A 72,089-nucleotide genomic window follows, 5' to 3' on the forward strand; every position below is an offset into this window, starting at 1 on the left:
AGGGCTTCAAACTTGACTTAAATTTTCTGTCAAATTTTTTTGCACTGTTTTGTTTTAAGCTCTCTACCTGGCTTATTTGACTGACAAGGTGTGAAATTTTATATGTCGATGGATAGCCAATGAAATGGGCTTTCCAACGATATGGCAACTTTGGCTGATCGGTTCAGTAGTTTGACCGCTAGAGGGCTTCAAACTTGACTTAAATTTTCTGTCAAATTTTTTTGCACTGTTTTGTTTAAACCTCTCTACCTGCCTTATTTGACTGACAAGGTGTGAACTTTTATATGTCGATGGATAGCCAATGAAATGTGCTTTCCAACGATATGGCAACTTTGGCTGATTAGTTCAGTAGTTTGACCGGTAGAGGGCTTCAAACTTGACTTAAATTTTCTGTCAAAATTATTTTTTGCACTGTTTTGTTTTAAGCTCTCTACCTGGCTTATTTGACTGACAAGGTGTGAAATTTTATATGTCGATGGATAGCCAATGAAATGGGCTTTCCAACGATATGGCAACATTGGCTGATTGGTTCTGTAGTTTGACCACTAGAGGGCTTCAAACTTGACTTAAATTTTCTGTCAAATTTTTTTGCACTGTTTTGTTTAAACCTTTCTACCTGCCTTATTTGACTGACAAGGTGTGAACTTTTATATGTCGATGGATAGCCAATGAAATGGGCTTTCCAACGATATGGCAACATTGGCTGATTGGTTCTGTAGTTTGACCACTAGAGGGCTTCAAACTTGACTTAAATTTTCTGTCAAATTTTTTTGCACTGTTTTGTTTAAATCTCTCTACCTCCCTTATTTGACTGACAAGCTGTGAACTTTTATATGTCGATGGATAGCCAATGAAATGGGCTTTCCAACGATATGTCAACATTGGCTGATTGGCTCAGTAGTTTGACCGGTAGAGAGCTTCAAACTTGACTTAAATTTTCTGTCAAATTTTTTTGCACTGTTTTGTTTAAACCTCTCTACCTGCCTTATTTGACTGACAAGGTGTGAACTTTTATATGTCGATGGATAGCCAATGAAATGGGCTTTCCAACGATATGGCAACTTTGGCTGATTAGTTCAGTAGTTTGACCGGTAGAGGGCTTCAAACTTGACTTAAATTTTCTGTCAAATTTTTTTGCACTGTTTTGTTTTAAGCTCTCTACCTGGCTTATTTGACTGACAAGGTGTGAAATTTTATATGTCGATGGATAGCCAATGAAATGGGCTTTCCAACGATATGGCAACTTTGGCTGATCGGTTCTGTAGTTTGACCGCTAGAGGGCTTCAAACTTGACTTAAATTTTCTGTCAAATTTTTTTTGCACTGTTTTGTTTAAACCTCTCTACCTGCCTTATTTGACTGACAAGGCGTGAACTTTTATATGTCGATGGATAGCCAATGAAATGGGCTTTCCAACGATATGGCAACATTGGCTGATTGGCTCAGTAGTTTGACCGGTAGGGGGCTTCAAACTTGACTTAAATTTTCTGTCAAATTTTTTTGCACTGTTTTGTTTAAACCCTTCTACCTCCCTTATTTGACTGACAAGGTGTGAACTTTTATATGTCGATGGATAGCCAATGAAATGGGCTTTCCAACCATATGGCAACATTGGCTGATTGGCTCAGTAGTTTGACCGGTAGGGGGCTTCAAACTTGACTTAAATTTTCTGTCAAATTTTTTTGCACTGTTTTGTTTTAAGCTCTCTACCTGGCTTATTTGACTGACAAGGTGTGAAATTTTATATGTCGATGGATAGCCAATGAAATGGGCTTTCCAACGATATGGCAACCTTGGCTGATTAGTTTAGTAGTTTGACCGGTAGAGGGCTTCAAACTTGACTTAAATTTTCTGTCAAATTTTTTTGCACTGTTTTGTTTTAAGCTCTCTACCTGGCTTATTTGACTGACAAGGTGTGAAATTTTATATGTCGATGGATAGCCAATGAAATGGGCTTTCCAACGATATGGCAACCTTGGCTGATTAGTTTAGTAGTTTGACCGGTAGAGGGCTTCAAACTTGACTTAAATTTTCTGTCAAATTTTTTTGCACTGTTTTGTTTTAAGCTCTCTACCTGGCTTATTTGACTGACAAGGTGTGAAATTTTATATGTCGATGGATAGCCAATGAAATGGGCTTTCCAACGATATGGCAACTTTGGCTGATCGGTTCAGTAGTTTGACCGCTAGAGGGCTTCAAACTTGACTTAAATTTTCTGTCAAATTTTTTTGCACTGTTTTGTTTAAACCTCTCTACCTCCCTTATTTGACTGACAAGGTGTGAACTTTTATATGTCGATGGATAGCGAATGAAATGGGCTTTCCAACCATATGGCAACATTGGCTGATTGGCTCAGTAGTTTGACCGGTAGGGGGCTTCAAACTTGACTTAAATTTGCTGTCAAATTTTTTTGCACTGTTTTGTTTAAACCTCTCTACCTGCCTTATTTGACTGACAAGGTGTGAACTTTTATATGTCGATGGATAGCCAATGAAATGTGCTTTCCAACGATATGGCAACTTTGGCTGATTAGTTCAGTAGTTTGACCGGTAGAGGGCTTCAAACTTGACTTAAATTTTCTGTCAAAATTATTTTTTGCACTGTTTTGTTTTAAGCTCTCTACCTGGCTTATTTGACTGACAAGGTGTGAAATTTTATATGTCGATGGATAGCCAATGAAATGGGCTTTCCAACGATATGGCAACATTGGCTGATTGGTTCTGTAGTTTGACCACTAGAGGGCTTCAAACTTGACTTAAATTTTCTGTCAAATTTTTTTGCACTGTTTTGTTTAAACCTTTCTACCTGCCTTATTTGACTGACAAGGTGTGAACTTTTATATGTCGATGGATAGCCAATGAAATGGGCTTTCCAACGATATGGCAACATTGGCTGATTGGTTCTGTAGTTTGACCACTAGAGGGCTTCAAACTTGACTTAAATTTTCTGTCAAATTTTTTTGCACTGTTTTGTTTAAATCTCTCTACCTCCCTTATTTGACTGACAAGCTGTGAACTTTTATATGTCGATGGATAGCCAATGAAATGGGCTTTCCAACGATATGTCAACATTGGCTGATTGGCTCAGTAGTTTGACCGGTAGAGGGCTTCAAACTTGACTTAAATTTTCTGTCAAATTTTTTTGCACTGTTTTGTTTAAACCTCTCTACCTGCCTTATTTGACTGACAAGGTGTGAACTTTTATATGTCGATGGATAGCCAATGAAATGGGCTTTCCAACGATATGGCAACTTTGGCTGATTAGTTCAGTAGTTTGACCGGTAGAGGGCTTCAAACTTGACTTAAATTTTCTGTCAAATTTTTTTGCACTGTTTTGTTTTAAGCTCTCTACCTGGCTTATTTGACTGACAAGGTGTGAAATTTTATATGTCGATGGATAGCCAATGAAATGGGCTTTCCAACGATATGGCAACTTTGGCTGATCGGTTCTGTAGTTTGACCGCTAGAGGGCTTCAAACTTGACTTAAATTTTCTGTCAAATTTTTTTTGCACTGTTTTGTTTAAACCTCTCTACCTGCCTTATTTGACTGACAAGGCGTGAACTTTTATATGTCGATGGATAGCCAATGAAATGGGCTTTCCAACGATATGGCAACATTGGCTGATTGGCTCAGTAGTTTGACCGGTAGGGGGCTTCAAACTTGACTTAAATTTTCTGTCAAATTTTTTTGCACTGTTTTGTTTAAACCCTTCTACCTCCCTTATTTGACTGACAAGGTGTGAACTTTTATATGTCGATGGATAGCCAATGAAATGGGCTTTCCAACCATATGGCAACATTGGCTGATTGGCTCAGTAGTTTGACCGGTAGGGGGCTTCAAACTTGACTTAAATTTTCTGTCAAATTTTTTTGCACTGTTTTGTTTAAACCTCTCTACCTCCCTTATTTGACTGACAAGGTGTGAACTTTTATATGTCGATGGATAGCCAATGAAATGGGCTTGCCAACGATATGGCAACTTTGGCTGATTAGTTCAGTAGTTTGACCGGTAGAGGGCTTCAAACTTGACTTAAATTTTCTGTCAAAATTTTTTGCACTGTTTTGTTTTAAGCTCTCTACCTGGCTTATTTGACTGACAAGGTGTGAAATTTTATATGTCGATGGATAGCCAATGAAATGGGCTTTCCAACGATATGGCAACCTTGGCTGATTAGTTTAGTAGTTTGACCGGTAGAGGGCTTCAAACTTGACTTAAATTTTCTGTCAAATTTTTTTGCACTGTTTTGTTTTAAGCTCTCTACCTGGCTTATTTGACTGACAAGGTGTGAAATTTTATATGTCGATGGATAGCCAATGAAATGGGCTTTCCAACGATATGGCAACTTTGGCTGATCGGTTCAGTAGTTTGACCGCTAGAGGGCTTCAAACTTGACTTAAATTTTCTGTCAAATTTTTTTGCACTGTTTTGTTTAAACCTCTCTACCTGCCTTATTTGACTGACAAGGTGTGAACTTTTATATGTCGATGGATAGCCAATGAAATGTGCTTTCCAACGATATGGCAACTTTGGCTGATTAGTTCAGTAGTTTGACCGGTAGAGGGCTTCAAACTTGACTTAAATTTTCTGTCAAAATTATTTTTTGCACTGTTTTGTTTTAAGCTCTCTACCTGGCTTATTTGACTGACAAGGTGTGAAATTTTATATGTCGATGGATAGCCAATGAAATGGGCTTTCCAACGATATGGCAACATTGGCTGATTGGTTCTGTAGTTTGACCACTAGAGGGCTTCAAACTTGACTTAAATTTTCTGTCAAATTTTTTTGCACTGTTTTGTTTAAACCTTTCTACCTGCCTTATTTGACTGACAAGGTGTGAACTTTTATATGTCGATGGATAGCCAATGAAATGGGCTTTCCAACGATATGGCAACATTGGCTGATTGGTTCTGTAGTTTGACCACTAGAGGGCTTCAAACTTGACTTAAATTTTCTGTCAAATTTTTTTGCACTGTTTTGTTTAAATCTCTCTACCTCCCTTATTTGACTGACAAGCAGTGAACTTTTATATGTCGATGGATAGCCAATGAAATGGGCTTTCCAACCATATGGCAACATTGGCTGATTGGTTCTGTAGTTTGACCGCTAGAGGGCTTCAAACTTGACTTAAATTTTTTTTGCACTGTTTTGTTTAAACCTCTCTACCTCCCTTATTTGACTGACAAGGTGTGAACTTTTATATGTCGATGGATAGCCAATGAAATGGGCTTGCCAACGATATGGCAACTTTGGCTGATTAGTTCAGTAGTTTGACCGGTAGAGGGCTTCAAACTTGACTTAAATTTTCTGTCAAAATTTTTTGCACTGTTTTGTTTTAAGCTCTCTACCTGGCTTATTTGACTGACAAGGTGTGAAATTTTATATGTCGATGGATAGCCAATGAAATGGGCTTTCCAACGATATGGCAACCTTGGCTGATTAGTTTAGTAGTTTGACCGGTAGAGGGCTTCAAACTTGACTTAAATTTTCTGTCAAATTTTTTTGCACTGTTTTGTTTTAAGCTCTCTACCTGGCTTATTTGACTGACAAGGTGTGAAATTTTATATGTCGATGGATAGCCAATGAAATGGGCTTTCCAACGATATGGCAACATTGGCTGATTGGCTCAGTAGTTTGACCGGTAGAGGGCTTCAAACTTGACTTAAATTTTCTGTCAAATTTTTTTGCACTGTTTTGTTTAAACCTCTCTGCCTCCCTTATTTGACTGACAAGGTGTGAACTTTTATATGTCGATGGATAGCCAATGAAATGGGCTTTCCAACCATATGGCAACATTGGCTGATTAGTTCAGTACTTTGACCGTTAGAGGGCTTCAAACTTGACTTAAATTTTCTGTCAAATTTTTTTCCACTGTTTTGTTTAAACCTCTCTATCTCCCTTATTTGACTGACAAGGTGTGAACTTTTATATGTCGATGGATAGCCAATGAAATGGGCTTTCCAACCATATGGCAACATTGGCTGATTGGCTCAGTAGTTTGACCGGTAGAGGGCTTCAAACTTGACTTAAATTTTCTGTCAAATTTTTTTTGCACTGTTTTGTTTAAACCTCTCTACCTGCCTTATTTGACTGACAAGGTGGGAACTTTTATATGTCGATGGATAGCCAATGAAATGGGCTTTCCAACGATATGGCAACTTTGGCTGATTAGTTCAGTAGTTTGACCGGTAGAGGGCTTCAAACTTGACTTAAATTTTCTGTCAAAATGTTTTGCACTGTTTTGTTTTAAGCTCTCTACCTGGCTTATTTGACTGACAAGGTGTGAAATTTTATATGTCGATGGATAGCCAATGAAATGGGCTTTCCAACGATATGGCAACTTTGGCTGATTAGTTCAGTAGTTTGACCGGTAGAGGGCTTCAAACTTGACTTAAATTTTCTGTCAAAATGTTTTGCACTGTTTTGTTTTAAGCTCTCTACCTGGCTTATTTGACTGACAAGGTGTGAAATTTTATATGTCGATGGATAGCCAATGAAATGGGCTTTCCAACGATATGGCAACTTTGGCTGATTAGTTCAGTAGTTTGACCGGTAGAGGGCTTCAAACTTGACTTAAATTTGCTGTCAAATTTTTTTGCACTGTTTTGTTTAAACCCTTCTACCTCCCTTATTTGACTGACAAGGTGTGAAATTTTATATGTCGACGGATAGCCAATGAAATGGGCTTTCCAACGATATGACAACATTGGCTGATTGGTTCTGTAGTTTGACCACTAGAGGGCTTCAAACTTGACTTAAATTTTCTGTCAAATTTTTTTGCACTGTTTTGTTTAAACCTCTCTACCTCCCTTATTTGACTGACAAGGTGTGAACTTTTATATGTCGATGGATAGCCAATGAAATGGGCTTGCCAACGATATGGCAACTTTGGCTGATTAGTTCAGTAGTTTGACCGGTAGAGGGCTTCAAACTTGACTTAAATTTTCTGTCAAATTTTTTTGCACTGTTTTGTTTTAAGCTCTCTACCTGGCTTATTTGACTGACAAGGTGTGAAATTTTATATGTCGATGGATAGCCAATGAAATGGGCTTTCCAACGATATGGCAACTTTGGCTGATTAGTTCAGTAGTTTGACCGGTAGAGGGCTTCAAACTTGACTTAAATTTTCTGTCAAAATGTTTTGCACTGTTTTGTTTTAAGCTCTCTACCTGGCTTATTTGACTGACAAGGTGTGAAATTTTATATGTCGACGGATAGCCAATGAAATGGGCTTTCCAACGATATGACAACATTGGCTGATTGGTTCTGTAGTTTGACCACTAGAGGGCTTCAAACTTGACTTAAATTTTCTGTCAAATTTTTTTGCACTGTTTTGTTTAAACCTCTCTACCTCCCTTATTTGACTGACAAGGTGTGAAATTTTATATGTCGATGGATAGCCAATGAAATGGGCTTTCCAACGATATGGCAACATTGGCTGATTGGTTCTGTAGTTTGACCACTAGAGGGCTTCAAACTTGACTTAAATTTTCTGTCAAATTTTTTTGCACTGTTTTGTTTAAACCCTTCTACCTCCCTTATTTGACTGACAAGGTGTGAAATTTTATATGTCGACGGATAGCCAATGAAATGGGCTTTCCAACGATATGACAACATTGGCTGATTGGTTCTGTAGTTTGACCACTAGAGGGCTTCAAACTTGACTTAAATTTTCTGTCAAATTTTTTTGCACTGTTTTGTTTAAACCTCTCTACCTCCCTTATTTGACTGACAAGGTGTGAACTTTTATATGTCGATGGATAGCCAATGAAATGGGCTTGCCAACGATATGGCAACTTTGGCTGATTAGTTCAGTAGTTTGACCGGTAGAGGGCTTCAAACTTGACTTAAATTTTCTGTCAAATTTTTTTGCACTGTTTTGTTTTAAGCTCTCTACCTGGCTTATTTGACTGACAAGGTGTGAAATTTTATATGTCGATGGATAGCCAATGAAATGGGCTTTCCAACGATATGGCAACTTTGGCTGATCGGTTCAGTAGTTTGACCGCTAGAGGGCTTCAAACTTGACTTAAATTTTCTGTCAAATTTTTTTGCACTGTTTTGTTTAAACCTCTCTACCTCCCTTATTTGACTGACAAGGTGTGAACTTTTATATGTCGATGGATAGCGAATGAAATGGGCTTTCCAACGATATGTCAACATTGGCTGATTGGCTCAGTAGTTTGACCGGTAGGGGGCTTCAAACTTGACTTAAATTTGCTGTCAAATTTTTTTGCACTGTTTTGTTTAAACCTCTCTACCTGCCTTATTTGACTGACAAGGTGTGAACTTTTATATGTCGATGGATAGCCAATGAAATGTGCTTTCCAACGATATGGCAACTTTGGCTGATTAGTTCAGTAGTTTGACCGGTAGAGGGCTTCAAACTTGACTTAAATTTTCTGTCAAAATTATTTTTTGCACTGTTTTGTTTTAAGCTCTCTACCTGGCTTATTTGACTGACAAGGTGTGAAATTTTATATGTCGATGGATAGCCAATGAAATGGGCTTTCCAACGATATGGCAACATTGGCTGATTGGTTCTGTAGTTTGACCACTAGAGGGCTTCAAACTTGACTTAAATTTTCTGTCAAATTTTTTTGCACTGTTTTGTTTAAACCTCTCTACCTGCCTTATTTGACTGACAAGGTGTGAACTTTTATATGTCGATGGATAGCCAATGAAATGGGCTTTCCAACGATATGGCAACATTGGCTGATTGGTTCTGTAGTTTGACCACTAGAGGGCTTCAAACTTGACTTAAATTTTCTGTCAAATTTTTTTGCACTGTTTTGTTTAAATCTCTCTACCTCCCTTATTTGACTGACAAGCTGTGAACTTTTATATGTCGATGGATAGCCAATGAAATGGGCTTTCCAACCATATGGCAACATTGGCTGATTGGTTCTGTAGTTTGACCGCTAGAGGGCTTCAAACTTGACTTAAATTTTTTTTGCACTGGTTTGTTTAAACCTCTCTACCTGCCTTATTTGACTGACAAGGCGTGAACTTTTATATGTCGATGGATAGCCAATGAAATGGGCTTTCCAACGATATGTCAACATTGGCTGATTGGCTCAGTAGTTTGACCGGTAGAGGGCTTCAAACTTGACTTAAATTTTCTGTCAAATTTTTTTGCACTGTTTTGTTTAAACCTCTCTACCTCCCTTATTTGACTGACAAGGTGTGAACTTTTATATGTCGATGGATAGCCAATGAAATGGGCTTTCCAACGATATGGCAACTTTGGCTGATTAGTTCAGTAGTTTGACCGGTAGAGGGCTTCAAACTTTGTTACATTTCCCCCTTTCCTTAAACCTTAAACCTACACTACTTATCCTAACACAAACACTAAACTAAGATTTGTCTCTAATATCTTCTTAGTCTGCATATCCTCCATATCCCATTGTCAGGAAACTACATCGGCAGTGGGGTAGTTTTCCCATATCACATTGAACACCACGGGACCTTTTTGCAGACCTTTGAGTATGACTTGCGGAGCGCTTCTTCGGCGGTGATGAAGTTCTTCTATTGTCGGTGCGGTTTCTCGGCGGCGGTAAAGTTTTTGTCTTTAGTTGAGGCTCCTGTTGGTAGCATCTACAGTCCTTGGACAGTTGACCTATGCGTCCACATCTCGAGCAGAACAGAACTGGTGGCTTTGTACAAAAAGCTCGGTGGTGGCCTACTTCTCCACATCTCCAGCATAAACCTTGCTGAACGGACAGAAATCTCGGCTCTTGTATCCTCTTAGTCGTCGGTTGGGTACAAGTGGCGGTTGTGTCCACTTCTTCCATCGCGTCAAACAAACTGGTGGACTCGGTTAACTCCAGAGTGGGTGATTGCGACATTCTTTGCCTTAAGACGGAAATTAAAATGAGAAGTCGGTTGACTTAATGTTTGAACGGAAGCTTAATTCTTATATCTACTGGCTAGGAAACGGTAACACGCAAACACACTACAACAAAAAAAAACATTTTAGGGCACATTAATATACAAGAGTTGCCCCGTTACGGTCACGAGTCTTTTTCGTAGTCTTTTATTTGGGGGGCAACCTTCCGGGCGGAGCTTCGCAAAAGCGGCCTTTAGCCATGGTGGCCAAAGGTTTGGACTAACGCCATACCTCGCCACCTCGTTAGCCAAATCTGTTATGTTAGTAGGCGTGGGCGTAGTCTGTGGTGTAGCCGGCTCCGGTGGTTTTGTGGTTGGCTGTGGCGGTTTTCTCGGCGGCACCACCACAATGTCGGACAGAATTTTTGGCCTTTGCCTAATTTTTGTCAAAATCATATTGCTGAAGGTATATACTCCAACGTGCTAAACGGCCGGCAGGACTTTTAAGAGAGTGGGTCAGTAACAACGGTAAAATGATATCCTTCCAAATAAGGTCTCATTTTCTCAATGCCCCATACAATTGCTAAACACTCTTTTTCGGTAACGGAAAACTTCTTTTCGGTAGCGGTTAAACTTCGGCTTGCATAAGCTATGACGTGGTCACCATCTGAACTATGCTGAATCAAAGCAGCACCTAACCCATTATCTGAGGCATCTGTTTGCAACACAAACGGACGAGAAAAATCTGGACAAGCCAGAACTGGGGCTTCGGTTAGACAAGTCTTCAGCGTATCAAAAGCTTGTTGCTGTTCAACAGTCCATGTCCATTTGACACCTTTCTTTAACAGTCGGTTCAAGGGAGCGGCGATTTTCGAAAAATCCTTGACAAAACGGCGGTACCAGGAAGCTACGCCAAGAAATCGACGTATCCCTTTTACATTGGTCGGGCGGCGGTAGTTTCTGTATTGCGGTTACTTTCTCTGGATCGGTACTTATTCCTTGATCGGTGATCAAATGACCCAAATAACAAAGAGATTTTCTTTTCTTTAATTTATCTGTGAATGGATGAAGGGAGTGGGACAAAAATAAGGAAACACAGGGTTGTCAGCAAAACTAAACAAGTCGTGTTATCCATGAAAAATAACAATCATTCATATCCTAACTTATTTAAAAACTCTATCAGAACCAAACAAACGGAGAACACACAGCCTCGTGTTCAAATCAATAAACGGTACAGTCGGACCTGGAGATCCCAACTAAATTAATACGGTAACTTTGAAACGGAAAACAAGCGGACAACACAACCAAGTGTTCAGAACGGGGAACGGTACGGAGAACTAAGACGGTTTCGAAACGGTAAACAGACGGTTACGGTATGCATGACAGATTCGGACCGTATGAAAACTGTGCTCTGGGGGTCAAAGAATCTGTAGCAGCTTTCAAAAGGTCGGCCCTCGAAGTTAACCAGCAGTGTTGTACATCCTGTACTGGCGGTCCGAAGGAAACGATTCCGAAATACCTACACCTTCAAACTTGCCCCCAGGAACAATAAGATTTACCGTTCAGCTGGCTGAAGCGTCGGTCGGTAGTGGTCCGGGATGAACCGAACTCCGGAAGAACTGACTGCAGCGTCGGTTGGTTCGGCTCGATAAGAACTGACTAACGTAGCGCGCGGCGCATCACCTGTTTACCAGCTCGCGAGTCGCGACGGCGCGATGTTGCTTCGTTTACGCTACCGCGGCTGCGCGCTGAACCTTTACCGATCGCGGCGGTGCGTTCACCATTCTGTCGCGAAGACGCATTGTAACTTAAGCGCATTGTTTTCTTTAATCTAATACTACATATTAACAAAAAAAATTAGTAACTTCGTTACTAATTTAATAATAATTAGTATTTTAATGATTTTATATAACAGACAATATGTAATAAATTTAGCAGGACTTGATAACAATGTGCATATGTTAACACTGTGTAATTATTACACTGTGTAACAAGCCTTTGTCTGTGGTGGCAAACAAAGTTTTGATTATTTTTCAAAAACATAGTGCATGGATATTCTTCAGGTTTTTGCTGGTTGTTATATCCTATAAATGGATAAAACTGGCCAATAAAAACCTTAAAAAAATTCTACATTAATTTGAATTTTTATGTTCAAAACAAAATGATCTATAACTATCTTTGAAAGTATAGGGATATTAAATGGTCTACAACTAGAGGTTTTTGCAAAACTCGCTTTAATTTAATTAATATGGGAAAAAAAAATTTCCATATCACTACTAAATTAAATAAAATTGATGTATTTTACACATTTTCAAGTAAGGAGAAAATAAAGGTAGATTATACAACAAACCCATTATTAGTCCTGTTGTATGGTAATTTATTTACTACCTACATTGCTGTGACAATAACTGTTAAGTTGGGTGTATACTTTTTACCTAAGATAAAAAGAAAGTATTATTTAATAGTTAAAGTAAATCTGTATCTATCTAAGACTATAGGGATTGAATGAAACAAAAGCAGATTTTTCTTTGATTTGATGTATTGCGCAAAATTAATAAGGCATGCATAATCAGAGAGCGCATGAGCGCAATATTATTCATGTATTGTAAGTTCTAAGGTGTGATTTGCTCTTCACCATCATTTTTGCTAAGGCAGAAAAACAAAGAATTAGGTTATGTTGACAAAATAAGATGTTTTAGGTTAGGTTAGTCTTTGTACACATTTATACAACAAAAAACAGATTGTTTTTAAATTGGATGTCCAGCTTTTTGGGCCTAATTATTTTAGACTGAAATATATCAGAAATAATTTAATAGGGAATTGGGGATTTGGAAATATTGGGACAAATTATATCGGAGAAAAATGATGACACTCCTCCAAAAATAATATACAAACACATATTGATTAATGATATTTCTTTCAGTATTTATCTTTTGAGTATAGTACACATATTATTAATATTAAATTAAAATAAGACAGGCATTGGAGATACTTTAATGAAAACTATCACCAAAATGTCTTTTATTCAAGCTGCTTCTACACTTTTAAAGTTTTGTCTAAATGTAATGGTATATGTAAATTACAAATAACATAATAAAACCATAAGGAGTAACAGCTATAGTATAGATACCTAGTTGTATTATTTAAATAATACAGTTCAAACACTGGTTATTACACTAGATTGTTTAAAATGTTGCCTTAAAAATAGGTACCCTGTTCCAAAACATTCCACATTGGATTTCAGTAGTGCCCTGTCAACCTAAACAATACAAAAATAAATAAATATGTAATCACAATAAATTCTAGTAAAACTTACCATCTGTAACATTAATGGTTGCTCTGGTTTATTCTTATTGTTTCAAAAGACCAAATCTTCAGAGCCTTTGGAGTATTCCTTTATCCTGTAAACATAATCAGTTCAATTTAAGGTAATACCTATTTGTTTTCAAATGATTTAATATTATTATTCAACAACAAAATAATACACATCACTACTTGACGGCTTCCTAAATTAAGGAATTTCAAATAGTATCCCTACCTATTTGTAATTGTTGAAGTCATAAACAAGCATCTCCAAAACTTTAAAATAGTCTGCGCTTTTTCCCGTCCACAACCTGAAAAATAATTACACCAACACGTAGACGAACACCACAGATAGTTTGAGTGCAGTATCGGTTATTGCAATATTAAAATAATCAAAGACAAGATATTTCCAACCAAACAAAACAATATTTTAATTAATAATAATGTGAGGTTAGAAGAATAGGAACGAAAACTGATGATCATTTGCCATTTTCCCCTCCACCAGTAAAACCGAAGATTACCGAAGTCGCCCTTACGCTCATCCCGATCTCTCATGTCGCTGTTCTGGCCGGTCGCTGTTTTGAGCGGGACGGCGTCATTGGGCACACTCGTCAGCTGGTATAATCGACATCGGGCACACTCGTCGATGCGCCGGTAGACTAGTTTATGACTGCCCGCACCAAAGTAATTTCATATCGTATTTAAGATAGGTGTTATTTTTTAAATGTAATAACTAAAAAAATGCTCATGTGAACCTATGCTAACCCAGTGGCCGATTACATAAAGTATCAGTAAGGTGGTTACATCGCAATGGTTATTTTTTAACTAAAATTAAAAAAAATGCTAGGTGAACCTATGCTAACCCAGTGACTGATCACATATAGTAATCAAATAAATACTGTCTTGTTCTCAACATCTCAATTTCTAATGTTTTTCTTGCATAATAATGTATTCTATATTATTAGTTTGTTTACTTCCAAATTTTCTAAATTGGTGCAATCCAACCAAAGACGGCATCCGACTACGTTCGGTTGCGTTCGGTTTCGATTATACCTCTTGACGATTAGACCGTTTGCGCGTTTCCCGTTTTGAGCCCATCTCAGTCGCTTCGGGCGAGATCGCGACGTCATCCGAATGGCGTTCGGCACGCCGCGGTTTTGTGGAATGCGGACAGCAAATCATATTTAATAATGGCGGCTTTGTTTACATGTTGATTGGAAATTTACTCAAATTGTGATTGATTTTTATTACTGGACAGTTTTAGACTGGTAAATCAGAGTTAAATCGATTACTTATAGTTGGCCATGGTTATATTTATCATCAGCCGAGTTTTCCTGAGGAAAGTTGCAACAGGTAAGTGGAATGGTATTATGTAGGACTTATAATTTCAACATTTTCGTTTTTGTTTCAGAAAATCTTTGATAATCTGCCCACACAGCTCATATAGCCAATGTGCATGAAGTATACTGGAACTTTTATTAAGTAACACAATTATTATGAAAGACAGTATTTAATAAAAACCAAATGGAAACCGTTTTTGAAATCTACCTAGTTTTAAATCATCAGAGAGGCAAATACATTTGAAAAAACTGCATCCAGCTTCAGCATATACCTGTTGAGGTATAAATCTAGTTGATTTAGTTACACAATGCTTTAATATGGTAAGTATACATATGTTACATAGTTAATACCTACTTCTCATATTCTCTGTGTACATTTAATTATTTTGTTTCTAGATCTAGTTAACTCTTACCCAGAGATTTACCAGTATCTGATATAAAGAATAATACCAAAAATACTACTCTTTAAGTATTTGGTATATAGGGACACCCTTGGGGACACCTTAGGTAGTGGTTCAATATGGTTTTCAAGGTAAAGTTGCTACATTTTATTCTAGTGAATACTTATGATTTGTTTTTATTTGCATACAGGTCATACCAATGTGGAACCAACCAATGTTACCTGCTTTTATGGTATAGTAGGTTTGTATATACGTTCCAATTCTATACATACTTTTCTGTGATAAGGACTTATAATATGTAATATTTTAGTTAACAGTTAAACGAATCTATGAAAATTATAGTCTCTATTACCTACACATTAGAAATAAGTAGGCATGTATCACAGTATTGTAAGTTGGTTTAAATGTAATTTATGTCTGGGGTTGTACAACTTTACATTAGAAATTATACTTGTTTTGTAATTTGAAATGTTATATTGTCTACATAATATTATTGTTGTTAAAAAATTAAGTACAAATACAAATAAATTATTATTTATTAATGGTTGTATTATTTTGCAATACCCAAACAACCGTTTTAAAAAATATGCATATATTTATTATAATGACATACATAATAGGTTCAAAATCAACATCTTATTATTTTTGACAAAATCAAGTTATTGATCATATGTGTATTTAAGGGTGCATGAAAGGTAGGGCTAGGTAATTATTGCTGTGCATATGATAAGCATTCCTGCAAATAAAGACAAATGCTTTTTCAAATATTATCTTGAATGGACCGATTGCAAATATAATCATATATGTACCTACTTTAAAACAGTTATTTTATTTGTTTACATTTTTTGAAATAAAATCTGAAACTATTTTCAACTTTTGAAGAATAAAAGAAAAAATATTTTAATTTTTATCACTATTGTTGTGGACTCGTTTTTAGTGTTTGTTTTTATATTAAAATTTTGCATGTCTGTGAGATTGATATGTAGTGTTTAATGTTTGGTGTGATGGACTAAGTATTACGTATTATAAAAACAATGGTATTATCCTCTGCATTATCTTAATTATGTGAAGTATATGAACGATGTTGAGGTTAGCTATACAGACCACAGACGACAGATTAATTTTATAGGTTATAGGTCACACATTTTTCAGTATGACATGAATGTAAACAAAAACAAATATAATGTTTATAATTTGGATTTTTGCCTATTTTTGATTGTGATATAATTGTTTATTGGGATAATTAATATGTGCGGTTTAACCTCTTATGTCAACCAGTTTAAATGTGTATGAGTGGATTTCGTACTTTTGCTCTTAACAAGTACCTATTCGAATATTGTAGACAGGAAGGTTTACTATGCTACAATTTTGTGTCCTAAATGGGCTAATGCTCATTTTAGTAATTTTTACAAAATAAGTACGGGATACTATGAACATATACCTATAACTAGGAAATTTATGAGAGCAAACCTAGAAAACGATTATTTTGAATATTAGTAGATATATTTTAGGCCAAAAATACATAATTAATATACCTACAAGCTGTACCCAAATAACATAAACATATTTTGGAAGGCGTTAAAGTTATTTTTATAGACATAATTACTGATGCATATCCTGGGGCACACTCATAGGAAAAACTATCTTAAAGGATTTCTTGTTGAAGTGTTCCAAACCTCTCAAAAGGCATTGTTTGAGGTATATTCTTGGTGCTAACTTATTTTTCATGTATATAGATACAATTGAACTATACATTTTCCATTACATGATTGTTAGGTATGTCAGAGGAACCCACTAATTTAGATGAAAAATGCCAGGACTTTGTTTTTTTTTCTAGTATCTAATTTGCTTTTTAATAACAATTTGAAGTAAGCCCTATCACTTTTTTACCTATGCAAATACGTAGATATCAATCTTTCTTTTTCAGTTAACAGTCCAGGTACTTAAGTTGAAGCTTGGGTTATTTTTACTGTGAGTGACTCAACTGATCAAACAAAATTTTTAAATATTACAAGAAGATTCAAACATTATTTAAATATATTATAAAATACTTTATTCATACAAATAAACTATAAAATTAATTAAAATGGATGAGCAAATAAACAAATAAAACATGTATGACATAATATAATGTATTAAATATTTAACAAAAATGAAACAAAAAACAAAGAAAAAAAATATGCCTTACGGCATAATGTCCGAATTTCTCACTATATGATCAAATGATCATATTTATTCACCCAGTAATGTGATACATAATAACAGTTGACTTAAATTTGAAGTTAAAAATTTTGCAAATATAATCTAAATATTTAAATGATATTAATAATTACAGTGCCAAAATAATAAGAAAGCTGACTGATAACTATATGTATTACACTACTTTGGCTCATTCCTATGTACATCAATTTAAAAATCGTTTTACATAGGGGACACATGCAAAGTATTATTTATTGAAACCGCAACCAAACAACAAAAACATATGTACAACTAGAAAGTCAAATAAACCAAGGAATATAATTAGAAACAAAAATAAATATTCTAACCAAAAATCAAAAAACATATTGAAAAAAAATGCCTTACGGCAAAATGTCCGAATTTCTCACTATATGATCATATATTTATTCACCCAGTAATGTGATACATAATAACTGTTGAATATTTGATGTTAAAAATTTTGAAAATATAATCTAAATATTTAAATGATATTAATAATTACAGTGCCAAAATAATAAGAAATAAGCTGCATAATTATATGTATTACACTACTTTGGCTCATTCCTATGTACGTCAATTTAAAAATTGTTGTACATAGGGGACACAAACATTTTTTGAAACCACCCAAACTACAAAAATATATGTACATATCAAATTTACCAGGAATTAATGATAAACATAACATAAATAGTAAAATCCTAACCAAAAATACAAAACTAAAAGGTTTTCTTACTTACAAATACAGTGCAATGGGCTGCCTATCTCTATGCAAATCTCCTCGACACACAGCGCATCGTGGAGATTGTGCATTGAATAAAATCGCAGTACACATTGAGCAAAGTGCATGACCACACTCAATGACATACTGGATTCTATTAGATAGGCATACCTTACACTGTAGTTCCGGAGTCATATCCTCGTCGTCGTAGGGTGTGGCTTCTAAGACTGGAACCCATGGGTCAACACTAGGCAGTTCATCCGGTTCGTCGTCATCTCGTAAGGCGGCGAAAAATCTTTCAATTTGGGCGGGTATTTCTGGAAAATTAAAATTGTGAATCGGACTTGGAGGATTATTCAAGTTGGGGGGAAAAGGCTCGCGACGGGGTGAATCGGGGAGAGAAAAAGGAGATGGGGATCTTAAAGGTTCATCAGGATTTAGGTCGGGATCGGGATTAAGTATTTCAGGAGGAGGACTGGGTGGAGGAATAATTGGGTCGGGAGGAAGAGGCTCGCGACGGGGTGAATCGGGGAGATAAAAAGGAGATGGGGATCTTGAAGGTTCATCAGGATTTAGGTCGGGATTGGGATTAAGTATTATGGGTTCAACTGGAACTGGATTAGGATGAACGACGGGCCGTTGGAAAGGAGCTAGAGGGGGAGGTTCATTTAAAAAGGGGGCAAAGGGAGGGGGATTATTTAGGATTTGAGGGAGATTTGGCCGTAGGAAAGGAGCTAGAGGGGGAGGTTCATTTAAAAAGGGGGCAAGAGGAGGGGGATTATTTAGGATTTGGTAATGGTTTTGAGGGACATTTGGGTGTTGGAAAGGGACAAGAGGCGGAGGATTATCTAGGAGTTGGTAATGGTTTTGAGGGACATTTGGGTGTTGGAAAGGGACAAGAGGCGGAGGATCATATAGGATTTGGTAATGGTTTTGAGGGACATTTGGGCGTTGGAGAGGGACAAGAACCGGAAGTTGATTAGGAATAGGGTTATTAAATAATTGATGATACAAATCCACTAATTGCTGTCCTGCTTCTTCGATGTCAGCGGCTTCATCCACGTTATTCCACATTTGTAGCTGTCCCTCCATGCCTTGTACAAAGTGTACCTAAACAGTGCATTTTTTAATATTTTTATTCCTTTTAAAATATAACTAAAGGTACTAGCCTCAAAAAATCTCCAGTTGTAAAACGTCCATCGGCCAATTTGTCCCATGCCTGCCTTATCCGTGCGTCGAAAAGTACATTCTTCCTGGCAACCCTGAAAACTTGCGGATGTCGCTCCAATTGACCTAGCTCCAAAGTGGCGATATCTTGAATATCGATTAGGACTTCTAAATCACAAAAATATGCTGAATATATACCAGAAATGTGAAAAACATTGTATTCAAAAATACCTATTAAGTCCCAGACACCAGGATGTCTCACCAGCTTACTGTTTAGCCGCCTGTGGTAAGCCTCCATCACGTTGTTCGTCCGATGCCTCTGTCCGTAAACGCTGAAATGTTGGGGGGTGACTCGTCCAATCCACTGTCGTCTAATGTAGTTCCTGAATTCGCCGAAAATTGGTTCCCGTTCCCGATCCTAATAACAGATAAAATTGTAAGTAGCTTAATCGCTCTTTATCAATATCCGTTATATGGACAGAACCTGTAACGAATTAAATGCATCTATAATCCTGTCCGCAGGTAGAAGTGCCAACGCGTAGTGCTTCCTCAGGTAAACTTTATGGGCTGCCTCCTCTTGAATTTGCCGGGTTACACCTAGTTCCTTTGCCTTGCGCATTAAAGCCTTAAAACTAAATTACCAGTGTTTTTAACATAATTTTTCTACAAACAGCAAATAATAACACCATTTATGCATACCTGGCAATAATGAAAAAAACAACCTTGTAGAGTCACATCTGGATATCTTGCCTTCACTGATTCGTATAGTCCCACTTCATAGTCCGTAACGACAGTCCCTCGGATGCAGGTTGGAAAGGTCCTCGCGATGTAGTCAAATACTGCGTCATAGAGTGTCCTGGTCCGGTTAGCCATGAATACATGGACCAAGGGAAATGCCTATTTTAAAAACAGAAAATACTCAATAATAAAAGGTTTATGAAGTAGACACTAGGCCATCAGATAATACAGTATAAATAAATTTTTATCCAGAGCTTGTCAAAAATTCATTTTTGTTAAGCCTGAAGCCTCCAAAACTTTTCATAATTAACTCCTCTGTAGTTGCTGTGTTTCCAAGATCACAATATAGACTATAGAGAATAAAATTTGTTAATATTATAAACCCTGAAACCAACATACTATAAAAATCATATAGTTTAGTTAGATACAAAAACCAAAACCAAACAGCACTAGTAAGTACTGGCCGTCACTGCCGTCAGTACCGTACTGTCATGTGTCCCCTGTCAACAGAGTCAATAAATGGTACTCCCATTATTGTACTCCTAAGGGACAGGTTTTTCAATTTTGGCTTTAAATTTAATTTAATTTATAAACCATACATGCACCAATTTCGATTGACAAATTTACTGTTAAAATAGTGAATTTGTATCCAGCTATAATAATTATACTATAGAATATGGTACTAGTGGCAGTGATGTTGTGATAGGTGAAAGTGCTTTGACCTATATTTTACTTCAGAAATTAAAGGATTTAAAAGTTGCTTTTCTATAATCACAAGATCAAAATTAATTTTATTTTTTTGTTTAAAATCTTTAAATTAGTTTTAAATCTATCAAAGTGATAAAAAAAGTTCAATAAGTTATTAAAGGTTATAATATGGAATAGTCAAAGTGAATCAGTTCAATTCATCAGTTACCTTGCACTGTGTAAAAAAGTGCTAATACATTACATTTACTGTATTGTAAAGGAAAAATATAAGCAATAAAGTAACATATTATATTTACTTGATGTGGTGTGGCAGACAGTTGTTTGACTAAGAATTTGTACCACCACTGGCTTTGTTGCTATTTGATAAAACAATGAACATGGCACAAACAGACGACACAAATCATATTCATGGTAAGTTGTTCATAATCCATAAAATCAATCATAAAAAAATAAAATATTTAACCAAAAATTTTATATCTAGCAAAAATTTTCTGTATGACAATGACAACATAACATGCCAGTGTGCTTATCCACATATCACTTATAATATATGTGAAACTCCTATATACCAAACCTGTTAGTTAGGACCATACCCACTGCAAGGATTTGGCGCTGTATAAAAATCTACGTTTTGCATTCTAATAATAGATGTCACCATCATATCAAAAAATCTAGGAGGAAGGTAAGACAAAATAATTGGTTAATTGGTATTTTGACTAGAGCTGCCATTATTTTGAAAAAGTGTCACGTTTAATTTGCAAACTTATTTGTTCCATACTTGTCATATATATTTATGTTTTTTTATTTTTATTTAAATAGTTTAGTAATTAAATTTTGTTCATTATTTCGTTAATTTCGTTAAGTTCAGAGTTTTAGAAGTAAAATAAATATGGAGTGTTATCGTAAAAGTGCGTCGTTCCGGAATGTTTGGACGTTTTCTCAAAACGTCATACGTTCCCGAAAAAAAATCAAGAACTTTTTAAAAAATGGGTCAATTGCGTCCAAAATCCCATTCTCAAAAACAAAAGCAATGACCAAATTTACAAGTCCTACTGGGTTTGTGATGTTCACTTTAGCGATTTTGACAAAGTTCCTGGTACTCTAAGAGGGCTTCGAACAACGGCCATTCCCACGAAATTTTTGCCCCGATTGAAAGTACCATCCATACTGGGTAAGTAGGTACACAAATATATTTTTTTATCAATATTGGGTTTCATTTGGGACACGTAATAACAATAATGTGCTTACATGTTTTTCTTTATTCTAGGAACAAGTAGTTCATCTCCGACCCTAAAAAATGACGATGAGAATAGATCAAATGAAGAATCTTATAATAACATTCGCATAAATAATGATTCTTCTGAAATCATCAATCCATCCGTCGATTTTAACGGACACAATAATTACAATTCATGTAAGCCATTTTTCGTCTACGGCGAATTTAACTTTCATATCAATAAGATTCAATACCGGATGATTAATTTTCTGTTTCCTTCACAAAAGGTGTAAAAAAATCTTAGTTTACAGATGCATATTAACAAAAATTCAAAAGGTATGTGAAAGAATAGAGGCTTAACAGGCTATATCAGCATAACGTCCCAAATTCGCTGGGGACATTCATTTCCATTTTTTTTGCATTGTATTCTAGTGGTTTGCAAAAGTATCGATCAGGAACATCACTCCATTTGTATTTTTTAAATAAAATAATAGAGAGTTTAGAGAGTTTTACATATGAAACTAATAAGAAATATATTATAGCTGATTACTAATTTTTTAATTAATATTATTAACTGAGTGAAGAGAGAAGTAGCGGGTAAGGGACAAAGGAATTATAAATAACGATTTACCTACTAACTTTTAAGTTATCGTCTAGCTTTCTAAGCAAATATTATTAAAAGTTTGACGTGTTTAATAATTGTATGTTTATAGTGTCTTCTTATTATTGTAAAGTACACAAGCTCACATCATGCAGATAGTTTGCTATTGACAGCACCTCTTCAAAGTTCAAATGTACCTAGTATGTATCCATATTATTTATAAATAGCAAAAATAAAAATTTTATACGACTTTCAGAATGTGAGATATAAATTTCTTGGTGATTTGTATAACTTTACCTACATTATTTTCCAGAATTTGCTGAGTGTGGAGTGTGCACAAGCGTTTTCAATATAGGGGGAGTTTACTTTCATTGGAACGATTAAGAATAATCGACCCATTATAACACATGTGGTTAAATGAGCCGACTTTCTTATGCTTGAAACGCATCTAATAATAAAGGGTGATTCTTTTAACCTATACGCCTAAATTTAGGGAATGATACCTTATGAAAAATAATGATTAATAATGTGAAAAAAGTTTAGTAAAAGTGAAGTTTTTTTATTTACAGAGACAAATTTGAAAAAAAATACATTACCGTGAATTCAAAATTATAATTGAAAGTGCATTATTAACTAATATGATTGATACCAACTATTCGAAGTTATTTCCATCATTTTCTATAAATTGCTGAATCGATGAGACCTACTCGCACGGCCTAAACCGGGCAAAAACATTTTTACGATAACTGTGAATTGCATTGCAAATTCACTGTATTATCGATTATCTTCATAAATAAAATACTTTTACTAAACTTTTTTCCATGATTACTCATTATTTTTTTATAAGGTATCATTCGTTAAGTTTATCCGTATAGATTAAGAATCGCCCTGTATGTACTATTCTAAAAATAACAATACCTTTTTATAACTTCCCCTGTATCGAAATGTATGACAGCCGGTAATATAGAAAACTTTAGTACAAACACTTCAAAAAGTTAGGACCATACCCACTGACAGCGCTGTAGTCAGCAGGTATACCCTGATTTTTCAACAATTGGTTAGCATGGTAGTTGCCCTTATATAGTAAGTGTTATGTGGTGCTTATCTGTGAGTCTTGTAATACAGTGTATATTCCATGAAATTGATATCACAATATTATTCAGTCTTGTTGGGATATTAACATTTAGAATGTGACAAAAAATTGTATTTTATTATTTTTACCAGAACGCTGTTAAGTAATTTTTGATTTCATACAGAAAATTTTGTTTTTTTAAATTTTAAGAGTTATGTCACATTTCAAGCAAGGGTGAGTGATATTTCAGTAATATTATTATTAAACACAATTCAATTTAAAAAACTTAATGAAACTTACATGGTCCATGCATGTTCCAAAAATGGTTAGTATCTGGGAAAATCTTGGTCTTCTCGGTACAGCTTTAAAGGTGCCATCTATAAAGGTGTATTGGGAGTCCACGAAGTTCTGTAGAAAGTCGGGGTTTCCAAATATAATAGCTTCAGCGTCTCCAGCATTCACAGATCCTGAAAAAAACAAACCACTAGCACAGTTGCTGTATCTAGGCCACTCACTTGTATTCAAAATCTGGGACAACTCCGCTAGCGTTTGGGGAATGTGTGGTGTGTTAATCTGCCGCCATCTCCTCATTGAACGTCTGATGGAGTTGAATGTAACCAATTCAGCTCCTTCGACATTGCTGCAAGAAAAATCAGATTATTACTATTTTTTTTTCTTTATTTATAATATAAATAGCTATTTATGTAACCAGTTACGAAAAGATCGATTTTCACACAATAAGATATTTTCGAAACGTGTTACATACATAATTATTTTTAATTTTGACCAAAAAGCGGTAAAAACCATCTTTTACAGTGATTTAACACAAATATTCACTTTCATAGCACCTTGTATAAACAGTGACAACGACATGTTATGATGGATGTCGCCCATATGTTTCTAGGGAAATGCATAAAAACAGGGAGTGATGAAATGAACTTCTCATAACTAGTTACATAAAGTGATACTTTATGTAACTAGTTACATAAAGTAAAACGTTTTGTCACTCTAATCAGTTTTGAAAAGTGTCACTTTATATGCCAAAATTAGAAAAAATATATTTTATGTACACCTACTTTAAGGCAATTCTATCATAAATGTTCTTGAGGTTTCCTCTCTCCACAGTACAGGCATTTCTTAGCTGAGTCCTCAAAAGTTGGGCTGCTGCTGCTCCGTCGACTCTTGGATGGTTGTGGTGGGGATTGATGTCCTGGAATTCTCCTTCGCCTTGTAGTTTTCCTGAAGCTGAGCATCCAGTGTGAGGGTATTGGCTACAGGTGTAGTACCTATACAAAGAAAACAATGGTTAATTTAATAATAGTTTGTGGGGGTTCTATGATTCTGAACCAATATTTGAGTACTCACCGATTACCATTACGATTTGCTCGTAATTTGTAGAAGTAGCCGTTATGGCAAAACCTTGGTCGCTTCCTCCTTGCTGGTTCCATGGCTCTGGGGGATTCCTGAATCTAACTGAAAAAAATCTAGACAACAAATTATTAACAAATAAAAATAGATAGATAGATAGATACACAATCTTTATTTTTTCATACGAAAAAAAGGCTATCGACCACACGTGGTCTTTCTGCCTATGTTTACAGATTTTTAGTTATTTACAATCTTATTTCTAATCAATATTTACAATTATAGATAAAAAAAAAAAAAAATTCTATTGGAAGTGCTCCAACAGGGTGGATGCGGGAAAGAGGTAACGGGATTGTCTAGTTGGTCTTGTTAAGCACAGTGGAGTAATTATAGTCCAGTTGTGTGGGTTGTTTTTCCATTTGTTTTGGAGTTGTACGAGTCTGTCAGTTATTTTGGTCACGTTTGTACGTTCATAGAGAAGTTGGTTGGATGGGTTGTGTAGTGGGTTTTCTGGGTGTCTTATTTTGGTTATTAGTCTTAGAGCAATCTGTTCCGTTGTTTGTATGTGTTGTTTAGTTTTCGGAGTTGAGTTTGCCATTAGCATGTTTCCATAGTCTATAAGTGGTCTACAGATGGATTTGTAAATTTGTGTTGCAGTTTTGGTACTGATACCTTTATTTTTGTAAGTTAGTGATCTAAAATGTTTTGTTCTTTTAATTAGTTCAGTTCTTGTATTTTTTACATGTTTAGTAAATTTCATTTTGTTGTCTATAGTCATTCCTAAATATTTAATGTCATTTTTAGGGGTAGTTCTTTGACCATCTGCTGAAACAGTTGGTGAGTCCGGTGTAATTTTATGGTTGGAAAGTAGGAGTTGATTTTTAGTAGCGTTAGGTGTTAGTCTCCATTTGTAAAACCACGTCATTGTGCGATCCGCAATTGTCTGGAGTCTTTCTACTGCTTTTTTAGTAGTTTTATCATGTGTAACGAGTGCCGTGTCGTCCGCGTACTGTAAGATATAAGCTGTATCGTCTATGTGTTTTTTATTTTGAAATCGGTGGTTGTATATATCATGGCAGTATATATTATATAAGAAAGGCGAAAGTGGTGAACCTTGCGGAAGCCCTTGTTCAGGACAAAATGGGAATGAGAAGGTATTGTCTATGCGTACCTCTAATTGTCTGTTGTTAAGTAGGTTTTTAATAATGTGAAGTAGATATTTTGGTGTCTTAAGCTCATGTAGTTTGTACAATAGTCCTTTATGCCAGACACTGTGAAACGCTTTGTTGATATCCATAAATAAGCATGCTGATTTTTTGTTATCTAAGTGTGTAGTTTGTAAGTTATTTGTTAATATGAAAAGTGGATGTATGGTCGAATGTTTTGGTTTAAAACCAAATTGGTATGATGGTATATGCTCACCGATCAATTGTTGTAGTCTGTTTTTAATAACATGTTCGAAAATTTTGCTTAGTACCGGAAGTAGAGTAATAGGTCTGTAGTTTTGTACTTGTGTGTTGTCTAGTCCATTTTTTGGTATAGGTATTATTAAACCGTTTTTCCACGAGTCGGGTATAGTGTTGTTTATGATGCAGTTGTTCATCTGTGTTAGTATTAGTTGGTGAGTCTCTGGAGATAGGCTTTTTAGAGTCTTGCTTTTGATGTTATCTTTTCCCGGAGCAGTGTTTTTGATGTGAGCAAGTGCTTCATCGTATTCAGAGTCTGTAATTAATTTATATGTGTAGTCAGATGAGTTGTTGAAATAGTCCAAGTACCAGTTGTTTACCAAGTCCCAGTTATCTTCATCAAAGTTAGGGTTTGTTGAAGTTTTAAATGCTTTTTGGAAGTGTTCGGCAAATGCATTTGCTTTATCTTGGTCTGTAAAAAGTTCATCTCCGTCCCTCTCGATTCTACCGACAGTACTTGTTTTTTTGTATTGTGATAGTTTTTTAATTTTTGTCCAGTAGGATTTTCCTTTGTCTTTTTCAATTTCTTGACATGCGTCTAACCATTTGTCCTGTCTGTACTGGTCTATTAGCGTCTTTATGTTCCTGTTAAGACTGTTAAGTGTTCGTTTTAAAGTGTCATCTTTAGTAGAGATGTAAGAACGGTACAGTTCCCTTTTGTGTTTAATGAGCCTTAGAATAAAGTTAGGTAAAGTGTGTCGGTAAAAGTTTTTTTTTTTTTTTCGAGGTGTAAATGATTCTATTGCTGATGACAGTTCTTGTTGTAAACTTTCAATGGATATAGGTTGAGTTTGCGTCTGTATATAGTTGTGAACTTGACGCTTTACTTTGTCAGTGTCTGTTTTGGTTAGGTCTAATTTAGGTGTACCGTGGTTTTTGTTCGGGATAGGTAATGTTTGTTCTAGATCAAGTTGGAAAGTTATAGTTAAATGATCCGATCCCAGTTCGTTAGTGAGGTTTATATTACGTATATTGTTCCTAAGATTTTTGGTATGAATTAAAACGTCAGGTGTTGAGTCTTCATTATCAGGCATCAAGAAAGTTGGTGGTGTGTCTTGTTTCATAAAGTCAGAATTATCCAAAAATTGTTTCAGTTGTATTTTTTTAGTTTTGTTGAGATTTAGGTCTCCAATAATAATTGCGTATTTGTAGAGGCAGGCTTTAGTTAAAATATTTTGTTCAAGGGGTGAATGAGGATGTATGTAGGCTAGGAAAATATGGATTTTATCGTTTAGGTAGGGTACGGTAAAATGAAGACAATCGTTAAGGGGATTGTTAAGGGAAGGAGGATTTGCTTTGCCTAATCGTAATTTTGGTTTAAGAAAAACGGTTGCACCACCTCTGGCATTGTTTATAGTATTGCCATGTTTGCATATATACTGCCAGTCTCGATAAGTTGGTGTCTGTCCCAGTTTTGTCTTAGTTTCTACGAACATACAGCAATCGATGTCGTTGCGCTCTATGTAGTTATAAACTACTTGTTTTTTATTGTTCAGTCCGTTAATGTTGCCGTAAAGTACGTTTATAGTGAATGTTCTATGTTTGTGACGGTTTGTTTAAGTTGGTCATGTGGCTCTGTCGGGGAGTTTCTATTAGGAAGGAGAAGGTCGAACATCAATATGTACATATGACTTCCGAAGAAGACAACCGAGGTGTCAATATCATAGTCTTCAGTAAACCGTTTGCGTAGTTTTTTTAATAGTTCCTCTCTGTTGACGTTAGACGTTTTATTGATTTCGTGTTTGTAAGTGTTGATTATAAAGTCATGTGTTGTAATTGGATTATGAATTCTACTTTGTTTTGCCACATTGTCTGACACCTCGGCCGTCCTCTTATTGAGACACTTAATTTTAACATTTGGTATACCTTCAATTGGGGCCGTAGGTCTTTTTGGACATTTCATACTCCAAGCGGCATGATCATTAGAGTTGCACGTAACACACTTGATGGGAAGTGGCGAGCTACAAGTTGATGTTGTGTGAGGTCCTAAGCATTTGTTGCATTTGGTAGGTGTTTTGCAGTCTTCGGATTTGTGATCAAACGAGTTGCATTTGCTGCAAGGTGCGGGAATAGGTGCTGGCGGTTTGCTCTCCACGATTCTAAACACGCGGCCAAGGAAGTGAACTGTACGATCGTTCATTAGTTTTTCGTAGGTCGTAAGGTCACCGGTTATCAATCGCATCATTAACGTTGGACTGTTCCTTGCTCTGGAGATGATTCTCTTACAGAATCTGACTTGAAGTTCCATTTTTTGCAGATGGTTTAAAAACATCTCGTCGGTTATGTCTAAGTCCACCCCAGTAGCCACTACTGAGTATGTAGGATTGACGTAACGATTGGTATTGGAATGTTGCATTGTAGTTTTGTTGTCTGTTTTTTGCTGAGCGAATGTTGTTATCAAATTTTCATTTTTCAGTTGTTGGAGTGTTTCGATTGCTTTGAGTTCATCATTGGTCTTGATTATGAAATTGCTTTCCTGTCTGATAATAACGTCTCTGCTAGCATTTAGTTGTTCCCATCTGATCGCGAGCTGGACTCTGGTGACTGTAGGCTTTGCGGACACAACAAATACGTGCGAAAACGTTGGGAATCGAGGTGGAAAAGTTTTTGCGTTACTTGTAGGGTTGGTTGTTGGATCACTTGGTGCTTTTCTCTTAGCCTCTGGAGTTACTGGGGTTGTAGGGGTGGAAGACTTTGGTTTTCGACCTCTTTTTTTTGATTGGGGCCTGATGAAGCCGCCATCCTGGGAGGCATAGTCCGATTCGGACTCATGCGAGCTCCCAGGGTGCATCCTTGTTTTGGGAATACCCTGTATTCACCGACAAATGAATGAGCTGTGTTTACCAATTTATCGATATCTTGCACTGTTGTTGTTTACGAGAACGGATAAATGTTTACTTTATCAAGATTACTAGCACGTCTTGACCGTACCAAGGTTCCGACTCGAATCGAATATAAAATCAAATAAATAAAAAATAAAATCAACTAAATAGTAAAAAAATAATAATCGCAAATCGTTTGGAATAGCTTTCAGATCGAAATCGTTGGGCAAAAAATTTCTTTCAACAAAATGTGGCTTGGATGCTAATGGATAAAAAATCTATCACATCTATAAAGCTCGACAATTCGGAAAGAAATGATCTATCCGTTACTTCAAACTGCAGGTGGGTCTTTTTTCTCCTACTCCTGCTGGATGCTTGGCGCGAAAATCCTGAAGTTAGTTATTTCCGGAAATGTTACCTTAAAAGGGAATATGCATTCATAACCAAATCAACTAACAATAGAAAAATAAGATTTCAGGTATCAGGAAAAAAAAGTTTGCTGCCATTAGTGATTTTTGTATTAAAAATTGTCCCATAGTTTTCTAATAATTGATTTAGTGTTATGAATTCAATCATTTTTAAAATTGATGACGTTTTCTATTGATATGTTTATAGCGAAACTCGTATTGTGCTGCATTGTTTTAATGAAATTGTATAGAGCAGGACGGAAATACTCTAAACGATCACCAATAGAAAATGCTATTAGATTCGAGAGAAGAAGAATTAAAAAACAAGGATGCAAGCATGCAAGAAATTAGTACGCTTTCCCTCCGATCATTTTTTAGGTGTTGGAATTGGAGTTTGGAGGCTGCTTTTAGCGATTAGCCGGTTCACATTGTTTTTATTGCCGGTTGCCGGTATAAACCGGAGTATACAACGTATGACGTCAGCAAATACATATATTTTTATTTTTAAGCTTATAACTTTATAGTGGCCGTTTCGTGAACGTAATGTAATTAATAATAGTCACTCTTCTGCCGTCTTATACTTTGGCAAGTAGGGCATAAAAAAAATAGTCGCTACTGTACTATTAACTATTAATTCACAGTTTGGCTACGCTTGGCATTTAAAGTTTCATACTCCGTCACATAAAGCAAAAGATACCATCATTTTTTTTCCTAAAACCGATTCTGCTACTTGGTCTCGATAATTTTTGTTCAAAAAAGTTTATTTGTCGTACATTTTGTCGTTTTTGACATATTTACCATTAAAAATTGAAATTTTTAGTATTTGGAAGGCCGTAGCAGGTAAACGGTTGATATTAGCACAAAACGGCTTGCATATGTTTCTATCTTACTTTTATGAAAATTGACATTTGTCAAATTTTGCAGTATGACCTTCAGTATACACCAGAAATAGTTAAAATAGGAACATGCAAGCCATTTTGTTCTAACTCAGGAGCTCTGCTTAGGAGCTGCGATATTCCAAAATGTAAAAATGTCATTTTTTATACGTCAATATCTCGAAAACCGTTGCAGGTAGATATACATATTATGAATAAAAATAGAATATTATATAGTTATTATTCATGAAACATACTTGAAATTGTTAGCAGAATAAAGTGCCAATATATTATGTCAAATAAAATGTCAAATGGTTTCAAGATAACCCATATATCCATATAGGTTTAAAAAACCATTTTCGTAAATATACACAGTGGTTCAAATTGATTGTAATTCAAGAGTGAAAAGTATATTAAAAATAAACTCCAAAGTGTCATATAAACTGTAGTCAAAAAGTGCCCTCTCGCGGAGTTAGAGCACCTTAAAGGCGAGCCACAAAACGTTTTTTTATTTTTTATTTCTAGACAAAAAGTTTCTTAAGTGACATTTGGCATGCATGTTCACCATTTTGAAGTAGTCATTTTGAATTTTTTTTAGTTTTAAAAATTAAAATTTTTGTTAGTTTTTTAAAATAATGTGGACAAATACGGGTGCTGTTCAAAAAGTTTGACAGCTTTAAATTTCTTTAAGCTGTAATTTTAGATCGTTATGATGAGGCACATCTAGTAGCCCATACTTTTTCCTAATAAAAGTTTGTCTGAACATTTGTTTTCATTTTGCATAGTTTTTCAAATACCGTCATTTTTATACGCTAATCCATAATGAAAAAATTAATACTTGTCCAGATTATTTAAAAAAATTGAAAAAAAAAACGCCAAATGATTACTTCAAATAAATGTTTTTAAACTTAAAATGTTTTGTCCTGTAAACATAATCAGTTCAACACAAGTTAAGGTAATACCTATTTATTTTGAAATGATTTAATATTATTATTCAACAATAACATAACTCACATCACTACTTAACGGCTTCCTAAATTAAGCCATTAAAAGCCAATACCAGCTAAAAGTAATTACAAATAGTATACTTGTAATTAATTGTTGAAGTCATTAATCAAACATTTTCAAAGTTTTAAATTATGTCTGCGTCTTTTTCCCGTCTAGAACCAGAAAGTCACACCAACAGGCCAACACCACAGCTAGTTTGAGACCTGAAAATGTATTTTGCAGAATTTGTTATTACAATATTAAAATAATCAAAGACAAGAAATTTCCAACCAAACAAAACAAACTATATTTTATTAGTTATGTGAGGTTAGAATAGGAACGAAAACCGATGATGATCATTTGCCATTTCCCCCTCCACCAGTAAAACCGAAGATTGCCGAAGTCGCCTTTACGCTCATCCCGATCTCTCATGTCGCTGTTCTGACCGGTCGCTGTGTTGGCCGGTCGCTGTTTTGAGCCCATCTCAAAAAAATAAACCTCCGCCACTGACCAATCGGGCATCTTCGGCTCCGGCTTGCTGCCTTCACACCAGTTTATTGCTAGGTATTGTTCAGGCTCAACGGATAGCATAACCATTGAGTAACCCAAATCGCATTAATGTAATAGTTATTAATGGTCAAAACTAATTATAAAAAAGTTATCCTCATTAAATTGGCTTATTTGATGCATCATTACTCCAAATTTTCCTACTCTGACATTTTTAAGGGTGGTTCAAGTAACAAATTGGGCCTATTTCACAGATCTGTATCCTGTATATGCTGAATACTTCACAACTTTTCCATGTGGATGAAAAAACACAACTTTTATGAAAAAATTTACCTAAGCAAGGAACAATTTACCCACTAAAAAGATTGCAACATAGTTGAAGAGTGAAATTGTGTGCAATGGGTTTAACTACTTACATTAGATTAGAACAGTGGATAAAAAAATAAGTTTTAAGATTAGTATACTGATTTTACTGAAATTAACATTAACACAACGTTATTGTTACGTTTAAGACAATAATTATCATTATAGACTTTAGGAAACTGCTGTGTTTGTTTCTAAGAGAGATTTTGGATTCTACAAACAATTCTTAACATATTTCATGCAACATACTCTATAATGATTTTCAATTCTCTTCAAATAAATGTCAAAAACACCTTTTTTAAAACTATAGGTCTATCGACTGTTTGATAATAACCAAGACTGTTTATTAACTTCTTTTAAATGTTATCAGTAATTTTTGGGGATGTTAATCTGACTTCTTGGAAAATTATTGGTTTCAAAATGTTAATATTTGCAGAACAATTGTGGTACAACTTGCATGGAATGATGTTTAGAATTGTTGCTAGAGTCTAGAAACTTATACAATAATAAACAGGTGTTGCCATTTAAAAGTTCAAAATTATTTTAAATACTTAGTCCAATTGACATAACACAACAGCGGTTAATAAAAATAAAAACATAGGGGTCTGTCGCGATCTCCGTTGCCTCCAGCCCGTTGATCACCCATCGGTGCCGTTTCTAAGGGCACTGGCGTGTCCAGCAGACTCGCGGACACAAACGGGGCTACATCGTCCATGTAGATAGCAGATGGGTTCGTTGCAGCGGTTGGGGAACTGGTGTTAAAAACAGGATGGAAATTGGGAACGTTATAACGTTCCATTGTCAAAAAATTCTAAGTTTACAAACACGAAAACACAAAAAAAAAAAAAAGTAAAAAAGGAAGTATCGAACCCAGTTTAGAGGGTGAACTCAGTCTTTAATCATCATAAAAGTCCCTTTACGGCCTAACTGTATTTATTTTGACTTTAAATTGACTTTAGGACAAAAAATACCAGTTCTTTCAGAAAGTTAGAACCGTCTACCGACTTCCCTGTCTTTATGGCACGATTCTACTTTACTCTTGACTTTTAAAACAGCAAAATCGGATAAATTTTGCTGTTGATTTCATCGTTTCCATGGATTTTTACTACACTTCTATTGTTGCATGTCTCACCTTGAGATTTTTGCTGGCACTGTCAATTTTGATTTTTGTTCGTATTGTTCTGGTTATCGCTCGATTCGGATAGAGTTCTACTGTAGAAAATCAAAAGAACCAGAAAAATGTATTACTGCCAGTGTTTGTTTGTTACCAGTACAGTTTCTGCTGGTAATTGTCTTATCAAATACCATTCGAGCTCAGATTTTGAACAGGATAATTTTTCCGTGTGTCTTCTCATACTTTCATTATGGTACAAAACTCGACCTGTTCGGCAAAATCACTCGAGCTACCCTCTCGTGATTTAGTTACAACAGGTCTCGTGCAGTTACAACACAAAGAAAGTGTTCTAAGACAAGCACCAAAATTCTTGGTACCGCAGCTAGTTCTGCGGGGGTTCAGCAACCTGCCAGGCGCGTCCCCAGGTGGCGGATAGGGGAACGGCCTTGAGGGCCCTTTGGGGAACTCAAGGTTATCTGGATACATAGCCGGGTCCGAAGGGAATAAAAACCCGGATGAGCCCGGTAAAATCCAGACGTGGACCAGCTACATACCGTAACCCCCGGGGCAACCCGGGGAACGGGGACCTTGGCTTTACTGCCTGGGCCGAGTGGATGTTAGGCACCACTATAAAAAAACCTTCTGAATCCCAAGGTATCGTGCGCGCTGACGGGATGGATGGTCAGCCAGGCGGTCTGACATCTAGCGACGAACCTGGGGGCACCTGGCGCACCCCCTTGTATAAATGCCTTAGCGCCGTGTGGGGCTCCACGGCGTCGGACCACATTTCCCCATTACTCGTGGGACCAATATATGGAAACCATAAACGAAATTTCTTCGGAGGACGAGGGGTCTTTGAATTCCTCGGCCTCGACACATTCGGCCGCCTCCAACGTAGGCCCTCTTATTGGGACTACGGGGGGTCCGGCCTGTACAAGTACCTCGATGCCGGAGGAGCCCGTTAAGGGAAACTCGGACATCGAAGGTATATCGAAGGACCTTGGCAAAATCAAGGTCATTGTCAAGCGCGAGAGTGGATCTCAGCGGAAGAAGAGGCGACGCCGACAGGCGGCTGCCGCTTTAACTGCGGGATCCACTGCCGCGATCCCGGGGCCGTCGACGGCGGCTGGGAGCACTGGGGGGCCCCCCGTGGGCGCACCCGTGGCTCACAGCGGTGCTGGAACGAGCCAGGGAGGCAAAGTAGCCCTTCGAAAGAAGAGCAAACAATCTGTCACTGGAGGGACGAGTAGTGCCAGGAACACCGGGGTGGACTCTGAGGGGTCCGGCACGGGTTCCGGGGCCTCACGACCCTCTAGTGGAATTATAAACCCCCCAAAGAGGTCCGGGACAAAACCTGCGAACTCAGAGAGGGGTTCTAAAGGATCCCTCAAGAGGCAAATGCAGCCTGGCATGACGCCTCCTGAGGGGAAATTGGGCAAGCGGCGTCGAGGGGCGGATACGTCCCAAGGCGCCAGCTATTCCCTAATTGTTGCTGAGGACAGGGACCTGCAGGTCGTCGTGACCAGGGAGGTAAATCCAGACTTGGGCTTCAACGGCGACCAACTGGCAGAGTTCCTGGACGCAGCAGGGGAAGCCGTCCCCTCAGAAGGAGGCATGGCTGTCCAGTTCCTCTCCACAAGATTGTGGAGGGGGCAAATTCTGGTGACGGCGGCCAATCAAATATCGAGGAGGTGGCTCCTAGAGACACTTCCTCTCATTAGACCATGGGGACCGGATGTGTCGCTCGTCGCCGCTGATCCCGAAAGGTTTCGGCTGCGGAGGGCCACGCTCTGGATCCCCGGAAAAAAGCACCCGTCGAATGAGATCGCGATGGCTCGGCTGGCTAGCCAGAATCCGAGCCTGGGGTGCTCAGGATGGCGGGTGTGGAGTAGGAAGGAGGAGCCCACAGGCCTCTCGCTGGTAGTGGGGATCGGGGAAAACTCGGTCGCCGCGCTGGCGGGGGTCCGGTACCGTCCTTTCTACGGACTGACGAGGGCGAGGCTGTTAATTCTCTCGCCCTCGAGAAATGAAAACGAGGGTGGTGCCTCGGAGGTAAGTGATCGGCCCCTCGCTCCTGTCGAAGGACAGGGGCAGGTCGCGGCTGTCACCGTCTCGGAGGCTACCTCGGGGACAACCCCGGAGTCGGTGGGAGAGCCCGTGGGAGCGGGATTTCCCCCTGGTTCAGGGGAGGCGGGAGAAACCGAGGCCATGGGCGGGGCGCTGGATAGCGCCCCGATACCGGAAGCCAGGGGACATACCGCCTCGTCGGACGAGGAGTCTTCTGATTCGGAAGACGGCCAGAACAAGACTGTGGTCGAACGAGAGTAGGGCGCGCAGGCGGCCTACTCTCAATGATAAATAATATTTTACTAATGGATAAAACACGCTTTATTCAGATAAACCTTCAGCACGGGAGAGCCTCAACGGCGCTCCTCTGTAGAAGAGTAAAAGAACTGAGCTGTGAGGTGGCACTGATCCAGGAACCTTACCTGTTTCGGGGCCAGATCAGAGGGCTCGGGGCGATGGGGGGGACGGTTCACTACTGTTCCTCATCACCGAATCCTCGTGCCTGCATTGTCACCCGCAGCATACAGGCGCTGCCAATGACTGGTGCTTGCACCAGGGACTTGGTCGCAGTGAGGGTACCATTGTCCATCAATGGCACAATTAGGGACTGTGTCGTCTGTTCGGCATATTTCCCGGGAGACTCGGTGTGTCCACCGGTCGAACTTGAGTCTCTCGTGAGGAGGTGCGCAGAGGAGGACACTCCAGTATTAATTGGATGTGACTCCAATGCTCATCACGAGCTCTGGGGCTCCGCCGGGACCAGCGGGAGAGGGGCGGACTTGCTGGAATTTCTCTGCAGGGAGGGTCTGGGGGTCCTCAATAGAGGTACCGTGCCGACCTTCTTCATGCCGGGGCGGCAGTCTGTCATCGACCTTACGATCTGCGGTGGGCCCTTAAAACAACAAGTAAAGCGATGGTGCGTGTCGGAGGAGGATTCCCTCTCCGATCACCGACACATCCTTTTCGATGTCGAGGGGATAAGCACAATCCCCTCTTCCACTTACAGGAACCCCCGGACTACTGACTGGAGCCTCTACAGCGAGGAGCTGGCCAGTAGGATAAGGGTCATGTATAAAAGGACGCGCACGGCAGAGGACGTTGAGGCCTCGGTCGAGGAACTCAACGCCGCCGTACTAGCGTCATACGAGCACAACTGCCCGGCTAAGGAACGGGTAGTTGGAGGAACGCCATGGTGGAACTCTCTCTTAGAGAGACACCGTAAGAAGGTCCGTAAGCTTTTTAACAAAGCAAAAAGGATCAATACTGTGGAACACTGGGACAACCACAAGTTGGCTCAGAAGCTCTACAAGAAAGCGATACGAGACTCCCGTAGAGATACGTGGAGGAGGTACTGCTCGGACATTGAGGACACCACTGAGGCGTCCAGATTAACGCGGATCCTCAGGAGGGAGTCGTGCTTGCGCCTGGGCTCTGTGGCCCGGCCGGAGGGGGGCTTTACCGAGACACCGGAGGAGACCCTAGGCATCATGCTTGGGACTCACTTCCCGGGGTCGAGTCAGGTGGGGCCAATACTCACGGAAAGCGGAAATTGTGACGTACGGGCAGACCGTGCGTTTGCAGACCGTATCGTTACTTTTGAAAGGGTGAAATGGGCTATATGCTCGTTTGCCCCGTTTAAGTCCCCGGGGACTGACGGTATCTTTCCGGCACTTCTCCAGAGGAGCCCGGAGGAGATGACCCTGGTCCTGCTGGGGATATTTAGGCGATCACTCACTCTGGGGTACATCCCTGAGGCCTGGAGAAGAGTGAGAGTCGTGTTCATTCCTAAGCCGGGAAAGGCGGATTACTCTAATCCGAAATCGTTTCGTCCCATCAGCCTCTCGAGCTTCATGTTGAAGACTCTTGAGCGCATTGTGGACCGTCATATTAAGGAGGAGCTGCTCACTGTGGCCCCTCTACACGAGAACCTACGGAGGCCGCCCTTCACCACCTCGTACAGAGGCTGGAGAAGGGCAGAGCGCCCGGATGCGCCACCCTGGCGGCGTTTGTGGATATAGAGGGGGCGTTTGACAACACCTCCTTTGCATCGATATGCCAAGCCCTTGAGCGGCGTGGGGCCCATCCGGTGGTTGCCGGGTGGGTGAAAACCATGTTGTCCAACCGTTTGGTTTTTGCGGAGCTCAACGCAGTCACGTCGGAGGCGTGGGTCGCCAGGGGATGCCCCCAAGGGGGCGTTCTCTCGCCCACTCTTTGGTGCCTAGTTGTTGATACTCTGCTGTGGAGACTCAACTCCGCAGATGTCTACGCCCAGGCCTACGCGGACGATGTGGCCATTCTTTCGAGTGGTCGTGCCGTCGGGGGCCTGGCGAGGAATATCCAGGCTGCCCTTCAATCAACACAGGTTTGGTGTGAGGGGGAGGGGCTTTCTGTGAACCCGGAAAAAGTGGAAGTCGTCATCTTTACGAGACGACGAAAACTCGGGCCGTTGCCGGACTTAAATCTGTTTGGCCGCATTCTGGGGTACAAATCCCAGGTCAAATACCTAGGGGTCATTCTAGATTCCAGGCTGACCTGGAACGAGCACCTTGCAGTCAAAATCGGGAAGGCCCGCAATGCTCTCTGGGCGTGCAAAAGGGCCTTTGATACCACGTGGGGACTCCAGCCGAGAATCCTTCGATGGATATACTGCGCTGTTGTTCGCCCAATGATAACATACGGAGCGATTGTTTGGTCCGGAGCTATGGATACGGCCAAGTCACGAGCCTTGTTGGACAGGGTTCAAAGACTTGTCTGTGTCTGTATTACAGGTGCAATGAAAACTGCCCCAACAAGGGCACTGGAGCGGCTATGTGGGCTCGAGCCGCTGCACCTGTTTATACAAAAAGAAGCCGCCAGGGCAGCCCACAGACTGGCAGGTCTCAATATGCTGATTACAGACTCAGCTGAACCGTGGGGTCATCTCGGGGGCTGGGGGGAGGCGTTGAGGGAGTGCCCGGAACTGTTGATGAAGCAGGATCGGGTGCCTCCGACGCTTCTGTCAAGCGGACCTCTAAAGTTTTTAGTACCCGAGAGGGAGGACTGGAATTTCTCTCAAAACTCTATCCTCCCGTCGCATGGAGACGTCTGGTTTACAGATGGATCCAAAACCGTGACGGGGGCAGGGGCAGGTGTGTATGGTGCAACTTCGGGGACGAGGCTTAGCTTCCCTCTAGGCTGCCACTGTACCATCTTCCAGGCCGAGATCTTTGCGATCATCCGATGCGGGGAGTTTATTTTAAACTCACCGCTATACCGGAAGGATATATTTATCTGTACGGACAGCAAGGCAGCAATGGCTGCCTTAAAAGCTGATTCAACGACGTCTGCGCTGGTGCTGGATTGTAAGAAAACACTCTTGTCGCTCGCGCGGATGGCCAAGGTACGCCTAACTTGGGTCCCGGGGCACTCCGGTGTTAGGGGAAACGAGGAGGCGGACAGGTTGGCCCTATGTGGCTCCAAAGAGAGCCCCGTAGGGCCCGAACCTATTGTAGGACTTGCCGGTGTGGTCGGATCCGCCATTGTGGACCGTATCTTCTGGCAAAGATCCGATATTGCTTGGGAGGAGGCCGGAGGCATGCGGCAGTCGCGATGTCTCATGGGCTTCTTTTCAAAGAACAAGTCGAAGTCACTGATGGAATTATCCAGAAAGGACCTCAGATGTGTGACAGGACTTCTCACGGGTCACTGTCAGATGAGAAGACACATGCACATTCTGGGTCTGTCACAGGATCCGATATGTCGCTTGTGTCAGGAAGACGAGGAAACTCCGACACATGTTCTCACACAGTGCCCGGCACTTGCGACGATCAGAAAAGAGCTTTGGGGTAAGAGTGTGATCAACCCCTTAGATATTCAAGGTACCCGGCCAAGGAGGCTCTGCAGCTTTGTCAGGGCCACCGAATTGGAGGGGTACTAGCTTGTGATGGGTCACAATGGGCCCGGCTAGCGGCCTAAGTGTCTTCTCCGTAGGGAGCCCATCAAACTACATTCATTCAAGCACCAAAATTATCCGGCTAAATCTGAGCTCTTATGGTATTGCCCCCGGCTCTTATGGTATTACCACCTATCTTTTTCCAATACGTTTTTTCCACTGTATATCCACTGTATATTTATACTTGGATGTCCAATGGACATGGCACTATTACCTGTCCATTGGATATCTGAAAGTGGATATCCAATGGATAACTATCTGAAGAAATGTGAATGGATGCCCATAATCTGTCCATGGACTTGTGGGATACTTAATGGATTTAAAGGGGTCGTCCACTGGATGTATTGTGTTTGTTGGGGATTGGCTGTGAGTTCATTTTACGCCGAAAACGTTCAAGATGACTATCATAATAATAATGAAAATATTAACGCCTTGTGACGTCATTTTAATTTACTTTGATTTTGCTTATATTATGACGATTACTATGCATTTTTGCAGTGTCCATTGAAGAATTTCCCGGAATCGGTCTATTTCACTGCGGTCCGAGTATTCGATTACTCCGTTCTCGGTCTCACTCTAAACACAGAGACGTACCGATTGGCCGCCATTGTTTGTTTATGGTTGGCCGAAAAGTACCACGGTCCGGGGATACTTGTGGTAAGTACATACAGTGCGGTTCACGGTACTTTGCGCGCACGTCATTCACGATTACTACGATTATTCCGTAAACTGTTTTTACCAAAATGTAGCTAAGTTTAGTTTAGTTTAGTTAACGTAACAGTGTTGCGTATAGACGAAGGAGCGACGCTGAGGCAAGTTTCGGGAGTTAAATAACCGGAAGAATCGGCGTTAAATTCGCTGGATGCGGACTGGAAAAGTGATTTTCTGACAGCGTCTAAAACGCTGCGTTTAATCGGAATGTGGGTGCTCGGCTGCAAACAAAATATCGCATTTAAACCAACAAAACGACTGACACCTGTCAAATATCTTAATGTTGCCATGAAAATTGCATTCTTTTTCCAAGAGTCAAACAGACAATTTTCAATAAGAAATTTTCAATAAGAAAATGTTCGAGTTTAAGTCAGAACACTAGAAATTTGATCTGAAAATAGAAAACTTTAAAACTTTGTGTGTTTAGAGTCAAAATTGGCTTAAAAAATTAATTTTAGGGTCATATTTTGATTTTCAAGTCAACTTTCAATAGTAAAATGGTGGCATTTAAGTCAAAACACTTGAAAATTGATCTGAAAGTAGAAAACTTTAAATTTTTAGGTCAATTTTTGGTGTGTTTGGAGTAAAAATTGAAAATCTCCGTTATTTGACAAAATATCAAAAAAGTCTAAAGAGGAGAAATTGTAGGGAATTTCATCTTCTACAGCATTGCTTCTATGCACTTTTTCCCTAGAAGGTCACCCTAACGAGAAAATTAAACTAGATTGTAGTGACGTCACAAATTTTCCAATGCACCGTAAATATTTTTTTTCCAGTATTCTAGCGACTTTCATTTTACGATTTTAGAAATATTTGCGTTAAATATATGTGTTTTTTAAGAAAAAAAAAAGAGTAATTTTCTTAGTAGGATAAGTTTTAATACTTTTTATAATTTTTTGGTCTTTTTTTTCGCGCATCCACCAATTGTCAAGAAACTTTTACATTCTTTTGTATGTACAGGGTGATTGATTGAATTTTGACCACCCCCTTAACTTTCTTAATTTTGCTTTTAGCAAAAAACGTTAAATACAAAACTAGTAGATATTTAGGTCTACTTTATTTTTAGATCAACAGTTATTATACAGGGTGTCCCAAATTTGAGTAACAAACCAAACTTATGTTTTTTTAAATACGATGACCAACTTTTTATCCGATATTTGAATTCTACGTCAAATTCTAGGCCTAATTGTCTGTATCGATATTCAACTGTTTCGGCAGCAGCGTCCTTGATTGGTTGAATTTTTGACCACCCCCTTAACTTTCTTAATTTTGCTTTTAGCAAAAAACAAAGTTAAATACAAAACTAGTTGTTGTAAACAATGAAACCGTTCATCCCTAGTTAGGTTAGGTTAGGTCTTGTCAGTCAGTTGTCACTGTCAGTCAGTAGTCATAGTGAGTCAGTTGTTATAAAAGGCATGTATGAAAACTGTTCTTTACTCTCTGAATTATAATTCTTATTTTTTCTCACATTTATCAGTTAATTAAAGTCTGTTGTAAATTACTCCTGCTTATTTATTTTTGCACAAGCACGACTCGATCCTTCCAACAGGTTATGGGCCCATCCATCGTAAAAAGTCGTTGTGCATGCGAGAAAAGTGTGGTACAGGTGTAGCGTCCTGGAAAAACCCGGTATCTTAAGGGAGAAATACGTAATTCGAAAGATTACTAAAGCAACACACTAATGATGGATCAAGCAGGTGGATTAACTGGTACTATTAAGCTCACAGGATACAGGAGACAACTGGACGACCTGGAAATTTCAAACCCAGATAATTTTGAAATCAAAAGGGCTGTTTGAAATAGTTACAGGGGCAATCCCAAAACCTGAAGAGGGTAGGAGCGAGTGGGAAAAGAGGGACGCTAAAGCCCAAGAAATTATAGTTACCCGTATAGAAGAAAAGCCATTGACACACATATTGGCTTGTGATACCTCAGCACAAATGTGGGATAAGCTCATGTGTATTTATGAGCAGAAATCACAAGTTAGTGTCCATTTGATGCTACAAAAGTTTTTTGGCTTAGATTATGGTCAAGGTGGTATAGCCGAGTATCTCAAAGCTGGAGGAAATCTAAAACAACTTAAAGAAGCTAGGGGAGGAAGTTAATGAGAAAATGTTGATTACCAAGGTTTTAATATCTCTCCCTGAAAGTTTGAGACATTTTATTTCAGCCTGGGAATCTACCTCAAGTGACCAACAAACAATGAAGGAATTAACATCCAGATTGTTGATTGAGGAAGAAAGGATAAAGCAAACTGAAGCCAGTATGGCCTTGGCAGCTCAAAAGACTCCAGCAACTGAGTTTAGAAGGTTTAAGTGTTATCACTGCCATCAAGAAGGCCACACAAAGAAAAATTGTCCAAAATTAGCAAATACTAGAAATAGAAACTCAGGTGAACCAAAGTTTTGTCATCATTGTAAAAAGCTAGGACATGTTATAGAAAATTGCTGGTTTAAGCAAAATAAAAGGCATGACAGGGACCGGAGTTCACAAATGCATAGTGAGTGTGGTTCATCAAATGCTTTTGTTACAATGAGTAATGAATCAAAAAGTGTAGCATTGGCAGGGTTGTCAAGTTTTGGATCTAATGACTGGTGTATGGATAGCCGGGCCAGTGACCACATGTGCTTTGATGCTACACAATTTGTGAATATGAACACAAATGTCAATAAATTGGTTCGGATGGGAGATGGTACTACTGTGAAAGTGTCAGCCATTGGAAACATAAAGCTGAAAGCCTGGAATGGAAACTCTTATGTGGAAACTGAACTACATGATGTTTTGTACATTCCAGAATTTAAAATCAACCTATTTTCAGTGTGTAAAGTATTGGACAAAGGCTACACATTGCGGTCAAATAAGAACAAAAGTGAAATACTGGACAATGCAGGAAAGGTTCGAGCAGTAGCAGAAAGACACTGTAAGTTTTTCAAAATGTTATTTCAACCTATTATTGTTTCTGATGTAAATATTTTGCAATGTAATGTTGTTCAAAGTGTAAGCGACTGGCACTGCAGAATGTCACATTTAAATGTAAATCAAGTTAAAAAGGTTCTCAAAAGGAATAATATTAGTTTTAAGGAGGATGATCAGGTTATGTGTAAGGGATGTATTATGGGCAAACAGCATAGGTTACCATTTCCTGAAAGTAAGTCAGTGGCTACCAAAATTGGTGAGCTAGTACATTCAGACTTATGCGGACCTTTTGAGAAAAATTCTGTAGAGAATGCTAAATATTTCTTGTTGTTTAAAGATGATTTTTCTAATTATAGGGTAGTCTTCTTTCTTAAACAAAAATCAGAGACTAAGGACTGTTTGGTGCGTTTTATCAAGTTACTTGAAACACAAACTGGAAACAAACTCAAGACACTCAGAACAGATAATGGGTTGGAGTATGTTAATAGAGAAGTACAACAGGTTCTTCAGCAAAATGGAATCAAACATGAAAGGTCATGTAGTTACAGCCCACAACAAAATGGTCGCGCCGAACGCGAAAATAGGACACTAGTTGAGGGTGCAAGGTCACTATTACATAATCATAATTTAGATAAGAGTCTCTGGGCAGAGGCTGTTAACACAGTGGCTTTTGTATTTAATCGAGTGGGTAAGAGTAGAGACGTTGAGAAGACGCCTTTTCAAGTGTGGCATAGAAGAAGATTTAATATTTCCGTTTTGAAAGAATTTGGAATACAAGTGGCCTGCCATATTCCAAAGGAAAAACGATTAAAATTGGACCCTAAATGCAAACTGGGAATTCTGGTTGGTTATAGCGATGAAAGCAAAGGGTACAGAGTTTTCTTTCCCAAGTCAAACAAAGTAGAGATTCATAGAGATTTAATATGTCTACCTAATTCAGCAGAGACAGTGGTTCAGTTGGGTGATACCTCTCGGAAAAGGGAAGAGCAGCTGGCTGTTTTGTCAGAAGAAGAGGACTCAAATTCAACTATAAATCAACAAGACCTTACACAAAATGTTACATTGGAGGAAAGTGTAATGTTAGACTCAAGGTCGGATTTGGGATCAGACTATACACCTTCATCACATGAATCTGATGATGTTGATTCCTTGGGTGATGAAATTCCTGAACAGGTCCTGATGAATCGAAGGCAAGATCGAAGGGGACGTTTGCTAAAAAAGCCAAATTGGTTAAGTGACTATTCTACAAGTTTCTTCACAGAAACTGAAGAACCAATAACCTTGGAAGAGGCTGTGTCGGGAAGAGACGCTGATAAATGGACAAGTGCGGTTGACAGAGAGCTAGAAGCTCTTGCAAAAAATGATACTTGGTCGGAAGTGCCGTGGCCGGTTGGAAAACCAGTGATCGAAAGCAAGTGACTCTTTAAGATCAACAGTGACGGACAGTACAAAGCGCGATTAGTAGCTCGTGGTTTTCAACAAGAGTTAAGAGATGAATTATATGACATTTACGCAACTGTGGCTAAGCTTGTAACTTTTCGAATTTTGTTAGTTGTAGCAAATGAATTAGGATTACCTGTATATCAAATGGATGTGCAAAGTGCCTTTTTATATGGTCACATCACTGATGACGTTTACATGTCATTACCTGGTCAGAATGTAAATAACGCTACAACTGTGTGCAAATTGAAGAAGTCAATATATGGGCTCAAAGGTTCACCAAAATGTTGGAATTTCAAATTTAACACTTTAATGGTTGAAACTGGGTTCAGAAGATCTGAAAACGATCCTTGTCTTTATAGTAAAATTACAGACCAGTCAAAGATTTTCGTGCTACTTTATGTTGACGATCTTCTAATTTTGGGCACAGATATTAACGAAGTTAATGATTTAAAATTAGTACTAAATAAGAATTTTTCTATGAAAGACCTCGGAATTATTACTGATTATTTGGGTGTAAATGTTGTTCAAAATTTGGAGTTGGGATGTACTAAACTTTCTCAAGGTGATTATTTAAAACGGGTATTGCAAAGGTTTAAGATGCAAGATTGTAACCCTATTAGTACCCCAATGGATTCAAATTTTGATTCTGATATGTTAAAATGTTCAGACATCGATAAAGACCTAATCAAAAAGTGCAGACAAATAATCGGTAGTCTTTTATATGCTGTATCAGCAACTCGACCAGACTTATGCAATTGTCAGAAAGAAGTAGTAGTCCATATTCTTTCAGTGGAGTCGCAAGAGTACGAAAGGAAGGAAATGACAAACAGTCTTCTCCAGAATACTTTATTATGACCTTAGATGGTAAGGTCTGCTCAACAAGTTTCGGTCACATAAATGACCATCTTCAGGAGCTCAAATCAGTCGATCAATGTGACTACTGTCTTTTTACAAGGGGAGAGACAGAGAGATCCATGTATAACGAGTTAGTGAATTTAACATAGTTAAATAGGTGAACAAAGCTCATTATGGAGAAAAAACTAACTAGCACATTAAATTAAAAATTAAACAAAAAACTCTGAGTAAACCGTAATCCAAAAATGGGACTAATGAAAGTATTTTACTCTTTGAATGCAATGATAAGCCTCTCATTAAACTAGATATTTCCTTTGGAAAATCGATACGCTGAACCAAACGAACAAGAACCGTTTCAGCATTATTAAGTTCTAAAGTAGTTAGCATACCATTAGAACGAGAGTTTATATTTTTACAGTGGTTTAAAAACCTAATGCAATAAGCAGTCACTCTTTTTAGACGAGTTATTTATTAAATCAAATTCGTGTAAATTTTTGAAAAATGACAATGATTTGATTTGTTTTAAATCAGGTATATTTTCGGATGTAATATTTAGTCCTTTAGGCCATTGATTTAGTTCTTTAAGAAGTCAGTCAGGTTCAGATCACCACATTTTATTGTTTTCTAACTCTTTGGGAGATACCCCTCTTGAAATTATATCTGCGGGATTCTCCATAGATCTGACGTGTTTTTAACTAGAGACATCACTTTTATTTTGAAATAAAGATATTCGGTTGGCTACAAATGTGGTTGGCAAAATCACTCGAGCTACCCTCTCGTGATTTAGTTACAACAGGTCTCGTGCAGTTACAACACAAAGAAAGTGTTCTAAGACAAGCACCAAAATTATCCGGCTAAATCTGAGCTCTTATGGTATTGCCCCCGGCTCTTATGGTATTACCACCTACCTTTTTCGAATACGTTTTTTGAAGAACATTTGATATTAAACGAAACGGGATTTAGACACATATAAAATTTAAGCTATTTTCTTCAATATTAACAATTAATAAATCACTATAACGTAGTTTCCATTAAATAATTACCTAAATTAAAATATTTCGACGTATGATTGTCAATCTGAAATGTAAACAAAAATATACTTGGTTGAACGAAAATCTGTCGTCTGCTGGGGTGAGTTCAATATTATCATTAATTTCATCACGTTCAGTTTAGTATTTGTGTTCTAACTAAAGTGTTTTCTGGTCAATAAACTAAAATGTGGGTTTTCGGGAAATAATCTTGACATATACCCCTCGGCGTTCACGTTTTACCAAGTAAAATGTGCATTGGTATTTTTTTGTATTTTAATTTTTCGTTTAGGCAAATGGGTTCGACTAAATAATTCTTTGGAAAAAATTTATCGTCGAATTATTTAGTCTCAATCATTTTCCAAGCAAAATTTTTCAAAAAACCACCTATGCACAGTTTACCCGATAAAATGTGAACGTCTCGGGATATAACCTATGAATATAGAGCACGTCTATTATTGGACAGATTCCTTCATAGTTCTATCTTAGTTGTCTTCTCAACCAGCTAGTTTCAAAACATTTGTAGCCAACCGAATATCTTTATTTCAAAATAAAAGTGATGTCTCTAGTTAAAAACACGTCAGATCTATGGAGAATCCCGCAGATATAATTTCAAGAGGTTTATCTCCCAAAGAGTTAGAAAACAATAAAATGTGGTGGTCTGGACCTGACTGACTTTTTAAAGAACTAAATCAATGGAGTAAAGGACTAAATATTACATCCGAAAATATACCTGATTTAAAACAAATCAAATCATTGTCATTTTTCAAAAATTTACACAAATTTGATTTAACAAATAACTCGTCTAAAAAGAGTGACTGCTTATTGCATTAGGTTTTTAAACAACTGTAAAAATATAAACTCTCGTTCTAATGGTATGCTAACAACTACTTTAGAACTTAATAATGCTGAAACGGTTCTTGTTCGTTTGGTTCAGCGTATCGATTTTCCAAAGGAAATATCTAGTTTAATGAGAGGCTTACCATTGCATTCAAAGAGTAAAATACTTTCATTAGTCCCATTTTTGGATTACGGTTTACTCAGAGTGGGAGGTCGCTTAAGACATTCAAAGTTGGAATATACGGGGGTAATTGCACGAGTGCATAAAAATTACCGATAATTTTGCATGAAAACTTGTTATCTCTTAACTGCACGAGTTTACTTTCATATTTTTTTGGCGAAAGAGCCGGACACCGAAGGTGGGACAGGGGAATATTTCCCGAATAAAGAAAATGTTTTGGTTTTTCTGCAACTATAGATTGCTCAATGGAGCTCAATGAGCAAGTTCCAAACCGTTCATTAATTTTCGTTGACATCGCGTTTGACATTGTGTGGTTATAAAAAGTAAAAAAACTGCGCAAGGACAACAATTAGTGTACTAGCAATAGGCTCCACAACAATGCAGGCGTTATACAGGGTGTACCGCGAGGTAAGGGACAAAATTTCACTACGTGTTCTTTAGGTGAATTTGAGTCAAGAATGTTCTATGAACATGGGTCCGCAAATGCTTCCTTACCAAGATTGTGCCGAAAACTACAATGGCTATCATCCACATCATTAAAGCTAGACTATGCTTACAATGGGAAAATGGACACTTTGAACAATTATTATAAAAAGTTATTTTCCAAGTAGTATTAATTTTTTTTCTAAAAAAATATTTTTGTGAGGTTATTGTAGTTTTCAACACAACACTATTAAACCTAAAAAATCATATCTTGGTAAGGAAGCATTTTGCGGACCCATGTTCATAGAACATTTTCGACTCAAATTTACCCAAAGAACACGTTTTAGAAAAGAAACCGCAATTATCGAAATGCAATTATCACTCAACACATGAGGGAAATATTCACAGAAACATCCTTCATTATTATCAGGTTCTAGTCATTTAACAAAGATATTAATACAATTTGAACACATTCGATTACTTCATGAATCACCTCGAGTAGTACTGAATAGTCTGAGGGATAAATTTTGGATTGTCCGAAGATTTTGTTGGGTAAGAGCAGTTATCTTATAAGAATTCTGCATTTCAGAGAATGTTTAGGAGAGATTAACTTCTTTATTATAGTTGTTTAGTTTAGGCATAGTTTGATTTAAGATGAATGCTTATTTTTGTTATACATTTTGTTCGTTATTGTTACGAGGTTCCATTATGATAGATCGATATTAGATAAGACTGAGTTATAATTAATATAACGTAAATATTAAGGCTAAGTCTCTTTTGAGATGTAATTAATTAAGACTGATTTTCTTTAATACCGTCACGAATGAAATAAATCTAATTTATTTCACTTGAACGGAAACATTAAAAAATGTGGAATTTATATTACTTGAGCGGAAACATTAAAATTGTGGAATGCGGTCAGAGTGCAACTGCACTTATGATGCAATTGCTGAGTTGCGAAATATGTGGAATGTTTCCAAGTACCGAGGGTCGAAAGGTCGTCACGAGTTGTCGGCTAGAGGAGACCAGGTCTGGAAGTTTTTGATTGGTGGAACGCTATAAGAGGTTTGGAATGCTATAAGAAGGAAGTTATACCCTAGAGAGGGGTTCAGTTCATTCCAGTCAGTCCAGTTTTGCTGTGCACCACGTCGGAGAAGGCAGTACCTAGCCAGAAGACCCCGCTCACGCCACAGAATGTAGTCGTCCTAAATTCTGCAACCCGCACCGGGTTTATAAATTAATTAAATAGTAAACCATCTCTTAAATTATAATAAATCGCGTTAGGTTTCCTGTTTGATCGCCTCTTCTGCGGATGGTGTATAAGTTTTAAACTTTTTTCCCCATAGGGTCTCACCCAGCCCTTAAAATGGGTCTAGTTTAAGTTTTTTGTTTTTAATTTAATGAGTTAGTTTTTTCTCCATAATGAGCTTTGTTCGCCTATTGAACTATGTTAAATTCACTAATTCGGTATAACATGGGTCTCTCTGTCTCTCCCCTTGTAAAAAGACAGTAGTCACATTGATCGACTGATTTGAGCTCCTGAAGATGGTCATTTATGTGACCGAAACTTGTTGAGCAGACCTTACCATCTAAGGTCATAATAAAGTATTCTGGAGAAGACTGTTTGTCATTTCCTTCCTTTCGTACTCTTGCGACTCCACTGAAAGAATATGGACTACTACTTCTTTCTGACAATTGCATAAGTCTGGTCGAGTTGCTGATACAGCATATAAAAGACTACCGATTATTTGTCTGCACTTTTTGATTAGGTCTTTATCGATGTCTGAACATTTTAACATATCAGAATCAAAATTTGAATCCATTGGGGTACTAATAGGGTTACAATCTTGCATCTTAAACCTTTGCAATACCCGTTTTAAATAATCACCTTGAGAAAGTTTAGTACATCCCAACTCCAAATTTTGAACAACATTTACACCCAAATAATCAGTAATAATTCCGAGGTCTTTCATAGAAAAATTCTTATTTAGTACTAATTTTAAATCATTAACTTCGTTAATATCTGTGCCCAAAATTAGAAGATCGTCAACATAAAGTAGCACAAAAATCTTTGACTGGTCTGTAATTTTACTATAAAGACAAGGATCGTTTTCAGATCTTCTGAACGCAGTTTCAACCATTAAAGTGTTAAATTTGAAATTCAAACATTTTGGTGAACCTTTGAGCCCATATATTGACTTCTTCAATTTGCACACAGTTGTAGCGTTATTTACATTCTGACCAGGTAATGACATGTAAACGTCATCAGTGATGTGACCATATAAAAATGCACTTTGCACATCCATTTGATATACAGGTAATCCTAATTCATTTGCTACAACTAACAAAATTCGAAAAGTTACAAGCTTAGCCACAGGTGCGTAAATGTCATATAATTCATCGCTTAAGTCTTGTTGAAAACCACGAGCTACTAATCGCGCTTTGTACTGTCCGTCACTGTTGATCTTAAAGAGTCACTTGCTTTCGATCACTGGTTTTCCAACCGGCCACGGCACTTCCGACCAAGTATCATTTTTTGCAAGAGCTTCTAGCTCTCTGTCAACCGCACTTGTCCATTTATCAGCGTCTTATTATTACGTTATTGGTTCTTCAGTTTCTGTGAAGAAACTTGTAGAATAGTCACTTAACCAATTTGGCTTTTTTAGCAAACGTCCCCTTCGATCTTGCCTTCGATTCATCAGGACCTGTTCAGGAATTTCATCACCCAAGGAATCAACATCATCAGATTCATGTGATGAAGGTGTATAGTCGGATCCCAAATCCGACCTTGAGTCTAACATTACACTTTCCTCCAATGTAACATTTTGTGTAAGGTCTTGTTGATTTATAGTTGAATTTGAGTCCTCTTCTTCTGACAAAAAAGCCAGCCAGCTGCTCTTCCCTTTTCCGAGAGGTATCACCCAACTGAACCACTGTCTCTGCTGAATTAGGTAGACATATTAAATCTCTATGAATCTCTACTTTGTTTGACTTGGGAAAGAAAACTCTGTACCCTTTGCTTTCATCGCTATAACCAACCAGAATTCCCAGTTTGCATTTAGGGTCCAATTTTAATCGTTTTTCCTTTGGAATATGGCAGGCCACTTGTATTCCAAATTCTTTCAAAACGGAAATATTAAATCTTCTTCTATGCCACACTTCAAAAGGCGTCTTCTCAACGTCTCTACTCTCACCCACTCGATTCAATACAAAAGCCACTGTGTTAACAGCCTCTGCCCAGAGACTCTTATCTAAATTATGATTATGTAATAGTGACCTTGCACCCTCAACTAGTGTCCTATTTTCGCGTTCAGCGCGACCATTTTGTTGTGGGCTGTAACTACATGACCTTTCATGTTTGATTCCATTTTGCTGAAGAACCTGTTGTACTTCTCTATTAACATACTCCAACCCATTATCTGTTCTGAGTGTCTTGAGTTTGTTTCCAGTTTGTGTTTCAAGTAACTTGATAAAACGCACCAAACAGTCCTTAGTCTCTGATTTTTGTTTAAGAAAGAAGACTACCCTATAATTAGAAAAATCATCTTTAAACAACAAGAAATATTTAGCATTCCCTACAGAATTTTTCTCAAAAGGTCCGCATAAGTCTGAATGTACTAGCTCACCAATTTTGGTAGCCACTGACTTACTTTCAGGAAATGGTAACCTATGCTGTTTGCCCATAATACATCCCTTACACATAACCTGATCATCCTGCTTAAAACTAATATTATTCTTTTTGAGAACCTTTTTAACTTGATTTACATTTAAATGTGACATTCTGCAGTGCCAGTCGCTTACACTTTGAACAACATTACATTGCAAAATATTTACATCAGAAACAATAATAGGTTGAAATAACATTTTGAAAAACTTACAGTGTCTTTCTGCTACTGCTCGAACCTTTCCTGCATTGTCCAGTATTTCACTTTTGTTCTTATTTGACCGCAATGTGTAGCCTTTGTCCAATACTTTACACACTGAAAATAGGTTGATTTTAAATTCTGGAATGTACAAAACATCATGTAGTTCAGTTTCCACATAAGAGTTTCCATTCCAGGCTTTCAGCTTTATGTTTCCAATGGCTGACACTTTCACAGTAGCACCATCTCCCATCTGAACCAATTTATTGACATCTGTGTTCATATTCACAAATTGTGTAGCATCAAAGCACATGTGATCACTGGCCCCGCTATCCATACACCAGTCATTCGATCCAAAACTTGACAACCCTGCCAATGCTACACTCTTTGATTCATTACTCATTGTAACAAAAGCATTTGATGAACCACACTCACTATGCATTTGTGAACACCGGTCCCTGTCATGCCTTTTATTTTGCTTAAACCAGCAATTTTCGATAACATGTCCTAGCTTTTTACAATGATGACAAAACTTTGGTTTACCTGAGTTTCTATTTCTAATATTTGCTAATTTTGGACAATTTTTCTTGGTGTGGCCTTCTTGATGGCAGTGATAACACTTAAACCTTCTAAACTAAGTTGGTGGAGTCTTTTGAGCTGCCAAGGCCATACTGGCTTCAGTTTGCTTTATCCTTTCTTCCTCAATCAACAATCTAGATGTTAATTCCTTCATTGTTTGTTTGTCACTTGAGGTAGATTCCCAGGCTGAAATAAAATGTCTCAAACTTTCAGGGAGAGATATTAAAACCTTGGTAATCAACATTTTCTCATTAACTTCCTCCCCTAGCTTCTTTAAGTTGTTTTGGATTTCCTCCAGCTTTGAGATACTCGGCTATACCACCTTGACCATAATCTAAGCCAAAAAACTTTTGTAGCATCAAATGGACACTAACTTGTGATTTCTGCTCTTAAATACACATGAGCTTATCCCACATTTGTGCTGAGGTATCACAAGCCAATATGTGTGTCAATGGCTTTTCTTCTATACGGGTAAGTATAATTTCTTGGGCTTTAGCGTCCCTCTTTTACCACTCGCTCCTACCCTCTTCAGGTTTTAAGATTGCCCCTGTAACTATTTCAAACAGCCCTTTTGATTTCAAAATTATCTGGGTTTGAAATTTCCAGGTCGTCCAGTTGTCTCCTGTCTCCTGTGAGCTTAATAGTACCAGTTAATCCACCTGCTTGATCCATCATTAGTGTGTTGCTTTAGTAATCTTTCGAATTACGTATTTCTCCCTTAAGATACCGGGTTTTTCCAGGACACTACACCTGTACCACACTTTTCTCGCATGCACAACGACTTTTTACGATGGATGGGCCCATAACCTGTTGGAAGGATCGAGTCGTGCTTGTGCAAAAATAAATAAGCAGGAGTAATTTACAACAGACTTTAATTAACTGATAAATGTGAGAAAAAATAAGAATTATAATTCAGAGAGTAAAGAACAGTTTTCATACATGCCTTTTATAACAACTGACTCACTATGACTACTGACTGACAGTGACAACTGACTGACAAGACCTAACCTAACCTAACTAGGGATGAACGGTTTCATTGTTTACAACAACTAGTTTTGTATTTAACTTTGTTTTTTGCTAAAAGCAAAATTAAGAAAGTTAAGGGGGTGGTCAAAATTCAACCAATCAAGGACGCTGCTGCCGAAACAGTTGAATATCGATACAGACAATTAGGCCTAGAATTTGACGTAGAATTCAAATATCGGATAAAAAGTTGGTCATCGTATTTAAAAAAACATAAGTTTGGTTTGTTACTCAAATTTGGGACACCCTGTATAATAACTGTTGATCTAAAAATAAAGTAGACCTAAATATCTACTAGTTTTGTATTTAACGTTTTTTGCTAAAAGCAAAATTAAGAAAGTTAAGGGGGTGGTCAAAATTCAATCAATCACCCTGTACATACAAAAGAATGTAAAAGTTTCTTGACAATTGGTGGATGCGCGAAAAAAAAGACCAAAAAATTATAAAAAGTATTAAAACTTATCCTACTAAGAAAATTACTCTTTTTTTTTTTCTTAAAAAACACATAAAATTGCAAATATTTCTAAAATCGTAAAATGAAAGTCGCTAGAATACTGGAAAAAAAATATTTACGGTGCATTGGAAAATTTGTGACGTCACTACAATCTAGTTTAATTTTCTCCTTAGGGTGACCTTCTAGGGAAAAAGTGCATAGAAGCAATGCTGTAGAAGATGAAATTCCCTACAATTTCTCCTCTTTAGACTTTTTTGATATTTTGTCAAATAACGGAGATTTTCAATTTTTACTCCAAACACACCAAAAATTGACCTAAAAATTTAAAGTTTTCTACTTTCAGATCAATTTTCAAGTGTTTTGACTTAAATGCCACCATTTTACTATTGAAAGTTGACTTGAAAATCAAAATATGACCCTAAAATTAATTTTTTAAGCCAATTTTGACTCTAAACACACAAAGTTTTAAAGTTTTCTATTTTCAGATCAAATTTCTAGTGTTCTGACTTAAACTCGAACATTTTCTTATTGAAAATTTCTTATTGAAAATTCTCTGTTTGACTCTTGGAAAAAGAATGCAATTTTCATGGCAACATTAAGATATTTGACAGGTGTCAGTCGTTTTGTTGGTTTAAATGCGATATTTTGTTTGCAGCCGAGCACCCACATTCCTATTAAACGGAGCACCCACATTCCGATTAAACGCAGCGTTTTAGACGCTGTCAGAAAATCACTTTTCCAGTCCGCATCCAGCGAATTTAACGCCGATTCTTCCGGTTATTTAACTCCCGAAACTTGCCTCAGCGTCGCTCCTTCGTCTATACGCAACACTGTTACGTTAACTAAACTAAACTAAACTTAGCTACATTTTGGTAAAAACAGTTTACGGAATAATCGTAGTAATCGTGAATGACGTGCGCGCAAAGTACCGTGAACCGCACTGTATGTACTTACCACAAGTATCCCCGGACCGTGGTACTTTTCAACCAACCATAAACAAACAATGGCGGCCAATCGGTACGCGTCTGTGTTTAGAGTGAGACCGAGAACGGAGTAATCGAATACTCGGACCGCAGTGAAATAGACCGATTCCGGGAAATTCTTCAATGGACACTGCAAAAATGCATAGTAATCGTCATAATATAGGCAAAATCAAAGTAAATTAAAATGACGTCACAAGGCGTTAATATTTTCATTATTATTATGATAGTCATCTTGAACGTTTTCGGCGTAAAATGAACTCACAGCCAATCATATCTCCGTTATTTGACAAAATATCAAAAAAGTGTAAAGAGAACAAGTTGTAGGGAATTTCATCGTCTACAACTTTTTCCCTATTGCCAAAAACTGACACACACGACTTGTGACGTGATCTCAATTTAGTTTGATTTTTCCTATACAGGGTAATTCAAATTCGACCCTCACCATTGGGATCTCAGAAACCATAAGAGATACGAGAAAGTTTAAATTGGGGCAAAGTTGCGCAATATAAAGCTCAACCAAATGCTGTTTTAAAAATTTTGATTTTCCGAGTATTTCCGAAGATATCCGAAAAAAACTGAAAATTTGATTTTTTGTTTTTATTTATTTCTAACCTTATTTGAAGAGATATCCCAAAACTAAAAGCATCTTTTCATTGCCACTTTTTCCTAGCTATTCGATGATGGATTCAAATTTGCCACACGACGTTTCGTTTTCTGTCAGTCATCATCAACTTTCTTTTTTCTTATGGGCGCCATATTGGATTTTAAGCCCACCAAATAGTACGTTTTATTCTGATTTTAGTGATGTATAATAACTTATGATTTGCTTCATAAATAACCAAATAATTCAATAAAAACTATTTTTACTTTAGTTATTGGCTTTGAGTTAATGGGCCGTTTTAAAAAATGTCATTGTTTGACAGTACTTGTCAAACACGATAATTCGGACGATCATTAGAGCGTCAATCATAGTTAAAAATGTATCTAGAAAAGAAACCCCCGCAGAAAATGTTATTATTATACAAGCATTGCTGAACTATTTAGGTTAATCAGAAAAAGAGATTTGTTGGCATTATCTCTAACTTAAAAGGCTTATTTATGTTTCCAAGAGAAAGATCATCATTTTAGGAACTTCATTTTTTGCCAAATTTCAATTTTTTTATAATGTTAAGTGCAAGTTTATAGTTATTTATTTTGGAAGTGACAAACCATTTTTTATTCACTCATATTTATTCGAGTGAATAAACCGGTTTAAGTCACGTGTCTTATACAGTATTTTATTAAATTTCGACTTCTTATATTAAAAAAAAAAACTAAAATTACAGTTCTATTAAATTTGCACCGCGCCCCGTAGATGTAACATTGATGTTTGTTTGTTTACATCTGTAAATAGGCGAATGTCATTCAGAGTGATTTAATAGTTACTTTGCAGCAAGTGACTTAAACCATTTTTTATTCACGAAAAGAACAACTAGGTCCACAAGCGTAGCGAGTGGCCTAAGCTCTTCGAGTGAATAAACCGGTTTAAGTCACGTGTACATACACCTTTGTGACTAAGTATGTTCAGGCCAATTGCGTGTGACAAGTACTACCAAGTAATCTTCATAAAACGTCTCATTAACTCAAAGCTAACTAAGGCAAAATCTCTAAAAGCTCTAATAATCGTCCGAATTATCGTGTTTGACAAGTACTGTCAAATAATGACATTTTATGAAACGGCCCATTAACTCAAAGCCAATAACTAAAGTAAAAATAGTTTTTATTGAATTATTTTGTTATTTATGAAGCAAATCATAAGTTATTATACATCACTAAAATCAGAATAAAACGTACTATTTGGTGGGCTAAAAATCCAATATGGCGCCCATAAGAAAAAAGAAAGTTGATGATGGCTGCCAAAAAACGAAACGTCGTGTGGCAAATTTGAATCCATAATCGAATAGCTGAGAAAAAGTGGCAATGAAAAGGTGCTTTTAGTTTTGGAATATCTCTTCAAATAAGATTAGAAATAAATAAAAACAAAAAATCAAATTTTCAGTTTTTTTCGGATATCTTCGGAAGTACTCGGAAAATCGAAATTTTTAAAACTGCATTTGGTTGAGCTTTACATTGCGCAACTTTGCCCCAATTTAAACTTTCTCGTATCTCCTATAGTTTACGAGATCCCAATGGTGAGGGTCGAATTTGAATTACCCTGTATATGTCACCACTTACCGCCGTCATTAGCCAGTTCAAAGTGAGAGCGCGCGCTTCCGTGTCGATTTTCGTTTGAATCCACTCCTTTCTCAGTATTAATTTGTCTTTAATCCCATAACAATAGTCTATTATGTTCTCGATGTAATCAGGAGTGTACAGTAGAGGGAATTTAATTGGTGAATAAATAAGTGTTCCTGCAACAAAAATCAAAACATTTTAAGATTTTTGACAGCTGTCAAAAATATTTTGACAGTTGTCAAGCAATTTTCTGACGTTTGTCATTCTTAAATTGTTGGCAAGTGTAATTTTTTGACAAAACGGCCAATTTTTATTTGTTTTGACGTTTTACATTTTTTTACTCCTGTTGACAATAATTGTTATTTTAAAAATTTTGACAACTGTCATTTTTATTTTTTTGACAACTTTTCGTAACCCAATTAACTCACTCTGACTGTGTGGTGTCCGTAAAGTGCTTTTTACTGCCGGAATCAAACCCCCAAATGCTGTCTTCCTTGTTGCTGCTTCATCTTCAAGTTTTTCTTTATTTAATTCTGCAGAAAAAAACAAAGTTTTACACGTTTAGAGTGGCTAATTGCCCAAATATTTCAAAAGAAGACGAATTGAGAAAAGAAGAACAGAAGAATGAGTTTAAATGATTGAACTGGCTAACTGACAAAGTGCACCAAACTGCTCTAACTCCACTTTGACTGAGGGTAGCTCCGTTATTTGAGGAGCTAGCTACAAAAAAGTCTAAATAACAAGAATTATAGAAAATTTCAACCTCTACAAGATTGTATAAAGCTATTTTTGCTCTCAGAGGCCTCCTTAAGCAATTAACAAGGCAAAAAGAAGACGAACTGAGAAAAGAAGATTAGAAGAATGTAACATACAAAAAATAACTATTTTTCAGTACTTACCCTGAAAATAATCAGCAGCGTTCACAAACTGAGTGTCCTGACCACAATCGAACGGTGGTGACGCTCTTTTTACGTTAATGTTACGTTCGTTCAAATGTTGTTTGTACGTAACAGTGTTGCGTATAGACGAAGGAGCGACGCTGAGGCAAGTTTCGGGAGTTAAATAACCGGAAGAATCGGCGTTAAATTCGCTGGATGCGGACTGGAAAAGTGATTTTCTGACAGCGTCTAAAACGCTGCGTTTAATCGGAATGTGGGTGCTCGGCTGCAAACAAAATATCGCATTTAAACCAACAAAACGACTGACACCTGTCAAACATCTTAATGTTGCCATGATAATTGCATTCTTTTTCCAAGAGTCAAACAGAGAAACATTTTGATTCGTAAGTCACAAACTGTCAAAGTTGTCAAAATTGGTCAAGTTTTGCAAATTACACATTTTCGGTTAAATCCTCAGGTTTTTGAGATATTGACACGAGGCAAATACATTTCGTGTTTTATATACATTTAGTGCTTCGTTACGTCACAGCAATTTAATTTGATTTTTACTGTACGACTTTTTAGGTTAAAAAAAAAGTTAAAAATTACCTTTTTTATGGAACACTCTCTCTCACTCAAAAAAAAGTGAATAAAATAACCCCAAAAATTGTGAATTTTACAAAATTTAATTTTGACAAAGTAATTACGTCACTAAGAAAATGACAGCTGCCAAATTTAGTTGCAACAACGCGTGAGAACGACATAGACACATATTTAGGAAGCGACTGTAAGTACATTTTGAAAACTGCTGGCTGCAGTCAAGTGACAGCTGTCAAAAAAAAGTCAGATTCCTGCGTGTGACAGTTTCTGAGATATCGGTCAGTATCTAGTCTTAGGAGAGCTTGACAGCTGTCAAAAATTTGAGCTTACTGGTCATTTTGACCACCCTGTATAGTGTTTTTTTCTTAAAATGTCAAATAACCAAGTAATTTACTGTTAAATCCCAGTTGTTTGAATTTGACAGTTTTCACTTTGTCAGCGCCCATAACTCTGTTATTTTGACAGTTACAGGGTGGTTCAATATACCAATGTGTAGCTCTTGATATTCTCTTTTGACCACCCTGTATAGTATTTTTTCCTAAAATGTCGAATAACCGAGTCAGTGACTGTTAAAACTGAGTTGTTTGCTGTAAAGTTTCAGTATGATAGTTTTCACTTTGTCAGCGCCCATAACTCTGTTATTTTGACAGTTACAGGGTGGTTCAATATACCAATTTGTAACTCTTGATATTCTCTTTTGACCACCCGGTATAGTGTTTTTTCCTAAAATGTGGAATAAGTGACTGAAAAAGTGGAAAAAACTTTTTCTACCACAATTTTCACTGCGCCAAAAAAGCGAAATTTTCTGGACCTTACCTTAGAATCTTGCTCTGCAGATAACTGATCATTTCTCGTTGAATCACCCTGTATATTAGCCAAAGCGGGTCGATCCGATTTCCTGCTCACCACAATTTTCGTTCCTTGTCGATTTTCGCGATTTTGTGCATGTTTAAACACTAAAAAACACTTAAAAACTAACAAACAAATTAAATTACCGATTATTCTTCCCAAAGACGGTCAAAACGGAAAACTGCTAAAATACACGCTTTAGAACCCGAACTATTTGGACAGGAATGCTTTCGAACCACTTTTTTGCAACCCTTGTTTGTTTACACCGTACAAAATCATTGGCGTAGAATGTGTACAAAATCATGGACGTAGTTTTAAATTAAAGTGTTAAAATAGCAAAAAAAATGTAAAAGTATAAAAAATACGTTTTTGGGACACTCAATTTTCAATAAGAAAATGTTCGAGTTTAAGTCAGAACACTAGAAATTTGATCTGAAAATAGAAAACTTTAAAACTTTGTGTGTTTAGAGTCAAAATTGGCTTAAAAAATTAATTTAAAGTCTTCAAATTAATTTTAGGGTCATATTTTGATTTTCAAGTCAACTTTCAATAGTAAAATGGTGGCATTTAAGTCAAAACACTTGAAAATTGATCTGAAAGTAGAAAACTTTAAATTTTTAGGTCAATTTTTGGTGTGTTTGGAGTAAAAATTGAAAATCTCCGTTATTTGACAAAATATCAAAAAAGTCTAAAGAGGAGAAATTGTAGGGGATTTCATCTTCTACAGCATTGCTTCTATGCACTTTTTCCCTAGAAGGTCACCCTAAGGAGAAAATTAAACTAGATTGTAGTGACGTCACAAATTTTCCAATGCACCGTAAATATTTTTTTTCCAGTATTCTAGCGACTTTCATTTTACGATTTTAGAAACATTTTCAATTTTATGTGTTTTTTAAGAAAAAAAAAGAGTAATTTTCTTAGTAGGATAAGTTTTAATACTTTTTATAATTTGGTCTTTTTTTTCGCGCATCCACCAATTGTCAAGAAACTTTTACATTCTTTTTTCGACGACTTACTTTGAAAGTACCTCATGTACGCTTCCATTTAGAAGCAGAAAGGGGTTATTTGCCGCGCGCGAGCAGAAAGAGAGATTTTCTGCTCTAGAGCGTTTTCGCTTTCTACTAACAATCTACTCACCAACTTTTTTCGGCGTTTCCATAACAACGCTTGACATACCTGTTTGAAATAACCACATTCCGTCAAAGTGATTTATCGGTGACAATGAGTTCGAGCGACGAAAATGATGTGAGTTGTCCTTCTAATCCACCCCACAGCAGTCGTCGAAAAATATCGTCTATATTTCGAGCCAAAAGTACTTTTGCCGCTTTTACATGATTGCAGCGTTCGGCTTCGCCTCAAGCTGCAAATTTCATGTGCAAGCGGCAAATATATACTTTCCGCTCTTAATATAGAATATACTATTGTATGTACAGAGTGCTGCATTTTCGATGGTTTTACGGGGTACAGAGAAAACGGTAATAGATAGAAAAAAAGTAGCATACGTGTTCCGATCTCTTTTTCCGAGCTGAGATGACTGGCGAAAAGTGGGCGACGCAAACTTCTTTTGTTTCAAAGATACGGGGGGTTTTTGAAAAGTGGCCATTTTGGAACCTCCTCTGTATTTCATTTGCTATTAAAGTTATAAAAAAAATAAAAACGGTTTCTGGTACAACTTTTCACGTAGAATCCAATGGCGTAGTCAGTTTTTTTCTATGACGTTTAGTTTCTGACTTATGACAGTAAGTTATATTTTTTTAAATGGAACACCCTATATATTTTTACGTCATTTAATCCTGTTAATTTTTTCCTTTCCAACGATGTATTACAACATATAAATTTGTAAACGTTAAATTTTTAATTAAAGAAAAGGTGTTTCCAAAGGTGTTTCCTATTCAAAAAAGTGCTACTTAATATCTAAAATAAAAATAAAATTTGGCTATGTTTATTTTAACATGGTACATGTGGTTTATGTATGTAAATAGTTTTTAATTTCTACCATAAAGATAGTGTAACCACGTTTCTTATTAAGGCGACAATATTATCGATTCTTCTCGATTTGCTGAATTTTGAGAAGTTGGCCATGGAAGCTTCTCCATGGTTACTTAAATGGCATTTGTTAATCACACATTTTCTGCGTCAGGTGATATTTTCAAAAATTTCTTGGTGTTTTGTTCTTGCAATTTTCTCAAAATGGAAAACACACATAAATGGAACATGATCGAATGTTACATAGAGAGTGGAAAAAATAAAGTCGAGGCTGCGAATTTATATTTTCAACGGTATCCAGAACGTCGGCAACCAGACTGTAGAATTTTTGAACGACTTCAATCAAATCTCTGTGACTTTGGCTCTTTTTGTAAACCCAGATCAAAAACGTATTTTAAAATAACCAGAGAAGTTGAAACAATAAACACAATTGCATATGTCACAGCTGAACCGAAAACATAAACTAGGAAAATAAAAGAAGACTTAGGGATATCTTCAAAAAAGGCTATAAAAATTCTGAAAGAAAATAACTTCCGACCATATGTAATAAGAAAGGTAGGTAAAGAAAATGGAATATTATATAATTTATTTTGCTGATATTCACTTTTTTACGACCATATATAGTAATTAATAAATCCTGCTTGATTTAATAATAACAGAAACGTTGATGATCAGTTAATAATCTTTCGCTCGTAATAATTCAAATATATCAACCTCTTTAGATTTAGCTATATCGATTAATTTTACATATATTATCTGTTATTCTAGGTACAAGATCTGCATCCTGGTGATGATGCTAGAAGGGTGATATTTTGTCAATGGTACTTACATAAATGCAGGGAAAACCCAAATTTTCACCAAAAAATTATTTGGACTGATGAAGCCCATATATCGAGCGACGGAGTTTTTAACAGGCACAATCACCATTACTGGTCTGATATAAATCCCCATCAAACTATTAGGCGCCGTCAGCAAGGAAAATTTGGTTTCAATGTATGGGTAGCGGTTTTTGGAAGTCGAGTTTTAGCATATCAAATTTACAATCAAAATTTAAATTCCGAATTATATTTGTCAGTTTTGGAAGAAAAAATTATTGAAAATTTAGAAAATATGCCACTAAATCAAATTTTGGAGATATACTTCCAGCAAGACGGTGCGCCGCCACATAATGCCAGGAGAGTTTCTGAATTTTTAAATCAAAATTTTAATGCAAAATGGATGGGTACAAATGGGCCAATTAGGTGGCCACCACGGTCACCAGACCTGACACCCCTTGATTTCTTTTTTTGGGGTCACATAAAAGACAAGATATACAAAAATAAATCAAATACTGTTGAAGAACTGCGCGAAAAATTTGAAGAATGCATTTACGCAATTCCAAACCTTTCAATTTTTAATGCTACAAGGGCTGTAGTAAAAAGATGTGAAATGTGTTTAGATAACCATGGACGTCAATTTGAACATCTGCGTTAGTCACTGCTACTTATGGCCAATTACACCAATATATAAGGGCTGCTTAGGGTAAGTTTGGTTTTCACTGCGACATTTGCATCATTATAATGTCATATTGGAATCTCAACGTAGCTATAAGGACTAACATTAATTTAATTTTGTAACCTTAGAATTTTTTAAATTATAATTGTTCTCATATTTTCTTAAATAAATAGTAAGTTATCTGATGTGTTAGTTTATATCTTTTTCCGATTGTTTTTGTATGGTAATTTAGATATTGGCATATTTTTTATTAGCAAACGTCTTTTTGACCTTTTTTTTTAATTAACGTTTACAAACTTATATGTTGTAATACATCATTGAAAAGGTAAAAATTAACAGGATTAAATGACGTAAAAATATATAGGGTGTTCCATTTAAAAAAATATAACTTACTGTCATAAGTCAGAAACTAAACGTCATAGAAAAAAACTGACTACGCCATTGGATTCTACGTGAAAAGTTGTACCGGAAACCGTTTTTATTTTTTTTATAACTTTAATAGCAAATGAAATACAGAGGAGGTTCCAAAATGGTCACTTTTCAAAAACCCCCCGTATCTTTGAAACAAAAGAAGTTTGCGCAGCCCACTCTTCGCCAGTCATCTCAGCTCAGAAAATGAGATCGGAACACGTATGCTACTTTTTTTCTATCTATTACCGTTTTCTCTGTACCCCCTAAAACCATCGAAAATGCAGCACCCTGTACAGGGTGATTGATTGAATTTTGACCACCCCCTTAACTTTCTTAATTTTGCTTTTAGCAAAAAACGTTAAATACAAAACTAGTAGATATTTAGGTCTACTTTATTTTTAGATCAACAGTTATTATACAGGGTGTCCCAAATTTGAGTAACAAACCAAACTTATGTTTTTTTAAATACGATGACCAACTTTTTATCCGATATTTGAATTCTACGTCAATTTCTAGGCCTAATTGATGTAAAATGTCTGTATCGATATTCAACTGTTTCGGCAGCAGCGTCCTTGATTGGTTGAATTTTGACCACCCCCTTAACTTTCTTAATTTTGCTTTTAGCAAAAAACGTTAAATACAAAACTAGTTGTTGTAAACAATGAAATCGTTCATCCCTAGTTAGGTTAGGTTAGGTCTTGTCAGTCAGTTGTCACTGTCAGTCAGTAGTCATAGTGAGTCAGTTGTTATAAAAGGCATGTATGAAAACTGTTCTTTACTCTCTGAATTATAATTCTTATTTTTTCTCACATTTATCAGTTAATTAAAGTCTGTTGTAAATTACTCCTGCTTATTTATTTTTGCACAAGCACGACTCGATCCTTCCAACAGGTTATGGGCCCATCCATCGTAAAAAGTCGTTGTGCATGCGAGAAAAGTGTGGTACAGGTGTAGTGTCCTGGAAAAACCCGGTATCTTAAGGGAGGAATACGTAATTCGAAAGATTACTAAAGCAACACACTAATGATGGATCAAGCAGGTGGATTAACTGGTACTATTAAGCTCACAAGAGACAGGAGACAACTGGACGACCTGGAAATTTCAAACCCAGATAATTTTTTAGTTACAGGGGCAATCCCAAAACCTGAAGAGGGTAGGAGCGAGTGGGAAAAGAGGGACGCTAAAGCCCAAGTAATTATAGTTACCCGTATAGAAGAAAAGCCATTGACACGCATATTGGCTTGTGATACCTCAGCACAAATGTGGGATAAGCTCATGTGTATTTATGAGCAGAAATCACAAGTTAGTGTCCATTTGATGCTACAAAAGTTTTTTGGCTTAGATTATGGTCAAGGTGTGTAACGACCTTTACGTACCGGTCCTGGTACGGTTTTTGCCACACCTAGGGGTAGGTGCTTTGAAACTCGGGCGCCACCTTAGTTTTATTTGAAGAAGCGTAACTAAGGAACTCGCTTCGTATACCTGGGGAGCTTTTACACAGTCGAAGACAGAGTTCACGTTTATCTGTGAGTGGATGAAGGGAGTGGGGCAAAAATAAGGAAACACGGGGTAGTCAGCAAAATTAAACAAGTCGTGTTAACCATGAAAAATAACAAACATTCATATCCTTACTTAAAACTCTAGCACAAATGAACAAACAGAGAACAACACAGCCTCGTGTTCATATTAATAAACGGTACAGTCGGACCTGGAGATCCCAACTAAATTAATACGGTAACTTTGAAACGGAAAACAAGGGGACAACACAACCTAGTGGTCAGAACGGGGAACGGTACGGAGAACTAGGACGGTTTCGAAACGGTAAACAGACGGTTACGGTATGCATGACAGATTCGGACGGTATGAAAACTGTGCTCTGGGGGTACAGACGGGGTCAGAGAATCAGTAACAGCTTTCAAACGGTCAGCCCTCGGAGTTAACCAGTTGGGGGCTAAAAACGGCCGGAGCTGACAGTCCGAAGGAAACGGTTCGGAAATACCTAGGCGTTAGTGAGATTGTAGCCTCCGGAGTTGACCAGCAGTGTTATAACATCCGGTACTGGCAGTCCAGAGGAAACAACTCAAATCGCCGAGAGGTTTTCGGAGTCGTGGCCCTCGAAGTTAACCAGCAGTGTTATAACATCCTGTACTGGCGGTCCGAAGGAAACGATTCGGAAATACCTAGGCGATAGTGAGATTGTAGCCTCCGGAGTTGACCAGCAGTGTTATAACATCCGGTACTGGCAGTCCAGAGGAAACAACTCAAATCGCCGAGTGGTTTTCGGAGTCGTGGCCCTCGAAGTTAACCAGCAGTGTTATAACATCCTGTACTGGCGGTCCGAAGGAAACGATTCCGAAATCGAAATACCTACACCTTCAAAGCTTGCCCCCAGGAACAATAAAATTTACCGTTCAACTGGCTGAAGCGTCGGTCGGTAGTCACTAGTCGATGGTCCGGGATGAACTGACTGCAGCGTCGGTTGGTTCGGTTCGATAAGAACTCCGGGATCAACTGATTAATGTAGCGCGCGGCGCATCACCTGTTTACCAGCTCGCGAGTCGCGACGGCGCGATGTTGCTTCGTTTACGCTACCGCGGCTGCGCGCTGAACCTTTATCGATCGCGGCGGTGCGTTCACCATTCTGTCGCGAAGACGCAATGTACCTTAAGCGTGTGAGGCTGCGCATTGTTTTCTTTAATCTAATTCTACATATTAACAAAAAATTAGTAACTTCGTTACAGGTGGTATAGCCGAGTTTATCTCAAAGCTGGAGGAAATCCAAAACAACTTAAAGAAGCTAGGGGAGGAAGTTAATGAGACAATGTTGATTACCAAGGTTTTAATGTCTTTCCCTGAAAGTTTGGGACATTTTATTTCAGCCTGGGAATCTACCTCAAGTGACAAACAAACAATGAAGGAATTAACATCCAGATTGTTGATTGAGGAAGAAAGGATAAAGCAAACTGAAGCCAGTATGGCCTTGGCAGCTCAAAAGACTCCACCAACTGAGTTTAGAAGGTTTAAGTGTTATCACTGCCATCAAGAAGGCCACACCAAGAAAAATTGTCCAAAATTAGCAAATACGAGAAATAGAAACTCAGGTAAACCAAAGTTTTGTCATCATTGTAAAAAGCCAGGACATGTTATAGAAAATTGCTGGTTTAAGCAAGATAAAAGGCATGACAGGGACCGGAGTTCACAAATGCATAGTGAGTGTGGTTCATCAAATGCTTTTGTTACAATGAGTAATGAATCAAAGAGTGTAGCATTGGCAGGGTTGTCAAGTTTTGGATCTAATGACTGGTGTATGGATAGCGGGGCCAGTGATCACATATGTGCTTTGATGCTACACAATTTGTGAATATGAACACAAATGTCAATAAATTGGTTCAGATGGGAGATGGTGCTACTGTGAAAGTGTCAGCCATTGGAAACATAAAGCTGAAAGCCTGGAATGGAAACTCTTATGTGGAAACTGAACTACATGATGTTTTGTACATTCCAGAATTTAAAATCAACCTATTTTCAGTGTGTAAAGTATTGGACAAAGGCTACACATTGCGGTCAAATAAGAACAAAAGTGAAATACTGGATGGACAATGCAGGAAAGGTTCGAGCAGTAGCAGAAAGACACTGTAAGTTTTTCAAAATGTTATTTCAACCTATTATTGTTTCTGATGTAAATATTTTGCAATGTAATGTTGTTCAAAGTGTAAGCGACTGGCACTGCAGAATGTCACATTTAAATGTAAATCAAGTTAAAAAGGTTTGAGGATTGGAGGACATTTAAAAAGGAATAATATTAGTTTTAAGGAGGATGATCAGGTTATGTGTAAGGGATGTATTATGGGCAAACAGCGTAGGTTACCATTTCCTGAAAGTAAGTCAGTGGCTACCAAAATTGGTGAGCTATAGTCGATTCACAACCCCAATAGACCAAAACAAAACAAAGCCTGGAACGTGATCAGCTCGTGATAACCGATTTGCAGGTGGCTGGCGCGATTCTTATTGGTCAACTCGGAGAAGGCGGCTTGAGCTTTGGGGTTTGCAAGTGCAAGTTTCCAGGGACGCACTCATTCGTTTATGTGCCTTTTGTTTGCCGTTAAGCTTTTCTGATTGTTGTTTAGAGTAATTTTTTATTTTTTGTTTAGCAAAAATGTCTAGTACAGACACTGCAAGTGAAGTTGACACTTTTTTAACTCCCCTAAGAGAAGGTCTAAAAAACATTTGAATGTGGAGATGAAACAGGTGATTTTAAATGTATATAAACACGAGATAGTGGAAAACCAAACATCGACTATAGACGAAGTTGTTTTAAAGGTCTCACGCAAAGTGTGTCGTGCTTCAGTTTTTAATGTAATAAGAGAGTACAAACGAAATCACACTTTCTCTGAACCAAACACAAATAAAAATAAGAAGACCATTGTGAAATCATTGGACGAGGCTGATAAACATGCGATCAGAAAAAAAGTGCACGATTTTTTTTTTTAAAATGAAATACCCACAATCGACGTGGTATTGAAAGAGGTTAATGAAGATGCCGTTTTGCCAAGTTTCAAACGATCGACTTTTTATAAGCTTGTAAAGCACTTGAATTTTAAATGGAAAAAGCGTGGACGAAATAGTTTGTTAATGGATAGAGAAGAAATTGTGTTGTGGAGAAAAGATTATCTGATTAAAATAAAGTCATTTAGAGAACAAAACAGGAAAATTTACTATCTGGACGAAACGTAGGTTAACGCAGGCCACACTACCTCTAACGTATGGGTCGATGAAACTATCACAACATCGAGAAAAGCTTTTTTAGAAGGACTCTCTACCGGATTAAAAAATCCCACAGGTATGTTCCAAGCTTTTTCATCTCCTTAAGTTGTTCTTGTTTTCCATTTTAGAAGAAACATGCGTATAAGCTAAATGATTTTAATTCATTCTTCTGTTAAAAAATATTTCCATTTAAATTGTACAGCGAATACATATTAATTTTAATTCTATATTTTTAGGTAAAGGAAAACGACTAATCGTCTGCCATATTGGCAATGAAAATGGATTCGTTGATGACGGCCTGTGGTGTTTTGAATCCAAAAAAACAGGAGACTACCATGAAGAAATGAATGGAGAATCGTTTGAAAACTGGTTTTCCAACATTTTACCCCGTATAGAAGAGAATGCAGTGATTGTCCTTGACAATGCTCCTTATCATTCGCGAAGACTGGAGAAGATTCCAACCACTTCTTCAAATAAATTAGACATTCAAAACTGGTTGCAGTCAGTCAAAAATATCCATTTTGAAGACTCAATGCTCAAAGTCCAACTTTTGGCATTAGTCAAGCAACAAAAGGTTAAATACGAAAAGTACATTATTGATGAACTGGCCGCCAGTCAAAATAAAACTGTACTTCGTTTACCGCCGTACCATTGTGAACTTAATCCAATTGAGCTAATATGGGTTGAAGTCAAAAATTTTGTAGCCCAGCGGAACACTACTTTTAAATTTGGAGACCTCAAGTTCGTAAACACTTTTTTTCATGTTTCGCATAACCCGAATCAGGGATAATATGAAACACCGATAAAAAAAAGTTTATCACAAAAAAAAAAAAAAAATACAGTGTTATCATCAAAATTTGATTACTCTCCTAAACCATGTATAATTTTGGAAAAATCTAGTAGCAATTTGAAACAAATTATATGCGTTTATGTAAAAGAAACGTTTCATATTACCCCGTTCTACGGCACCTACATTTACATTTCAATATTTGTAAACCATTTTTATGTTGTCAAATAAATACCCCTTAAAATATATTGTAATGTACGTTAATATTCCGCCACTAAAATTAATGTTTCTATAATAGGAAAAGCCCTCTAAAGCAAAGTATAATTATTGACGTTACCGTTATTGCCTCTATCTGGTCAACATATAGAAAAACATTCTCTTGTAGTTTTTCCAGACTTTTCAAAATTTCTAGCGTTAACAGTGCACATAACTAATGAAATTTTAAAAAAACCATTACAATAGCAAGTATACAATATTTATTACTTCATCGTGGTTCCAAATACGGCCCTGTTTTATAGTACACTTTCCAACAATCACCTGCATAGGGCATGCATTTGTTTACGTTCAGTCTATCCAAAAAATGAATATACTATAGTACATTCAGACTTATGCGGACCTTTTGAGAAAAATTCTGTAGGGAATGCTAAATATTTCTTGTTGTTTAAAGATGACTTTTCTAATTATAGGGTAGTCTTCTTTCTTAAACAAAAATCAGAGACTAAGGACTGTTTGGTGCGTTTTATCAAGTTACTTGAAACACAAACTGGAAACAAACTCAAGACACTCAGAACAGATAATGGGTTGGAGTATGTTAATAGAGAAGTACAACAGGTTCTTCAGCAAAATGGAATCAAACATGAAAGGTCATGTAGTTACAGCCCACAACAAAATGGTCGCGCCGAACGCGAAAATAGGACACTAGTTGAGGGTGCAAGGTCACTATTACATAATCATAATTTAGATAAGAATCTCTGGGCAGAGGCTGTTAACACAGTGGCTTTTGTATTGAATCGAGTGGGTGAGAGTAGAGACGTTGAGAAGACGCCTTTTGAAGTGTGGCATAGAAGAAGATTTAATATTTCTGTTTAAAAGAATTTGGAATACAAATGGCCTGCCATATTCCAAAGGAAAAACGATTAAAATTGGACCCTAAATGCAAACTGGGAATTCTGGTTGGTTATAGCGATGAAAGCAAAGCGTACAGAGTTTTCTTTCCCAAGTCAAACAAAGTAGAGATTCATAGAGATTTAATATGTCTACCTAATTCAGCAGAGACAGTGGTTCAGTTGTGTGATACCTCTCGGAAAAGAGAAGAGCAGCTGGCTGTTTTGTCAGAAGAAGAGGACTCAAATTCAACTATAAATCAACAAGACCTTACACAAAATGTTACATTGGAGGAAAGTGTAATGTTAGACTCAAGGTTGGATTTGGGATCAGACTATACACCTTCATCACATGAATCTGATATTAATTCCTTCATTGTTTGTTTGTCACTTGAGGTAGATTCCCCCAGGCTGAAATAAAATGTCTCAAACTTTCAGGGAGAGACATTAAAACCTTGGTAATCAACATTTTCTCATTAACTTCCTCCCCTAGCTTCTTACGTAGTTTTGGATTTCCTCCAGCTTTGAGATAAACTCGGTTATACCACCTTGACCAAAATCTAAGCCAAAAAACTTTTGTAGCATGAAATGGACACTAACTTGTGATTTCTGCTCATAAATAGACATGAGCTTATCCCACATTTGTGCTGAGGTATCACAAGCCAATATGTGTGTCAAAGGCTTTTCGTCTATACGGGTAACTATAATTTCTTGGGCTTTAGCGTCCCTCTTTTCCCACTCGCTCCTACCCTCTTCAGGTTTTGGGATTGCCCCTGTAACTATTTCAAACAGCCCTTTTAATTTCAAAATTATCTGGGTTTGAAATTTCCAGGTCGTCCAGTTGTCTCCTGTAAGCTTAATAGTACCAGTTAATCCACCTGCTTGATCCATCATTAGTGTGTTGCTTTAGTAATCTTTCGAATTACGTATTTCTCCCTTAAGATACCGGGTTTTTCCAGGACACTACACCTGTACCACACTTTACTCGCATGCACAACGACTTTTTACGATGTCTGGGCCCATAAAGGCTCGCGCGCACTAGACCGGCCCGGCCCGCTACAGCCCGCACCGCTACGGAACGCGAATGTATTTTTACTTGGAACGTATATCGAGCAGCGCGCACTTATCGGCAACGGACGACAACGTCGCGGCCGGTCGTCGACGGAAATCTCGGGTGAGAATTCCAGGGTTGCCAACCTAGGGTTTTAGACCCTAGATTTAGGGATGAATTTGGAGTCTAGGGGCAAATCTAGGGTTCATCATGTTTTAGGGTCTTTTATTTTTGCTTTGGTCTAAAATATACCATGGCATAAACATAAACCTTCTTAAAACGATTATAATCTGTGGACACTAATCATTCACCTCCGAAACCACATCAAAGTAATGCTACAAAACGATAGACAACGTGACTACATCCTCCGCCCGGCGACACATCAATCACTGTCAATGACAATGACATTTCTCATTGCTAACCAATATCAATTTAACTGAGAGTACTCAATTACCAGCTATAATATTAAAATGCCTAAAAAGTAAAACAAAAACAATACCAACAAAAATACACAAAACAATGGGAATCGCAGCCTGAGCTAAAAGGTTTGTATTTTCCATATATTTTTTGTATATTGTCACAAGTAGATTTTCGTTAATTAATTTAATACTAACTACTACTAATACGTTAATTACTTAGTCAGCAAATAATCGGCCACTGACCGAAACAAGTCGTCGACCACTTGAATTGCAAAATAAGCAATCAAACCTTTTAGAACGGAAGCTAGCTAAGGTGTTGCAATCGCCAGTCAGCAATAAGTCATCAATTGTTCGGACAATGATCCAAGTGCTTAGACAAGCAATTAAGAAATTGAACTGACTAAGGGATCGCAATACCTTACAATAAATAGCCGAGAAATTTGGAAAGAAGGGTAGTTAGAAATTATCCGCGAAACTAAACGGTTCGGTCGCGAAAGTGAAGGGAACTCTACCCTGACACTTACCCTCGGTCCAGAATGGTTTGTGCATTTATTATCATGTAAGTACGAACTTGTAACTTATAAATAAGCCAACTTGTGTCTGACAATATGTATAAAATCAGTCTTCAACTTCACTAGTTTCTCTCTATGAATAAACGTTGTTGTTTTTGTTATCCAATCTTTGAGTTTAACTTTACTACGACCCCAGCCTACACGTCCCCGCGTTACGACCAAAAATTATATCGTGACAACTTGGTGGAGGTGCCGGGTATTTTTAAATGTAGGTCTTCATTACCTACATGCCGGGTATATCATTAATTAGTATGTACAACTTTAAAGAAGAAAGTTTGAACTATGAAAGAATATACAGAGTTAGTAAATTGCATCAAACAAGCTAAGACAGGTTAGACGACTATAATAACAACGTTTGTCAAAAAAAAAAAAAGTTTTTTTTTGTTAAAAGGGATAGTGACTCAAATAAGATCTTTGAAATAAGAAGAATCGAACTTTAAAAGTTCTAGTTT

The 72,089-nt window shown here is 37.4% G+C and overlaps 3 protein-coding genes and 2 long non-coding RNA genes across 5 annotated transcripts; 4 read left to right on the forward strand and 1 right to left on the reverse strand.

Moving 5' to 3' along the window:
• Positions 1-12,723: 12,723 nt before the first annotated feature.
• LOC145734583 (uncharacterized) lies at positions 12,724-24,815 on the reverse strand. The gene is made up of 10 exons (XM_081988056.1): positions 24,672-24,815; positions 24,383-24,592; positions 23,607-23,946; positions 19,671-19,868; positions 19,456-19,596; positions 19,203-19,389; positions 18,974-19,139; positions 17,820-18,914; positions 13,142-13,226; positions 12,724-13,084 (listed from the first exon to the last, which is right to left on the reverse strand). Exons 1-8 carry the CDS (start codon positions 24,752-24,754, stop codon positions 18,824-18,826), a joined length of 1,416 nt encoding a protein of 471 aa, XP_081844182.1. The 5' UTR covers positions 24,755-24,815; the 3' UTR covers positions 12,724-13,084; positions 13,142-13,226; positions 17,820-18,823.
• LOC145734584 (uncharacterized) lies at positions 13,917-15,411 on the forward strand. Its single transcript, XR_014179449.1, has 4 exons — positions 13,917-14,481; positions 14,540-14,789; positions 14,865-15,000; positions 15,060-15,411. It is a non-coding gene; the product is annotated as an uncharacterized LOC145734584 (long non-coding RNA).
• LOC145734585 (uncharacterized) lies at positions 20,947-22,492 on the forward strand. Its single transcript, XR_014179450.1, has 2 exons — positions 20,947-21,588; positions 21,685-22,492. It is a non-coding gene; the product is annotated as an uncharacterized LOC145734585 (long non-coding RNA).
• A 12,574-nt stretch (positions 24,816-37,389) lies between the features above and the next one.
• On the forward strand, positions 37,390-39,195 carry LOC145734989 (uncharacterized). The gene has a single exon (XM_081988674.1). The coding sequence runs from the start codon at positions 37,390-37,392 to the stop codon at positions 39,193-39,195; it is 1,806 nt and encodes a 601-aa protein (XP_081844800.1).
• A 26,657-nt stretch (positions 39,196-65,852) lies between these two features.
• Positions 65,853-68,495, forward strand: LOC145734990 (uncharacterized). Its single transcript, XM_081988675.1, has 2 exons — positions 65,853-66,042; positions 67,942-68,495. The coding sequence occupies exons 1-2, from the start codon at positions 65,853-65,855 to the stop codon at positions 68,493-68,495; spliced, it is 744 nt and encodes a 247-aa protein (XP_081844801.1).
• Positions 68,496-72,089: the final 3,594 nt, after the last annotated feature.

This window comes from Ips typographus, linkage group LG10 (genome assembly GCF_016097725.1).
Source record: "Ips typographus isolate SLU linkage group LG10, UJ_Ityp_2.0, whole genome shotgun sequence".
Classification (NCBI taxonomy): domain Eukaryota; kingdom Metazoa; phylum Arthropoda; class Insecta; order Coleoptera; family Curculionidae; genus Ips; species Ips typographus.

Bases quoted from the DNA above. Each gene is read 5' to 3' on its own strand.
- LOC145734583 (XM_081988056.1), bottom strand. From the start codon at position 24,754: ATGGAACCAGCAAGGAGGAAGCGACCAAGGTTTTGCCATAACGGCTAC. The intron at 19,869-23,606 runs GTAAGTTTCATT...TTTTTAAAATAG, and splicing joins TTGGAACATGCATGGACCAT to GCATTTCCCTTGGTCCATGT. The intron at 19,140-19,202 runs GTATTTTTGAAT...TTTGTGATTTAG, and splicing joins TGGTGTCTGGGACTTAATAG to AAGTCCTAATCGATATTCAA.
- LOC145734989 (XM_081988674.1), top strand. From the start codon at position 37,390: ATGTTGTCCAACCGTTTGGTTTTTGCGGAGCTCAACGCAGTCACGTCG.
- LOC145734990 (XM_081988675.1), top strand. From the start codon at position 65,853: ATGAAGGAATTAACATCCAGATTGTTGATTGAGGAAGAAAGGATAAAG. The intron at 66,043-67,941 runs GTAAACCAAAGT...CTATATTTTTAG, and splicing joins TACGAGAAATAGAAACTCAG to GTAAAGGAAAACGACTAATC.